Genomic DNA, 72,089 nt, shown 5'->3' with positions numbered 1-72,089 from the left:
ATGAAAAAGATATCTGCTAAGTTTCCAGAATGTGTTTTCTATGTAGCAGAACTGATCAAATCGCCGGAGTCTTGTTGTTTCGCACAGAGCGTGACAACAGAGCGAGAATTGAACGGTAATATGGTAAAATCGATTGAAAAAATCGATAAGAATAATCGATAAGTTGTCTCCAAGGGTTAGCTATCCCATGATATTACTATTCTTTGTCCTCTGTATACAGTGTTTCAGTACAAAACACATCGGCATCAATTAATAATGGTGATATGTCTCTCCAGTATTTGTGTAGAAATCAATTTGTTTGATGGGATGGAAATATGTCCTGTTTGTTGAGTTATTGTATTCGTAACTCCAATTGCCTGCAATGACCTAGCAGTAATTTTGTATAAATCTATAATTTGACCCAAAAAATTGTATGTAGTTTAATATTTCATTGACGTATTTATCATTGTTTTTAGTTCATATATTGTACGTCAATATGTCATTGTAATGAATATGACACGTGTATCATATTGCACGTAATCAATTTTTCACATTCATTTTATTATATTGCATTGTAGCGTCAAAACTGGTCAGAATAGCGCTGACCATATATGGTATTGGATATATGACAGACCGCATTTATTACGTGTTTTGATTGATTAATACCGAAGATGAAATCCGATGGATCCGCCTTGCCGCAGTGCCCCCGTCCGTCAATCGCCGGTCGTCAAGGTAGCCACATATTGGGTATTCCTGTTAACGGTGCTCGGCCGTAATACGCTAATGAAATGTCGCATGATTTACAAGGTTCGAGAGAACGCTATCATACTATAGATACAACGTACAGATGTAAATCCGGTCACATAGTCACAAATAACTGTCTCTGCGACAAACGGCAAAGAGTGCGGCAAGAGCAATGCGCGACCTAGTGAGACTAACGGACGACAAGGTGTACAGATATTCCCGGGGTCTCAACATTTCAAACCTAGATTGATTCTAATTAGACGAAACGGCACGAAAATAGTATTGATCTGACAGATTGTCGGCAATCGTGACCATGTATCTGGTCACATCGATCTTACTTTGTACTGCAGTGTACTGACGTCACTTACCAAAACCACTCCGTAAAAATAAAAAAGAGACTTACTCCTTATGATTGCTGCTATGGTAAACGGTCGTGACGACTCGAAAAGATTCAAGAGTTCACATGCAGACCTTCACCTTTTAGGTAATTAATCTTTTATTTTACGAAATTCTGCTTTCTTTGAGTCGAACAAATCGGGTATCTGTAAACAGGGTGAGGAAGAGAAAGGACCTGGTTGATCTTTAAAATCCTCACTCATTTGTCAAACCTCCCTACATGACACTTGAGTGCCCGTTGTGCGGTGTACCCAAAAAACTCGTTCTTAGTTCTCGCCAAGTTCATTTAATTGGATACTAGCACACCAAAACCTGGTCAACTCAGTTTATATAACACAATTTATAGAGAAAAAGTATATACAATCCGACACGCTACATAATAGCAAGTTTGTTGTTTTGTTTATAACTGCCTTCATGTGGAAAGAAATTTTGGACTACACTATGAATTTGTCTTTTAACCTCATAGTTGTGACCTTGACCTTGGCCTGGCTAGCTTTAACTTCGGGGCCACAGGGCCCTGTAGCAATGTTTCTACACTCGTTATAATGTACCATACAAGCCCTCATACCCCAGAAACATTGATACAGGCATCATGGTCAGGCCCTACCTCAGGTAATATTGCATCAACAGTTATGGCTCGGAAAAACATATCACGGATTGAACAAATGCCGCCTAAAATTTATTCTCCTTCGCTTTTTTTCAGGTGGGGGGGGGGGGGGGGGTTGTGTGAAGGGGCGCTAGCGATCAGGCACGCACAATCAGATCTCATAGTAAATAAGTCTGATACAGTTCCAAGATAGTACTTTCCATAGTGATGATACCTACTAACCTCAAATGAGCCATTTTGAAAACCCGGTCAACCTCAGAATATGACAAGCGCGACCACAATCACTAACGATTGTATCAACATAGGGCGATCCCTTTCAACCTCAAATGACAGAATGGTGACTGGCTTAACTTGAATATCATATCAATTCACAATCCAGCATGTACAAAGTACGTGGACCCATACAGAGCATATTCGTAAAGGTTTGAAGAAAAAAAGCCTGGCTGTTATTGATATCGGCATTTTCCCGCTGCAGTTTAATCTAAGGACACAATTTACGCCATTGCTATGGAATTCCCTTCGTCCTCCGAGGGCATTCCGATGTAAAGAAAAGAAGATATCCTAAGTTATTTTTTGAGAAAAATGGGTAACAACGTTTGATATTAAATTTCTTAAAAACTTGTAGAATACCTCATTCTTTTGTTATGTACAATGTATCTCCGCTGTTTCACAGACCTACCACCAGGTCAGTTGGTACATTTATAAGGTCCGTTCGACTACACTCAGCTCCAGCCATTGTGTTTATGTTACATCCATGGATTGTGTTTGTCATAAATTGGGAAGATAGCGGCGGAGCTGAGACGGATCTGCTCAACAGCGTAAACAAAACGTCGAAAATCTGGCAATCTCCTCCAAACAAAAAAGAATTATTTGTTACAAGTAAAGGCGTTCCAGTTCGTGAGAACTATAATACATTTTTTTCTGTTTTGTTTTTGACAAAAAACTCGAGATATATACAGTTAAAACCTATGTCGCATTGCAGCTAAATACGGTTGGCGTCACCTACAACATCGCTATCTGATCGGAAGTGAGATGAAAACAAGCATGAAATGCATAGTTTAACAATCGGTTAATATCGGCACAGTTCGGTAATGAACAATGTTCAACGGAAATTGCCGAGATAACTTCGGCTGAATTTACCAAATTGATAATGCATGGTGATATTTGCATAGGGTCAAAATTTGACATTAAACTGGTATTTTGAAATAGTATTCTCGATTCGAGGACATGTTATTAACCATTTCGATAAAGTAGATATCTTTTTAGAAATATTGTTTTAAGTCATCCTCTTTTCTACTAACCAAGCCAAGCATATGGTGTTTGGTGTGAGAAAAAAAAGTTCAATATCATTCGTTTAGGTTCAATTTAAGTGTTGACAGATCAAAAGAGCCACACGACCAGTACGTTTTATCTGTGTAAATATCATGTAAATATTGTTTACCACTTCAGAGATGAATTCTATTTAATGCCATTAATCATTCGCCACCAATGCTTTGATATCAGACAAACATGCAGTTTCACATGCCAGTACAACGACTCCATCAGTCGCCGCGACTAATTTTGAATTTGTCTATCAAATATTTACTTTGTGTTTAAAAAGTTGGCCAGGTTGTTGATACACTACTTAGAATTTCAATAACTGCGTTTGTTTAGCTCTTGTTTTCAGCACGAATATCGTGTAGTGATATTTACACAGAATCTCCTAACTGTGGCCAAGTTTTAAACAAAATAAGCCATTTATTGTGCTGTTGATCGATATTCCAAATGTCTCCGAGAAAAATCAAATAAAAAAGTACGAAATTTGAAAACATTAACAAGCGTTGTGCTCTAAATAGAATTGAACAAGTGGAAAATGAAATATTTTTGAATACCATGGTATTTGTTCACACCATTACGTTCTCCACAAATCGCCCTTTACCACCGTAACCGCTCGGTGTTGTTCCGAATGTCACCGTGAAATTGACATGTTTCATATATAAATTGGGAAGGACCAGCATGTTTAAATATGGAACTTGAAAGTGTTTGTCGAGGCCGAAAATAAACTAAGATCAGCAGGTTCGTCCACATTTCGTGAACTTAACAACCCTAGTCCAACTGTTAAAACCGATAAAGACAAAACTATCAAAACTGAGTATAACAGACAACCCGGTGCTTTGTTTTATTAATATTCGATGCAAAGGCCACAGTTTATGGGACGAACATTTCTCATATGAATTGTTAATAAGGAATATATAACGTGTAGTTAAAACTGGTTATAGTTATTGTGATCCTTTAGTACAGTCTCATAAACGGTAATGTATTTCCTGTCATACTAAAAGCTCCATCATTACGCCTGATCGATGTTCTATTATTTCACAGACAATAAAAATTTAAACGACATCAGCTACATTTTGAATAAAAGTCAATACATAATTGAACAGAGAGCTGTCAAATGTCAGTCCGGTGTAGGGTGGGTGGCTGAGGGCTGGGGTTGGGGTTTGGGGGGCTGGGAAGAGGGGGGCGGGCTGTTGTTAATGCGGGTGGTCACATGCCAGGAATATTAATTGATACGCGTGTCTGAATGTAGCAGGTCGTTACGTGTCGGGATGTGGAGAGTTGCCATGTGTTGGAGTGTAGGGGTGGACAAGGATGGGGTAGAGATATTTCACATCTCTGAATGTTGTACATCGTCACGTGTCGGGGTTAAGAGTTTTGTCTAGTGGGGTGGAGTGGTTGTGGTCTGTCACATGTCAGAATGTGGTTGATTGTCACGTGTCGGGGTTAAGAGTTTTATCTAGTGGGATGGAGTGGTTGTGGTCTGTCACATGTCAGAATGTTGTTGATTGTCACGTGTCCGGTTTAAGAGTTTTGTCTAGTAGGGTGGAGTGGTTGTGGTCTGTCACATGTCAGAATGTGGTTGATTGTCACGTGTCCGGTTTAAGAGTTTTGTCTAGTTGGGTGGAGTGGTTGTGGTCTGTCACATGTCAGAATGTGGTTGATTGTCACGTGTCCGGTTTAAGAGTTTTGTCTCGTGGGGTGGAGTGGTTGTGGTCTGTCACATGTCAGAATGTGGTTGATTGTAACGTGCCGGGGTTAAGAGTTTTGTCTCGTGGGGTGGAGTGGTTTTGGTCTGTCACATGTCAGAATGTTGTTGATTGTCACGTGTCCGGTTTAAGAGTTTTGTCTAGTGGGGTGCAGTGGTTGTGGTCTGTCACATGTCAGAATGTTGTTGATTGTCACGTGTCGGGTTTAAGAGTTTAGTCTCGTGAGGGGAGTGGTTGTGGTCTGTCACATGTCAGAATGTGGTTGATTGTAACACTCGTGGGGTGGAGTGGTTTTGGTCTGTCACATGTCAGAATGTTGTTGATTGTCACGTGTCCGGTTTAAGAGTTTTGTCTAGTGGGGTGCAGTGGTTGTGGTCTGTCACATGTCAGAATGTTGTTGATTGTCACGTGTCGGGTTTAAGAGTTTTGTCTAGTAGGGTGGAGTGGTTGTGGTCTGTCACATGTCAGAATGTGGTTGATTGTCACGTGTCGGGGTTAAGAGTTTTGTCTAGTGGGGTGGAGTGGTTGTGGTCTGTCACATGTCTGGATGTGGTTGATTGTCACGTGTCCGGTTTAAGAGTTTTGTCTAGTTGGGTGGAGTGTTTGTGGTCTGTCACATGTCAGAATGTTGTTGATTGTCACGTGTCCGGTTTAAGAGTTTTGTCTAGTGGGGTGGAGTGGTTGTGGTCTGTCACATGTCTGAATGTTGTTGATTGTCACGTGTCGGGGTTAAGAGTTTTGTCTCGTGGGGTGGAGTGGTTTTGGTCTGTCACATGTCAGAATGTTGTTGATTGTCACGTGTCGGGTTTAAGAGTTTTGTCTAGTGGGAAGGAGTGGTTGTGGTCTGTCACATGTCAGAATGTTGTTGATTGTCACGTGTCGGGTTTAAGAGTTTAGTCTCGTGAGGGGAGTGGTTGTGGTCTGTCACATGTCTGAATGTTGTTGATTGTCACGTGTCGGGTTTAAGAGTTTTGTCTAGTGGGAAGGAGTGGTTGTGGTCTGTCACATGTCAGAATGTTGTTGATTGTCACGTGTCGGGTTTAAGAGTTTAGTCTCGTGAGGGGAGTGGTTGTGGTCTGTCACATGTCTGAATGTTGTTGATTGTCACGTGTCGGGGTTAAGAGTTTTGTCTCGTGGGGTGGAGTGGTTTTGGTCTGTCACATGTCAGAATGTTGTTGATTGTCACGTGTCCGGTTTAAGAGTTTGGTCTAGTGGGAAGGAGTGTTTGTGGTCTGTCACATGTCAGAATGTTGTTGATTGTCACGTGTCGGGTTTAAGAGTTTTGTCTAGTGGGGTGGAGTGGTTGTGGTCTGTCACATGTCAGAATGTTGTTAATTGTCACGTGTCGGGTTTAAGAGTTTAGTCTCGTGAGGGGAGTGGTTGTGGTCTGTCACATGTCTGAATGTTGTTGATTGTCACGTGTCGGGGTTAATAGTTTTGTCTAGTGGGGTGGAGTGGTTGTGGTCTGTCACATGTCAGAATGTGGCTGATTGTCACGTGTCTGGTTTAAGAGTTTTGTCTAGTGGGGTGGAGTGGATGTGGTCTGTCACATGTCAGAATGTTGTTGATTGTCACGTGTCGGGGTTAAGAGTTTTGTTTAGTGGGGTGGAGTGGTTGTGGTCTGTCACATGTCTGGATGTTGTTGATTGTCACGTGTCGGGGTTAAGAGTTTTGTCTAGTGGGGTGGAGTGGTTGTGGTCTGTCACATGTCAGAATGTGGCTGATTGTCACGTGTCTGGTTTAAGAGTTTTGTCTAGTGGGGTGGAGTGGATGTGGTCTGTCACATGTCAGAATGTTGTTGATTGTCACGTGTCGGGGTTAAGAGTTTTGTCTCGTGGGGTGGAGTGGTTGTGGTCTTTCACATGTCTGGATGTGGTTAATTGTCACGTGTCGGGGTTAAGAGTTTTGTCTCGTGGGGTGGAGTGGTTGTGGTCTGTCAAATGTCAAAATGTTGATGATTATCTTTGTCACATGTTGGGGTGTAGAGAGTTGTCTCATTTGTTGGGGTGTTGGGAAGGTTAGGGAGTGTCTGTCACATGTCTGAATGATTGGGATTGCCACATGTCGGATTGAAAGGGGTTGTCACATGTGTTGAATGTTGTACGTTGTCACGTGTCGATGTGTCACGTGGGTTGAGGTGGGTTGGGGTGGGGATGTCTCACATGTCGGAATATGGTTGATTGTCACGTGCCAGGGTTTGGCGTTTTGACTCGTAGGGTGAAGTGATTGTGGTCTCCTACTTTCAGAATGCTGTGGGTTGTCTCATTTCGTTATGAAAGGGGTTGTCGCGCGACTTAATGTGATGGGTTGTCACATATCAGGGTGAAGAGAGTTGTCACGTGTCGGTTGTCGGTATGACACTCTTATCAATTTTCTAAGCCCTCACCCCCTCCCCTCTGTCTCTTCTGAGATATCAAGCTTATCCCTAAACCATCTAAATGGTTTAAATGCATCAAAACTGACTGGCAGATCACAACTGGGTGTAGAGTGTCGATATAGGGCGCACACATGTCTGCAATGCATCACATCACTAGATGCAAGAGAACAGCTCATCTGTGTCCAGAATAAAAAGGAACAAATCTGCAGGAAGTTCACGCCCCAACCGCCAACGGTTTAAACATATTTAATAGTGATACCTGCGACAGCTGCATGTGGTGACAGCAGGCATGACATTCACTATTCCCGCACGGGGCAGGTGCACATGTTCTGGCGATAATTTATTTTCTTTTGTAACTATCAGTTAGCCGATATAAAACAAATACATTAGTTGTGGGAAGAGTTTTCGGAATTGAGGTACAGTGTCAGTTGCGTCAGGCGACATCTATTGATCACGTGATCAAATCCAAAACCGGTGTTAACTATGACGTCACTGTTAACCGGTTCCAATGAACTTCAGACACATTAATCGCTACATAAGTTTACTTACAGATTTTTTTCATTTTTTTTTATATTGAAATTCCTGGTTGTTACGAAGACGTAAAATGGTATGACCTAGCTGGTCCGGTCTCCTAGTGAGAATTTAATGCCATCATCTTATCACCCAGATAGTGCAGATAATCAGGAAGACATAAGATGAAAATAAAATAATTTAACAGGTAGCCTATCCAAACAATGTTACAAACAATGAGATAAATTGAACGTGTTTGATTCCGGATACTGCGGTAGCACTTTGTTCCAGACTTTACTTCAAAACTTGCACCCGGATAGAGCACATCATCGTACAACCCACGATACATACTAGTGCTTTTTACTGCCCATTGCGTGATCCGTTCCATTTCTAATCATGCCGTTATTTACATTTTGAATCAAACAAAATGAAAGGAAATTCTTACAGACATGGTGTGGCTTTCATCACCAGTTGCTAGACCTTGTTGCGTATGAAATATATATTAGACTGGTCGTATGCAACGTGGAGATATTTTTCCCGTCCATGGCATTACTTTTATCAAGTTACTCGTCCCAGTGACGGTTTGAGTTTTACTTAGGCGCGGCATCTTATCTCTCTCTGAAAAACTACTCTTCTAGAACACCTTGTCATAGTTTCAACCAAATTGTCGGAAACATAAATTGCATTGACTGACTGAAGATTGTCTTCAAGCAATGGAGGATGTGCAACTTTGTTCATACAGCCTGTCATAAACGTCGTATGACACACATGTAAAAACAATGTTCTGACGTCAAAGATTAGTCACATCTTGACGACGTCACGTGATTGTCTCTGTAGAAAAAAGTTCGTTTATGTCTTAGAAATGCGACTTATGTGATAAATAGAATGTTTTATTCCTGCCGATGTAACATGAAATTTATCAGACTCGTTGAATACATGCAATTACGAGTGACATATCAAAATTATCGAACTTGTTTGATAAATATTATCTGGGAACCAACGTGAAATCGTTTATTTTAAGGATAACTAGACCGAACAGATAAATTTTATCTGATAAGAAACATTTTTAAATTTGTGCTAGTAGTTATCTGTCGCTCGATACATTTTTTGAAAAACAAAACTGTACGTGAATATTTCATTTTAAATCTTAGCTATTAAGGTATTCAGCCCGTAGAGCCTTTTAATAGGGACAAAACCAAAAATCAAATTTTTCACCTAATTCATAAAGATCACAATGTATACTCCGTTACTGACCATTTCTATCCACAAGTTTTTTTTCATCTAACAAAAATTTAAGTACTTCAACGGTGTCACATATCATGCTGGTTGGATACAATAAAAATACTAGTGTATGCCCAATAAAAAACTTAATTTCAAACAAAAACATGTGTTTTTACATACCATAATAACAGCAATGAATAATAAAATAGCTGCTATTCATATCACATTCATATACAATGTACGATATGCAAAAAAGTGTTATATCGGTACCCTCGTTGTCACTCTTAGAAAAGTGACAAAGACACTTTGTAAGGTAAACTGAGTGTGACAAGAGAGTTTTCAATGAAAAATCTGTTTAAATACTTACTGGCACACCTTCTGCAAATTTTCAAATATCTTTTAGAAACTTTTACCACATGTAATTAGATATTTCTAAGTTTTAATACCCCTACCCCCTTAATTTCGATGACTCATTAGATTTCAGGAAAATTGCATACAATAGCATCATACCCAAACAGACTATAAATACTAAACTCTTTGAAGGCTACAAGTAGAATAGTAATAAAAATTAACTATTTCTGATATTTTCTTACCTTGACCTCTGACCTTGACCCGATTATGACCATATAATTCATTATGTAACAAAAACGAATAAGAAATCAAGTCCTTTTTGCACAAAAAAAAGTGTTACCATTGTAGCTATATAAAAAGTTCATTTTTATCCTACAGTTCAACAAGCTTTGGAATTACAGAATCCAGAACACGCTTTGCAGAAGAGATCCGCGGCTGTCCATTACAGTTCCTTTACACAAATATTGCTCTCAGACCATCTTCACCATCCCTTTGGAATATTTTTTTAGATGTTGGAAGTTTAAGCCAGAGCCTGCAATATTTTCAGCAGTAGCATGTTTTAAAATGTCTTTTGATATTAAAGGATGTAAGGAAGGTATATTTTCTTGCCTTTTCCGCGCTAAAATTAACGGCATGAACGTCAACTCTTTGACTTCCTAAAATTCACGATCTATAAAACATCGGCATTCATCGAGATTATAACCGGAAGTGGTCCATTAGGGTGGGAATACCTTAATTAAAAACATGTTAAGTCACAAATATTAAAATGGACAAAATTACTTCTAAAACATGATATTTTAAAAAGTTGCTTTAAATATGTCTAGAAATCACTAACACTGCGAAATATGTGCTAAATGAAAATAAATACGTGTTTGTACCGACGCAGTGTACAGTACTACACAACGTCTAAGGGGTATCGATTGACCTGGTATACAGAATACATATACCGGTCCTTAGTAACACGAGATACTGACCACTCATACAGATCGACATAGACATGTAAATTCCATGCGTGCAATTACTACAACAATTACCAGGAGAGACATAATTGGTGGATATCGCCGTCAGATTTCCATAAATACTAAACGATGTCGCCAGGGGATCACGTTTACTGATTACTGGTCAGAAACACAGCAAGTCATTATCATCCACACTCATTAATTGTAATTACGTAAATGTCCAGTCTATCTGGCCACTGCGACAAGGCTTATGCTGCATTGCCTATTGTTTGCGGAGGTTTGCTTAGCAACGGAACGAAAGGTCACTTTGTATACTATCGCAGTATTCATTTAACTTACTACTTAGAACAATAGCAGGAATGAAAATAAAAAAGTATTTGCAGGGAGCGACACGTTACTAGGGCGGTGGAGTATGGTGAACGACATTTTGTTTGCCGATGAAAAGGCGTGTTGGGAAAAGTCGGGGGCAACACGTTACTAAGGACGGCGGAGTGGCGTGTTTAAGAAGGGAGGGGACGACACGTTAAGACCGATGGATATGGGACAACACATCACTTCAGTCGGTTGAGAGGGGCTTTGCATTAGGTCGGGTAAGGCACATTACTAAGGCCAGTTGAAAGGGGTGTTGCGGAGGGTGGGGACAGCAGGTTATTAGGGCCGATGGCGATGGTGTTTGGAAACGTCGGGAACGACAAATCAATTAGGCCGTTGTAGATGGGTTCTTGAGGAAGGTCGGGTACGTCACGTTACTAGGGGCGGTGGAGTGACGTCCTGGAGTAGGTCACGAACGACACATATCTAATGCCGAGGGGTAGGGTGTTTGGGGAAAGGTCGGAGACGACATCATTCTTAGGCAGGAAGAGTTGGGTTTTAGGTGAGGTCGAGAGCGACACGTTAATGAAGTCACTGGAGTGGTGAATCCGGGAAAAGTCGGAAATGGCATGTTACTCTGGTCAGTAGAGATGGGTGTTTGGGGAAGGACGTGGACGACACTTTACCAAGTCAGATGAAGTGGGATGTTTGAGGAAGGTCGAGGACGACACGTCACCTCGGTCGGTTGTGATTGGGTGTTTGGGGAAGGTCGGGGACACGTTACTTAAGTCGGTGGTGTGGCGTGTTGAGGAGGGTCGGGGACACGTTACTTAGGTCGATGGTGTGAGGTGTTTGAGGAAGGTCGGGGACACGTTACTTAGATCGGTGGTGTGGGGTGTTTGAGAAGGGTCGGGGACACGTTACTTAGGTCGGTGGTGTGGAGTGTTTGAGGAAGGTCGGGGACACGTTACTTAGGTCGGTGGTGTGGGGTGTTTGAGGAGGGTCGGGGACACTTTACTAAGGTCGGTGGTGTCGGGTGTTTGAGGAAGGTTGAGGACGACAGTCACCTCGGTCGGTTGTGATTGGGTGTTTGGGGAAGGTCGGGGACACGTTACTTAGATCGGTGGTGTGGGGTGTTTGAGGAGGGTCGGGGACACGTTACTTAGGTCGGTGGTGTGGGGTGTTTGAGGAAGGTCGGGGACACGTTACTTAGGTCGGTGGTGTTGGGTGTTTGAGGAGGGTCGGGGACACGTTACTTAGGTCGGTGGTGTGGAGTGTTTGAGAAGGGTCGGGGACACGTTAATTAGGTCGGTGGTGTTGGGTGTTTGAGGAGGATCGCGGACACGTTACTTAGGTCGGTGGTGTGGAGTGTATGAGAAGGGTCGGGGACACGTTACTTAGGTCGGTGGTGTGGGGTGTTTGAGGAAGGTCGGGGACACGTTATTTAGGTCTGTGGTGTTGGGTGTTTGAGGAGGGTCGGGGACACGTTACTTAGGTCGGTGGTGTGGAGTGTTTGAGAAGGGTCGGGGACACGTTAATTAGGTCGGTGGTGTTGGGTGTTTGAGGAGGGTCGCGGACACGTTACTTAGGTCGGTGGTGTGGAGTGTATGAGAAGGGTCGGGGACACGTTACTTAGGTCGGTGGTGTTGGGTGTTTGAGGAGGGTCGGGGACACGTTACTTAGTTCGATGGTGTGAGGTGTTTGAGGAAGGTCGGGGACACATTACTTAGGTCAGTGGTGTGGGGTGTTTGAGAAGGGTCGGGGACACGTTACTTAGGTCGGTGGTGTGGAGTGTTTGAGGAAGGTCGGGGACACGTTACTTAGGTCGGTGGTGTGGGGTGTTTGAGGAGGGTCGGGGACACGTTACTAAGGTCGGTGGTGTGGAGTGTTTGAGGGTCGGGGACACGTTACTTAGGTCGGTGGTGTGGAGTGTTTGATGAGGGTCGGGGAGACGTTACTTAGGTCGGTTGTGTGGGGTGTTTGAGGAGGGTCGGGGACACGTTACTTAGGCCGGTGGTGTAGGGTGTTTGAGGAGGGTCGGGGACACGTTACTTAGGTCGGTGGTGTCGGGTGTTTGAGGAAGGTCGAGGACGACAGTCACGTCGGTCGGTTGTGATTGGGTGTTTGGGGAAGGTCGAGGACACGTTACTTAGGTCGGTGGTGTGGAATGTTTGAGGAGGGTCGGGGACACGTTACTTAGGTCAGTGGTGTGGGGTGTTTGAGGAAGGTCGAGGACGACAGTCACCTCGGTCGTTTGTGATTGGGTGTTTGGGGAAGGTCGGAGACACGTTACTTAGTTCGGTGGTTTAGAGTGTTTGAGGAGGGTCGGGGACACGTTAGTTAGGTCGGTGGTGTGGGGTGTTTGAGGAAGGTCGGGGACGCGTTACTTAGGTCGGTGGTGTAGGGTGTGTGATTAAAGTCGGGGACACGTTACTTAGGTCGATGGTGTGGGGTGTTTGATTAAAGTCGAGGACACGTTGATTAAAGTCGGGGACACGTTACTTAGGTCGGTGGTGTGGGGTGTTGGGAACATTAACCGATATAGGGCGAATAACGTAGTTGTTTCATAATGGAATGTTTCGGGTTGTTAAGGGAGAATATTGGATACGTTACAATTCATGGGACAGACTGAAATAAAATAATAGTATGTTTATTTACCTGGATAGTTTATTTCAACTTACCGAATTATTCAGGGTCGTTTGAAATATGCAAAGTAAACATTTAATGTTAGGTTGGGGCAGAGTGAAGTTGAGAAATGTCTGCAATAAAGAGCTATCTTTTTCTGTGGGAAAATAAATCAATATACCTGGGACGACTTTTTATATCATTCAGGTCAAATTAACCAGACATTTGATGATGGGATTATTCCCCCGAGGAAAACCGTCCAAACTCCACAATTACAACAAGTTACTCGCTGAGAGATTAAATAGATTTCAACGAACACTGTTGTTACTTTTGGCATTCGTCCACTAATGTAAACAATGGCCGCTTGTAGACGAAGATGAAACACTACCCGTACTTACCACCAACAATTTATGTTATACAGGTGCTAATAGCTTTAAAACTCAAATAAAAAAGATTTCTTTCTGTTTTGCTACAAGCTCGCAATAAAAGAAATGTATTTCTTGGCCAAATAAGTAATTTGTATTATAACCTCCATCTCCATATTTTTAAGGAGATGAAAGGAGCCCTTTTGCGCTGGTCCACGCGCCTCGGATGAACTGCACTTTCACACCTCTTAATGTCTGGAAATTACAACTTGTCTCAGCAAAACTAGCTGACACTGTAAAGTTAATAATAATAAAAAAATAAGTTTTCCACGGTTCTACGAAAAAAACTAAGTTACTTTTCTTTCTCATGGAAGTCTTGAAATGGACAACGGTCGTCACTGTACATTTATATATGAGTCTCCACAAATTTTCCCGTTTGAAAATAACGCCGTTAACAGTACTTTGTCCCAAATAAGAAACATTATAACTTGAACAAACGAGGGCGGATATCGACAGTTTCGGTTCCATACGTGTACTCGCTTGCCGCGTGTCCTATTTCCGAAATATGATCTTTCGTTGATAATTATGCAACAGGTTTATGTCGTATCAGTGAACGTAATTATAATATCCGTTCCGACTTCGATCTGGAGATAACAAATCACATGTAATTGTGATGATCTAATTCTGACCTGTGTTAAACAAAATGGCCGACACGAATCTGAAACTACTGTACATAGATGACACAGGCTCTTGTCACAATATACTTTCCTTCTGGTTAGTTGCTATTATATTTGCAGTCGAGAAATCGGAAAATGAAATATAACCACTAACTGGCCAAAGTTTATTTATGATATAAAGGATTCCAGCTATACACTAAAAAATGTATGAATACAGTTTTTACTGAGCATGCGCACAGGGATATGATACTTGATTACACTGTCGTGTAACAAAACTCGAGTCAGGTTCTTGTGGCGCCAGTATACTAAACAATAGCCTGAACTCCGGACCGATGTGAAACCAAACTGACAGAACGTCAGAAAAACTAGGACTACACATATCTTACTGGTAGATCTCACAATATGCGCCCCCCCCCCCCCCAGCCCCCATTAGCATTTTAAAACACGCATTTACAATGTGTAAAGCAAAGTTATTAATTTTCAAAAAGGGTTTATTTTCATCGGTTTCGTGGGAATTCTTAATCCAAAAATTCATAAATGTCCACGACCTGTTGAAAAAACGTCTGCATCGAATTTTGATGGGTCGTAAGACTAATGAAAATTGGGAGTAATTTTACGTTTTCCAGGCAGCTATGACAGGAAACAAACTACTTTAAATATTGGGAGGGACTGGAAAATTATTATTCAATTCGAAGGATATGTATAGCATTGTACCATTCTCACGTATACACTGTCTGGTAGCCATTTTCCTATCAAACCTAAAATACCAGAAATCCCTAACACAGAGAAGAAAGTCTGTCTACCCTGACATTCTGTTTTCCATAGGTGTCGGAATAGACAGGTTTCAGTGTAGATGGCGTACCAGTTGATTAGCGGGCAAGTGGACGGGCAAGGGACGTCGAACCGCTAGAATTTGAAGATATTTTTTTTATATCTGCCTATGCCTTTGTTAGACAAGACTTTTAAACACTGACAACAACAGCACAAAGAAGGCAAAGGTTTTTTTCAGTGCAAATGTATCTCCGATCATTCGTTTTGGAGATGTAGCTTCGTAGCACTGCAGATGTGTGACAAGAATATTGATTTTCTGGTTTAAAGTGAAGAGATCCCTATTCGAGAATAAAAAAAATTATTTTCGCAATTCAAATGTTAATGCATAAAAAATCACAAAAGATGAAATAAGGATAATGAAGGAATTGCGATGAAAACGTTTACACGCACGATTGCTGGTAAATCCAACAGCATTAAGACCTCACCATGATAGAGGTTATCGATTTTTTTCGTATCCTGTTTTAGTTAAGCGGTTGAACTTGGCGAAATGGTTTTGATGGCACTATCGGGACTTTGAAGCCATGGTGATAGGTTACGCTAGTCTTAAACCAAGAACGAAACGGATACAAACATTAAATGAATTTCTGTCTTTCTATCTTTAAAATTGTAGCTTCACGTCTGTTTTATTTTATTAAATTATGTCGCGTTTGCCAACGATATAATTGCACGCGCAAGCCAAGATTGTCTACACGAAAATCTGTTTTGTTCAGTTTCCGTATTAAATGTCCACTTTCACGGACGTTTTTAACGTTTATTCATGAATCTCTGTGCTTCCATTATAAAATACCTAGTTTTATAAAAAATAGATTTGTGGGACAACGTAGGTAATGAGAGGCACAATGAAGTTCCATTGAAATAAAAGAATAGAGCCTTAACAATGATATCAACTACGAATTTTAAAAAGTATCGTGAAAAACATACACTAAATTAGCCATAATATTCACCAAACTCAACACAAAATACAGCAAATACGCCACATAATACACCAAACTCGCAACAAAATACACAAACTCGCACATAATACACCAAACTCGCAACAAAATACACAAACTCGCACATAATACACCAAACTCGTCTCAAAATACAGCAAACTCACCACAAAATACAGCAAACTTGCCACAAAATACAGCAAACTCGCCACAAAATACAACAAACTCGCACAAAATACAGCAAACTCACCACAAAATACACAAACTCGCACAAAATACACAAACTCGCCACAAAATACACAAACTCGCACAAAATACAGCAAACTCGCCACAAAATACAACAAACTCGCACAAAATACAGCAAACTTGCCACAAAATACAGCAGACTCGCCACAAAATACGCAAACTCGCTACAAAATACAGCATACTCGCCACAAAATACACAAACTCGCAACAATATACAGCAAACTCGCAACAATATACAGCAAACTCGGATAAAATACAGCATACTCGCCACAAAATACAGCAAACTCGCCACAAAATACAACAAACTCGGATGAAATACAGCATACTCGCCACAAAATACAGCAAACTCGCCACAAAATACAGCAAACTCGCAACAATATACAGCAAACTCGCCACAAAATACAGCAAACTCGCAACAATATACAGCAAACTCGGATAAAATACAGCATACTCGCCACAAAATACAGCATACTCGCCAAAAATACAGCAAACTCGCCACAAAATACAGCAAATTCGGATGAAATACAGCATACTCGCCACAAAATACAGCAAACTTGCCACAAAATACAGCAAACTCGCAGCAAACTCGCACAAAAAAGAGCAAAATCGCCACAAAATACAGCAAACACGCTACAAAATACAGCAAACACGCCACAAAATACATCAAACTCACATAAAATACAGCAAACTCGCAACATAATACACCAAACTCGCCACATAACACACCAAACACGCCCCAAAATGCACCAAACTCGCCTCAATTTCCACCAAACTCGCCACAAAATACAGCATATTCGGACAAAGTATAGCAAACTCGCCACAATATAATCAAACTCACAGAAAAAACAGCAAACTCGCCACAATATACACAAACCTCGCCACAAAATACAGCAAATTCACCACAACTTCCACCAAACTCACCACAATATACACCAAACTCACCACAATATACACCAAACTCGGACACCAAATTGCACAAATAACACCAAACCAGCTACAAAACTTTGAAATCGTTCGCTCCTTGTAGCATTATTGAGCAGAAAGTTTATGATATAAAGTGAAGATACATTTGATCAGCTTGGAGTATAGTCACATGCTATGCTAAATACTATGTGTATAAGCTGATAAGCTCGATGAAATCAACAGTTAAAAACGTGTACATTCTTAATTTAACACAGTACCGTATCAGATTTTCTGAAATGCATAAATATCCCCAACCGTACATTCTTACATTTACATTTTTTTCTCTTTCTCTCTCTCTCTGTAAAAAATCCTGGATACGGCATTGTGATTTATTAAAGAAATATACTGTGATTATAGATTTTCTGGTCGAGTTTGCTAGTAGACAAAGTAAACCGTATCGGCTACTCCTAGTTCGTGCCGAGTGTATGCTGGTAAACTTATGTGGAGATTGGGGACTAAAATGTGTTTAACAAGGGGCTGAGAGATGGTCGACAATACAAGATCACATGGATCCGAGAACTTCTGTTGTATATCGACCTGTCCCAAATTGTTCATAATAAATAACATTGTCAAGCGTTTGAGAAGGGGCGTGGTGGGTGTGTGGATGGAGGCGGGGTTGGGGTTGGGGTTTGGGGTGTGGATGTGGGGGACGGGGAGGAGGGGTCAACATTAAGTAAAACTTGTCACACCTATAGTGTATATTTGTATATTTAACTATCTTCTTGTCCTCCTTCTCCTCGTCTAAAGTTTTACTAAACTGGTAACATGTCTCAGGTCTCAGTGAACATGGTGACCTTACTGCTTGACAGCAAACACAGAGATACATACATTTGGTATAGAATTCATAACAATGAAATATGTATATTTGACTTAGTTTCTATGGAACCAGAAATCGATATTCAAACTTAATATCCCTATTGGTAAAATCTACGTACGTACAAGGTGGCGGTTTGTTACTTCAACAGTTTGGAGCTGCGGACCGACACGAACGAACGCACAGATCGCGCATCTAGCCCAATTTAATATCTTCGCAAACCCGTTACGAGGGGAACAATTAGCAGAAGTCACAAAATATATAATTTGTAAAAGTAGGGAAGAGGGTGAATGAACGGTAGTGTCAGTATACAAACGTGTGAACGAATTAACTCGTTTAATGACGATCGCGTGTTGCAAATTTCAATAAAAAATAGACATGAACGTGTAAAATGTCTGCGATACACGCAATGCGTCAAATTGACTGCAGTGATCACGATCTGGTCCAGTTGTTGTGTGCTGGTGGAACCTGTTAAAGAGATACCCTACAAATATTATGTAATCGTAAAACCTGTTTATTGTCAGTCCATGAACTCTCTAGATACTCTGTTTATCGTCAGGTCATTTATCCCCAAGATACCCTGTTTATCGCCAGGTCATTTATCATCCAGATAAACTGTTTATTGTCAGTCATCCTAGATACTCTGTTTAGATAAACTGTTTATCGCCAGGTCATTTATCATCCAGATAAACTGTTTATTGTCAGTCCATGAACTCTCTAGATACTCTGTTTATCGTCAGGTTATTTATCCCCAAGATACCCTGTTTATCGCCAGGTCATTTATCCTCCAGAAACCCTGTTTATCGCCAGGTCATTTATCCTCCAGATAAACTGTTTATCGTCACGTTATTTATCCTCCAGAAACCCTGTTTATCGTCAGGTCATTTATCCTCCAGATACTCTGTTTATCGTCAGGTCATTTATCCTCCAGAAACCCTGTTTATCGTCAGGTCATTTATCCTCTAGATAACCTGTTTATCGTCAGGTCATTTATCCTCCAGAAACCCTGTTTATCGTCAGGTCATTTATCCTCTAGATACTCTGTTTATCGACAGGTCATTTATCACCAAGATACCCTGTTTATCGTCAGGTCAATCATCCTTCAGAAACCCTGTTAATCGTCAGGTCATTTATCCCCAAGATACCCTGTTTATCGCCAGGTCATTTATCCTCCAGATAAACTGTTTATTGTCAGTCCATGAACTCTCCAGATACCCTGTTTATCGTCAGGTCATTTATCCTCCAGATACCCTGTTTATCGTCAGGTCATTTTTCCTCCAGAAACCCTGTTTATCGTCAGGTCATTTATCCTCCAGAAACCCTGTTTATCGTCAGGTCATTTATCCTCTAGATAACCTGTTTATCGTCTGGTCATTTATCCTCCAGATACCTTGTTTATCGTCACGTCATTTATCCTCCAGATACTCTGTTTATCGTGAGGTCATTTATCCTCCAGATACCCTGTTTATCGTGAGGTCATTTATCCTCCAGATACCCTGTTTATCGTCAGGTCATTTATCCTCCAGATACCCTGTTTATCGTCAGGTCATTTATCCTCCAGAAACCCTGTTTATCGCCAGGTCATTTATCCTCTAGATAACCTGTTTATCGTCAGGTCAATCATCCTTCAGAAACCCTGTTTATCGTCAGGTCATTTATCCCCAAGATACCCTGTTTATCGCCAGGTCATTTATCCTCCAGATAAACTGTTTATTGTCAGTCCATGAACTCTCCAGATACCCTGTTTATCGTCAGGTCATTTTTCCATCAGAAACCCTGTTTATTCTCAGTCCATTAACTCTCCAGAAACCCTGTTTATCGTCAGATCATTTATCCTCCAGAAACCCTGTTTATCGTCAGGTCATTTATCCTCCAGATACCCTGTTTATCGTGAGGTCATTTATCCTCCAGATACCCTGTTTATCGTCAGGTCATTTATCCTCCAGATACCCTGTTTATCGTCACGTTATTTATCCTTCAGAAACCCTGTTTATGGTCAGGTCATTTAGTCTTTAGATACCCTTTTGGTCATTTCTAGGCTACTGCAAGGGATGTGTCTGCCAACAGGTATTGAAGACCGTATTCCAAGTAACAGACCCACTGTAAGGGATGTAACTGACAACAGGTAAGGACGGCCACATCCCTGGTAACAAGGTCACTGTAGGGGATGTAACTGACAACAAGAAAGAAAGGCTGTGTTCCTGGTAACAGGACCACAGTAGGGGATGTAACTGACAACAAGAAAGAAAGGCTGCGTCCCTGGTAACAGGGCAACTGTAGGGGATGTAACTGACAACAGGTAAGAAAGGCCATGTCCATGGTAACAGACCCACCGTAGGGGATGTAACTGACAACAAGAAAGAAAGGCTGTGTCCCTGGTAACAGGGCAACTGTAGGGGATGTAACTGACAACAGGAAAGAAAGGCTGCGTTCCTGGTAACAGGACCACTGTAGGGGATGTAACTGACAACAAGAAAGAAAGGCTGCGTCCCTGGTAACAGGGCCACTGTAGGGGATGTAACTGACAACAGGTAAGAAAGGCTGCGTTCCTGGTAACAGGACCACTGTAGGGGATGTAACTGACAACAAGAAAGAAAGGCTGCGTCCCTGATAACAGGGCCACTGTAGGGGATGTAACTGACAACAGGTAAGAAAGGCTGAGTTCCTGTTAACAGGACCACTGTAGGGGATGTAACTGACAACAAGAAAGAAAGGCTGCGTCCCTAGTAACAGGACCACTGTAGGGGATGTAACTGACAACAAGAAAGAAAGGCTGCATCCGTGGTAACAGGGGCACTGTAGGGGATGTAACTAACAACAGGTAAGGAAGGTCATGTCCCTGGTAACAGGCCCACTGTAGGGGATGTAACTGACAACATGTAAGGAAGGTCATGTCCCTGGTAACAAGGCCACTGTAGGGGATGTAACTGACAACATGTAAGGAAGGTCATGTCCCTGGTAACAGGCCCACTGTAGGGGATGTAACTGACAACATGTAAGGAAGGTCATGTCCCTGGTAACAGGCCCACTGTAGGGGATGTAACTGACAACATGTAAGGAAGGTCATGTCCCTGGTAACAGGCCCACTGTAGGGGATGTAACTGACAACAGGTAAGAAAGTAAATGTCCCTGGTAAACAGGGCCATTGTAGGTCCAACACAGGCACCAATGAAACTAAACAGAGGCACTTGTATAAATACCTATGGTTTGTGTATATGTATATAAAGATAGTTTTTAAACAAAACAAATAAAAACGATTTTGATAGTTTAACTTGTTTTATTGAATATTAATATAATAATATATGTAAGAAAAAAATTAATGAAAGATGAATTGTGAAATTTTAATTCAAAGATGATTCTTAAAATGAAATATACGTTGTAAAAATTTTTCATCCATCTATATGAGGACCCTGTTTTTATAAACTACTACTCTACAACAAAATGTTTGGGTAAAATACAGCTCAAGTGCACTTGTAAATAATTCCTTTTTACAATACAGATATCTCATGTGATCACGCATTACATTGGAATGATTTGCCTTTACACCAGAAACAAAATCTCATTACTAAGTCTGTTGGAAGTTTTATCTGAAACATCCCATCATGGGCACATTCATTAACACAATTAGGATTTGCATTCTTGCTGGAATGATTAGATTACATAATAAAAATTGATTTCAAATTCAAAGTCAATTTGTTTCAATATCTAACTTTTTGTACAGCAATGTTCACACATTTGTAACTTTTAAACAGAACTCTATTGTGTAGAACACAATTGAATCTGCTATGTATTTCTATACAAAGCATGGCAGGCTTCATGAGTCTCAGTCATATAGTCAAACCTGTACGAATTCTTAAATTATTCAATATATTCTTGGTTGAATGTAGAAATTCTGACACTTTTAATCGAAAGGCATGCAAGCTTGAACAAATAAAAATAAAATAAAAAAAAGGAAATAAATAAAACAAAATTACACATAAAGCTAACCAGACTTCAGATGTTTAGAGGCGTACTTGATCAGAAAACAAATGTTTGCTCTTGTTATGCTGAACTGAAACATGAAATGGCACTTGGAAGCATTCATTGAAATATATCTTTATGAGATTTACTGGCTTGAACTGTTTGAATCATGACCAATTGATATGTTACTATAAATAGTATATTATGTTCTACCCAAAAGCCACAAAGAACTTTTCTTACATTACAGGTACACACAATATTTTGCTTCACAGTACTCTACACAGGTAACATTCACTACTGCTAGCTGCCTTTTATGCATTCTTTTCAAAAGGTAATTTGATCACTGTTTAAAACATATCACTTGTAGAACCAGTTTCCTATCCGTGACTAATACAATAGTCAGTCATACTGTAAAATTATCAATTCCTTGTGGGTGATTTATTTTCATTTTAATCCACTCTTTCTCAAGGGATTCATATGTTATATATATGAACTGCTAAAATAAAACATCAGCATTTGTTTGAATTTCATGACTTGTTTTATCTTAAGTGAATTTCACATAAGTATCATTTATTTATAAAAACAAGTGACCAAAAAGTAAGAATTTTTGAAAAGCTATCAAATTTATATTCCACAAAAATACAATTTTTGTCAGTATGTCTCACAGAAACTGCTGAATCAGGTAAACCTTAGATATGCTAATCATGAATTGAGATTAAAACATTTCAAATTCTCTCATATCTTCAATCATTTTAGAAACGTTCAGATTGTATTGTTCTATTTCTTTGATAATCATTTACAACATAAATTCAGTTTTCTAAGCCATACCGACATCTCCAATCCTAACTACAGTATTTTGTGTAAATTGTTATCACAGATCAATCTTACCTAGCGAATCTGGGAGTCCTAAGACCACTTAAATATGATAAGATACAGTCAATATCTTGTGTGTGCGTATACACCAAATTTAAACAGCTTATATAAATAGGGCCCTAAATGTGTAGTACATGTAAAGCAAACCAGTTTCCTAGTCTCTTAACTATTCAAAACAGAAAAATATCTTGACACTACATACTCAAACCCCAATTAATGTCCTATACAATATAAATAATAAGAAAACAAACCTTGATTGTATTGACTGATACAATACATGTTATGGCAAGAAAAACAATTTGATTATGGTAATAAATAAATCAAAAGCTAAATAAAAATGGAAAAGAAAAAAGTAAAAATTCTGGTTTTACCAAACAAGCGATAATATTGCACATCATCTGGTACATGTTTATCAACAGGATCTCAGTGGACTGAAAAACCTATTCCCAATGGACTCTATCAGACAAATATATACATTCACTTTTTATTCAAAATTTCCTAGGAAAGTTTTTTCTCTTTAAATTCTGACATGTCCTTGCAAATGTCTCATTTTTACAAAATCCTGCCCCAACTCTCTCGATCAAGTTTACGAATAAAGATGATTGTAAACAAATAGTTTGATTGAAATAGATTGAAATACTATGTGTATAAAAAAGATACATTCAACATGCCTAATGGTGTGTTTTGGGATTGTTTTCAGGCCCAACACATTTGTACATTGACAGTAACTGATGGTAGTAATCAAAATTCTGCATCTCCTTTGCTATAAATATATACTTTACAGATATTACACTTAAAAACATTCACAGAATGCTTACTACTAAACAAACAAATTATGAAGGCTAGCTATGTGTTTCCCTCGAATAACAATGTGAAGATTTAATAATGATTGATGACAAATGTAAAACACTACACATTTTTTGTTTGTTATGGGTTTGCCTTTCCAAACTCTGATTAATAAAAAACTCTAAGATTCTAGACCATTGACACTGCACCACACAACTTGAATCATATTTCACACCTGGAGATTACACTTTGAGAACCCTGATGTTGTATATGTAAAAATTAGACCTTAAACCATATATGATAAATTTACATCAAATAAATGCAAATAAAAATTCAAAACATGAAATGTATAGTCCTAATTTTTGTTCTGATCATAGAAAAGGAAGTAAAAAAACAACATATATATGACTAGTAGCTTCAAACGCAAACATTTCCAGATAAGAGACATATCAACCTGCCAGAGTTGACAAGAAATCACTGTCATAACATACAAGGTAGGAGACATGGTGATAACCTAGCCTGACTTTACAATGTCTCGAGAACAAGAACTGTTAAATCTTGTTTGAGCAGGCTTACGACCATATGTACAGTAGCGGAGTAGGTAAAAATGATCGCTTGGCTTTGTTCTGCAACCAGCTGTGACTGTAGCAGTCATCACACAACAAAAACATTTGTCACAGATGTAGGCGATGCTTGTTGTTATGGAATTGAACCAAAACCTGTATAAAATGTGAATATTTAATATACAGTTGCTGGTATGCCCAGTGCAGATATGATATTAATATTGAAAATATTTCATAAACATCCTGTCAACATAATTTTGTTTAGTTTTATGCTAATTATATATTTTAGAATTTTTTTTCTGGATTTTCATATACATGGATAGCATTGATAGAATATGTTTTTATGCAACAGAATTGAAATGTTATGAAGACTATAATAAATTTCATTTAAACTTTTCCTTGATAAGTTTGCTAGCCCTGTGAGCACAAGGGTCACTTTGAGAGAGTGTTAGCTGTCTTCTTGAAGTAGATACTGAACACCTTGCTGAACATTATGCTGGAGGCACAACACACACTGTGCAGAGCCATTGAATTAAAGTGTCATGCCCTCCATATTCCTCACATATCTTAGTATTGCTTGTAGACATTGCTGAATCACATCACACCACATTATTGCACCAATAATTTGCTATATTAAGGCATCATAGGACTCTAGATTCAGAAAACTTGTTTTAGTCTTCTGTGTTACACATTTACCAAAAAATAAAAACTTTAAAAAGATAGATAAGCAATACTATATAGAACTTGAAATGTTTGCATCAAAATATATTCTGTAAAGAGTATAAAACATAATTAAAGATAGATACATGTACATGGAGCAAGCCAAAATCACTTTACCAGATATAAATTTATAGATAAACACTATACAATAACAATTTTAAAAATTTGATAAAAAGATAAACATATTTTATACCAACAAATTTTACCAGGATTTAAAATTTGTTTAAATGTTTGCATAACTTTTAAAGCTTGAAATAATTTCCAATGTGTCAAATACCACATTCATCCTCACATTTAAGAGATGTTATTCATAATTATGATAATGATTTGTCATCTATATACAATATACAAACGTCTTACACTGATATCATAGTATCATAACGGATCAACGTCAGTATGGTATCTGATGATGAGGCTTAAAGCAAGCTAAAGACTAGGTAGAAATTTTACAAACCTGATGATCAGAAAATATCACTTTGATCAAGAAACTTAATGTTTTAACAGATAAAATGTTCAACAGATATGCTTTCTGTATGGCACGTTAGAATCTGCCAAATATTCTAACCAGAAACAGAGATGAATCATGACAAAATATACCACAGCAATCCATCATAGTTCCTCACCAGCATATTAGACATATTGAAAAAAAATATCAAGAAAGAGAGTTTTTAATTCAACATATGTTAGAGCAGTGTTATGTCAGTGATTGAAGACAAAGGTGAATATTAAGGTCACAACCAACTAATTTCACTATGCCAGGACTACCATAGGAAAGTGCATACATTATGGGACAAAGTTAGAATTAAGTTAAATAGTTGGGGAAATGTGGCCCAAACAAAGCCTTGCACAGATGGAAGAAGAAACTAAAGTGTGGCATGGGAAGACAAAGATGCACACCTGTAGTCCTTCATCCCGCTGGTTCCCGGTCTGGGAATAAGGAAGGCTTTCCTTCACTTCTGTTGCATATATAATTGGTTTTGATTAAAGCTTGTTAATTAACAATCTTATGAGGAAGTCATACAAACAACAGAAGCAGTATAGTAGAGTGACCAATTCAATGTAATAGGTGCACTTTTGTTATCATCGTAGCGTGACAAGAAACAGCATTTAGTATAACACATTTGAATTTTGACATTTTTTGACACAAAAACTGGTAAGATTTTCATGTCACAAATAGGCAAAATACTTTTCCTGTTAAATGTGCTGATCTCTCCACTCATTTTTCTATCATTCAATTTTCTATAAGAAGCATTTTATTAAGATGCAGTGTTGGTGTACTCTGCTGTAAGCAAGCATCTTATGGATAAAACAATTTACCAAGTAAATGAGATTTAACATGGTTACAAAATATAATATAAAACTGCCTGTTGTCACCCTTACAACTAATACAATGTGAACTATAAACCTGGAGACTTGATAGTTCAGACAACCTACATTTCATTTGACAACACAAAAACACGACATAATGTCATTATATGTGACTTTGCAATATGATCATACACATATTAACAAAAACACTTCAGTCATATCCACTTCGAACACTTTAAATACACGTACCCTCAACGCTCAGACAATAAAAATTATACACACATCACCTAAGTCTTGTGACCTGATAACAGATTGTTTTCAGAGGATACTGTTTAGTATTTGTATCAGAAGTTAAAGAGTTGATTTCCTTCAGGGAAGAAATATCAACATGCATCACAATAAAGAGTGCGGACCCACGGAGGTAACTCAGCTCGCTCATTCTTACATGAGATCTTTAATCATTTAACAAACAGAATATTCCCTTGACCCTATAAGCAATTGAACCTGATCAATAAAGCTATGTTTATCAATGAAATATACCGTATTTAACTTTCAACTGCACTACTGCCAAATTTTATTTTTGTTATTTTGTAATTTAAATGTTTTCTCTGTTGAGTCATAATTACTTAATGTAAATAGTTAAGTATTTCGTAAGTATCTCATCATCTATTACTGTCCACTGTGGAGAGGTTTTCACATTTTGTACCATGTCATCTATTAATGTCCACTGTGGAGAGGTTTTCTCATTTTGTACCATGTCATCTATTACTGTCCACTGTGGAGAGGTTTTCACATTTTGTACCATGTCATCTATTACTGTCCACTGTGGAGAGGTTTTCACATTTTGTACCATGTCATCTATTACTGTCCACTGTGGAGAGGTTTTCTCATTTTGTACCATGTCATCTATTACTGTCCACTGTGGAGAGGTTTTCACATTTTGTACCATGTCATCTATTACTGTCCACTGTGGAGAGGTTTTCACATTTTGTACCTTGTCATCTATTACTGTCCCAACAACCCCCTGACTCCCAGTAAATCTATGCACCTCAGACCTCCACCTGAGATAACATTGGCCAGCATTTTACCGACTGGGGCTGGGTGTGAATGGACACAAGTACACAAGTTCAGACAATGAGTTGACTATACAATTCTTCAAGTAATTACCTTATTGATCAAATAGATATTTATCAGAATTTATAAAACTTTGGTCTGGTTTGGGGAATCGGAAACAACAATCAACTTTTCTATTATATTCAGAATAAAGTCATTTCAAACAATCTGACAACTATAGCTTCCTGGACACTGCTGAGAGTAAGTACAGTACTGGAAATATTGAGGACATTGAGAAAACAAGTACATCTTATAATAAAAATAACATGTCTGTACATTCCTTTTAAGGTTTATACATGAGGTTGTAATTTGTGAGCTAGTGACAAGAATATACAGTCATTGATAGGGATATAGGACATATCAGTTCTCCTATATTTACAGGTCTTAATTTTGAGAGAATATTAATTAAAACACTATAAGACTATTACTTTGCACAAGTAGAGGAGAATAAGATATTACAAGAAAATGGTGACACTATTATTTTACATAAGCAGAAGATTATCAGATATTGAAAGTAACCCTGTTAGCATTACTTTACACAAGAAGAAGAGAATAACAGACATAGGAATATGCCAACAGACAACCTAAGTAGCATTTTCCCTTCCATCCAAAAAATGTCTGTTACACAGGTATTCACTGTTTCATATGATGTAATCTTAATACACAGGGACATCCCTGATATATATCTAAAAGATTAGCTGATAGGGAAGGTCATTTCTGAGGAAGGACAGATGGATATTTATGAACAAAGGAAAGAATTTTAAAGAAAAATAAAATAGTTTTGGTTTTAAACCATCATGAAAAAGAAACTTAAGTGATGATGCAGGTTTTAAGTCGGTAATTCATGACTGATCACATCAGCCTGATCTTACGGCAAAAATCAAATAAGGCTGATACATCCTTACTTCAAACTGATCAATTTTCCTAATAAATATCTATAAGTTATCAGGGAAACTTTTGGAACAGTAAAGTCTACTAACAGATTTCCAATATGTCAAGTATGTTAACAAGAATCACTATTAAATGAATGAATTCTCTGATATTTTTTGGTGTCAGTGTCATTCCTGAGAAAGTTGGTTATTATTTTAATTTCATAAAAACTATACCTGCATCTTGTACACCAATTCAATAGCATTTGATTTTAAGAAATTTCAAGTCTCAGTATTAAAATATACAACAAATTCAAATTAAAACATAATTATCACATTTGTATATGTATAAAACAATCTCTTGTGACGTTACTAATCTCTGATATCTAATGACATTCCAGACCACAGTTCCACAAGAAACTTTGGGACATGTGACACAATAGCAAATTATGACAGGTAAATCAGATCTGTATTATATCTGTTTGAATTGCTCTTTGGCGACGAAGGCACATGCTGATTGCATTTTTCCTAAAGTTGGTCCCATAAATTTCTAAAATCATTTTGACTTATTTTCTGTTTCAGAGGACAGATCTAAAAATTATTCACAAAATATATAAGAATTTTAACAAAATACCAACATTCATAGATTTCTTCACACAATACATGGTCAGCCTCCCTCACAAATCCCAGGAACTGAGCCAACGAAGTCCATACATTTGACTGCTCTCTTCATTAGCCATTGATCCAAACATACCGTACACCATAGGATGAAACAGGTAGAAACTGAAACAGGATTTATAGACTAAAATACAACATGGGGAATACTTTCATACTGTAACAGAAATAAAATGGAAAAGATTTGTCCATATATTCCTTTTAAAAAGCTTCTTGACATGTATTCTGTAAAGATTTTGCATGATAAAATTTCTTTGATACACAAAAAGAATATCTACAGAAATAGCTGATAGGTAGCTGGTGGCGAAGTCTCTAAACAACATACAGAAGGCCCACCACAGGCCATCCTCAGCAATTAGGGTGAAGTGTCATGCCCAAGGACACAACCATGTCAGCACAGACTGGTCCATTTCTCAGCTTCCTGAGAAACATACACAGGCAAAGGTAGGTAACGTCTTACCAGGTACCCCTGATCTTCACCTATTAGGCCAATGCTCTACTGACTGAGGTACTGGTGCTCCAAAATTTAGCTTAATAAAACACAAATTACATGTAGTACAGCAGTAACTAAACCCATAATTAATCAAGGATGTAAAACAACATACTTTAATTATATAATTTAGCTCACCTGTAGGCAAGTGATGACAAGAGAAGTCCAAAACAAGTATGAAAAGTCATGAGAGTCAAGTTCTCTGGTAACGTCACACACAGTAAGGTGATGAGGAAGTCCAAGGTTACCCCTGTCAAGAGAAACAGAATTTGACACTTCTGCTTGACCATCATCTAATTTCAATAATTAGTTATATCTACTTAAAAGAAAAAAAAAAAAAAAAAATAGAAATATCCAGTAAACTCAGGTTCAAATCAATGATATTATTCTACTTTGTAAATAAAATGATGTTTTTAAAAGCCATTAATTGTAAATCAGATGCTGAAATTTTCCTAAATTTACATCTAAACGAACCAATTTTTATGTATGTATTTTTATTACAATGTAAGTCTTCCTTTTCCCCCGTTACAGAAATCAGTTATCTTTCTTATCATTTGTAGACCCTGGTACCTACCAGTCATCATGGCTGAGAAGAGGAATGCTGGAAAGTAGTGATGAAAGTATAAAATCCTTGTCATAGGCCAGAAAGGGAGATAATGCAAAGCCCAGCCCATAATCAGCCACCAACACGCCCCAAACGTCCTCTCTTGGTAATCTGAAAATGAAAAGATTCTGTTTTCTCAGATTATTGTGGAAGATGAATGTTGATATCTATGTTGCATATCCTGATGTCAAAATGTATGTTACTCACTCCAGGTAAAACCAAAGAAAATAAAACACAGAAACGATTGAATACTGATCATGTTCATAATATGTGAAACTATCATAGCTGTAGACAAGACAGCCCTAGTTTAGTGAGTTATCCGGTCAACATATGTAAGTATTGTAGATGATATTATCCCACTGTACCTCTCCAAACCTTGGAGTACCGAACCCCTCTCTGAATCCTGACGGATGACACCAGATAAACCACCAGAAACACAATCTTTGTTGCTAGACAGCCCCAGAATATCACTGGGTTCCCTAGTAAGTACACACGATGTTCTTTTCCAGAGAAAGTCTGTCCCTAATAAACAAGATGGTGAGAAAATATTGTTTTATTTGCTTAAATGAAACTTACAACTAAGTAAAAATGTAAAAAAATTTGAGGACAGGAGTGCTTTGATTTTTATCCTTTTGATAAAATTTTGATGAAAATATCCTATTTTATGACAACTTGTAGTTTTATTGAATTTGAGCTTGGATTATGATCATGTTGACATATTGATATTTTCTCGTTTTTCTTTTTTAAATTAAAACATGTTTATTTTTCATTTCTATGTTTACTTCATATCTTGTAAGAAAATATGTAACACAATAATAAATGTTTGTTGTGCCTTATTTCTAGAACAACAAAGTCACATTTCTTTTCTCATGTATTTTTTCCTCTCTTTTTCCCCCCATTCACCTACCTTATAGTTTAATGGCCATTGCCATGGCTGAGAACTTATCTCCCCATCCTTAGGTTTCAAGTTACTATTTCCCTGTAAGTCAAACAACAGACAATGAACTTATGGCAGTGATGTCTTGATGTGTACAACCCCTTAATGTGATAGGAACCACATCACAGTAAATGAAATTGAGTATAAATTCTGTCACTATTGTTAGTGTTTAATTCAAATATCTACAATCTTATTGTATCACAATTCAGAATACCACTTTAATATCCTTTCTAACTGTAAGAACACACACATATATATGATCAATGAAGTAATAACCACAGTACTGACAAGTGAATCATCAAATTTTCGAGGCAATCTGCCCCTTTATCAAGACCCCAATACTATAAAAATTACATCACATACATAGAACATAAAATTTTTTCATAAAGTTAAACAATTTAAGTAATATTTGTGTCTTGATAAAGGGGAAGGTTGCTTAGAAAATTGGACAATTTGCTTGTCCTTAGTGTCCTTATTACTTCATTGATCATATATCTATTCCAGTAATACGCATCCAACGAACATTTGTTTGTTAGAATCCAGTACCAATATTGGACCACACCGTCGATATTACTTACTAGCACTTATGCTTATTGCAATAAAATCTCAACCTGGGGGTAAAGACCAAAACTCCAACAAATTCTGAATACACTGAAAAGTCTATCTCCGGTGTGGACATTTTTCTGACTACATTACACAGAAGTGACTAATTATTGCATTTTAGATACAGTTATGATTTCAACAATATTATACTTTGTGAATCATAACTACAGTAAGATAGTACAAATTGTCCAGACATTAAGGTGAGACAAAATGTTTTACCACAGTAAGATAGTGCTGTACAAATTGTCCAGACATTAGGGAGAGACAAAATGTTTTACCACAGTAAGATACAGTGCTGTACAAATTGTCCAGATATTAAGGTGAGACAAAATGTTTTACCACAGTAAGATACAGTGCTGTACAAATTGTCTAGACATTAGGGAGAGACAAAATGTTTTACCACAGTAAGATACAGTGCTGTACAAATTGTCCAGACATTAGGGAGAGACAAAATGTTTTACCACAGTAAGATACAGTGCTGTACAAATTGCCCAGACATTAAGGTGAGACAAAATGTTTTACCACAGTAAGATAGTGCTGTACAAATTGTCCAGATATTAAGGTGAGACAAAATGTTTTACCACAGTAAGATACAGTGCTGTACAAATTGTCCAGATATTAAGGTGAGACAAAATGTTTTACCACAGTAAGATACAGTGCTGTACAAATTGCCCAGACATTAAGGTGAGACAAAATGTTTTACCACAATAAGATACAGTGCTGTACAAATTGTCCAGACATTAGGGAGAGACAAAATGTTTTACCACAGTAAGATACAGTGCTGTACAAATTGTCCAGACATTAAGGAGAGACAAAATGTTTTACCACAGTAAGATACAGTGCTGTACAAATTGTCCAGACATTAAGGTGAGACAAAATGTTTTACCACAGTAAGATACAGTGCTGTACAAATTGCCCAGACATTAAGGTGAGACAAAATGTTTTATCACAGTAAGATACAGTGCTGTACAAATTGTCCAGACATTAAGGTGAGACAAAATGTTTTACCACAGTAAGATACAGTGCTGTACAAATTGTCCAGACATTAAGGTGAGACAAAATGTTTTACCACAGTAAGATACAGTGCTGTACAAATTGTCCAGACATTAGGAAGAGACAAAATGTCTTATCACAGTAAGATAGTGCTGTACAAATTGTCCAGACATTAAGGTGAGACAAAATGTTTTACCACAGTAAGATACAGTGCTGTACAAATTGTCCAGACATTAGGGAGAGACAAAATGTTTTACCACAGTAAGATACAGTGCTGTACAAATTGTCCAGACATTAGGGAGAGACAAAATGTTTTACCACAGTTAAAAAAAGGGGGCTACTGACAATCCATATCCAGAAAGTACAAAGAAGTTGAAACCATAATGCAGTGTATTCTGAATTTTAGACATTTTTAGAACAGTTGCCATGGTTAGTTGAACTATGACTAAAGTCATTTGCAGTTCCTTGTGAAAAAAGCAGTTTAAATAACAGGGGGACATTTTAGTACAGATAATTTCATAACACTGATAATTCCAAGTACCTGGCAGATATTTTTTACCTAACTTTTATTGATATGATTAAAATGATTCCCAATATTACTGTGTTTAGATTGTACACAAGATAAGAATACTTAAAACATTGTGATAATTATAAAGCTTTTTACCTTCGATGTTATTGTGAATTATGTCTAGTACTGACCTGTGTCATTACAGCATGGCTCTCTAAAAACTTCTCCCAGAACGTCGGAGAGTACAACTCAAAACTGGAATTTGGCACTAAAACATACAAGTATGTAAATTATAGACAACATCAAATTAAACAATGATTTATATGTAAAGTCTGTTTGGATCCATGGTGCTTTTTACATGGCACTTCTTAATTGAATAAATGAGCAGGTAATTAATTATAATAATTTAAAACAAAGGTTGGATTGAACCAAACATTCAACACTGCTATCAGCTAAGTATCTTTTCAAATATCTTAACTGAGTATGAAATTTTATTTGTGTGAATATTGATTAGCAGTTTATGTCTTAAAATCAATAAAAAAATATAATTTTATATCCCATAATTTTTTCAGCACCAACAATTGATTAGAGACTACATGCATTAAGATGATTATCAAGTTCTCATTGAAATGACTTAAACAAGCAATACTGTAGAAAGAGCTCCATCAGGCTTGAATTAGGATCATATCAGGGAAGGGCGACTGGTGACTGGTGACTAGATCTCTGGCTACAGAAACTAAAGGGAGATAACTTACTTCTGATATCATCCACTTCCTCTACACTGTAAAGGGTATTGGTGTCCTTGAGGTTAGGGTTACATGTAGCCTCTAACTGGTCCCAGCCCCTATATCATTGAAAAATGGACAACAGCGGTACAATTTAGTGAAACTCTCAGCTAGACAAAGGATATTGAGACAACAGGATTAGTAACATCTGGATGCCAGGACAATATGATAATCTGTGGTGGGATTAACTAAGTTGATTTTACAAAATCTGGAGGATTGAGTTTGTGTTGTTCAACACCTACATATCTTTATTCTAGGTGTGATCTCAATTTGCTAATTATCTGAAGAACAAAGAAAGGTGTTTTTTTCGGAAGACAAAAGCAAATATTTTATAGTAAGATTTTACACTTGCTCCTTCTTGTTAATTGTTTACAACTATGTAAGTTTCATAAAGTTAATTTTAAAGTAAACCTTTGATTCAACAAAAGTGAGAATTTCTTAAAGACCTAACAACATGGAAATGATGTAAATTTATATCTTTTATCTCGTAAGATACTAAAATTATGTCATCACACAACAAATTTATTTCTTTATCAGCCTTTTATTCTTTTATTCAATCAGGCTTATGGAGATGAATTACTTTTTATTAAATACATAAACCTAATAAATATAATTAAAACATAAGTGAATTTACTACTTTCACTTTATTGCAGGAAAAACCACAGTTAGTCTGTTGTGAGAAGAAAGGTGTTAAAGCTGATGATATATGTCTGAGTTTATAAAACATATGATTATTATAAGGCTACAATATCATATCATTACATACCACTTTGGCAGTTTCTTATCTCCAGAACAAACAGCACAGCGAACATAATAGTGTATCAATCGGAACTTTGATCTAGCTGTCTGTATGGGGGTCCCGATGGGGTAGCCAGGAACATCTATCATCCATATGTCATTGGAATCACCAGTTCCATTCTGTTAACACACAATCAAACAGTGCTATATTATTTATTATACTGAGCGACAAAAATTACAACTCTTTACAAACAATGTATCTAGTGCAGCCTGATCATACTGATTATCAGACCCATTTTTACATTCCAGGCAATGATGATTTTGCTTACTATTTAATATATCTTACTATAAAATGTATTGTATATTGTAACAAAACACAACAAAAATGTATTTTGATAAATTTTTCCATTTATCAATAGCACTATACACAAAGAACAAAAAACTGTCACTATTGCATTGAAATAGAAGTTTTATGTTAAGTTTTACTTGAGTCAAAGTACAGTTTATCAGTACACAATGTGGCATGAATGTGAGTACAGTGAGAGTATGGCTGTGTGAGTACAGTGAGAGTATGGCTGTGTGAGTACAGTGAGAGTAGGGCTGTGTGAGTACAATTAAAGTATGGCTGTGTGAGTAAAAGGAAAGTATGGCTGTGTGAGAACAATGAAAGTATGGCTGTGTGAGTACAATGAAAGTATGGCTGTGTGAGTACAGTGAGAGTATGGTTGTGTGAGTACAATGAAAGTATGGCTGTGTGAGTACAATGAGAGTATGGCTGTGTGAGTACAGTGAGAGTATGGTTGTGTGAGTACAATAAAAGTATGGCTGTGTGAGTACAATTAAAGTATGGCTGTGTGAGTAAAATGAAAGTATGGCTGTGAGAACAATGAAAGTATGGCTGTGTGAGTACAATTAAAGTATGGCTGTGTGAGAACAGTGAAAGTATGGCTGTGTGAGTACAGTGAGAGTATGGCTGTGTGAGAACAGTGAAAGTATGGCTGTGTGAGTACAATGAGAGTATGGCTGTGTGAGTACAGTGAGAGTATGGTTGTGTGAGTACAATAAAAGTATGGCTGTGTGAGTACAATAAAAGTATGGTTGTGTGAGTACAGTGAGAGTATGGTTGTGTGAGTACAATAAAAGTATGGCTGTGTGAGTACAATGAAAGTATGGCTGTGAGAGTATGGTTGTGTGAGTACAATGAAAGTTTGGCTGTGTGAGTACAATTAGAGTATGGCTGTGTGAGTACAATGAAAGTATGGCTGTGTGAGTACAATTAAAGTATGGCTGTGTGAGAACAGTGAAAGTATGGCTGTTTGAGTACAGTGAGAGTATGGTTGTGTGAGTACAATGAAAGTATGGCTGTGTGAGTACAATGAGAGTATGGCTGTGTGAGTACAGTGAGAGTATGGTTGTGTGAGTACAGTGAGAGTATGGTTGTGTGAGTACAATAAAAGAATGGCTGTGTGAGTACAATGAAAGTATGGCTGTGTGAGTACAGTGAGAGTATGGCTGTGTGAGTACAATGAAAGTATGGCTGTGTGAGTACAATTAAAGTATGGCTGTGTGAGTACAATTAAAGTATGGCTGTGTGAGAACAGTGAAAGTATGGCTGTGTGAGTACAGTGAGAGTATGGTTGTGTGAGTACAATGAAAGTATGGCTGTGTGAGTACAATGAGAGTATGGCTGTGTGAGTACAGTGAGAGTATGGTTGTGTGAGTACAATAAAAGTTGGCTGTGTGAGTACAATTAAAGTATGGCTGTGTGGGTACAGTGAGAGTATGGTTATGTGAGTACAATGAAAGTATGGCTGTGTGAGTACAATGAGAGTATGGCTGTGTGAGTACAATGAAAGTATGGCTGTGTGAGTACAATGAGAGTATGGCTGTGTGAGTACAATGAAAGTATGGCTGTGTGAGTACAGTGAGAGTATGGCTGTGTGAGTACAATTAAAGTATGGCTGTGTAAGTAAAATGAAAGTATGGCTGTGTGAGTAAAATGAGAGTATGGCTGTGAGAACAATGAAAGTATGGCTGTGTGAGTACAATGAAAGTATGGTTGTGTGAGTACAATTAAAGTATGGCTGTGTGAGAACAGTGAAAGTATGGCTGTGTGAGTACAGTGAGAGTACAGCTGTGTGAGTACAATGAGAGTACAGCCGTGTGAGTACAATGAGAGTACAGCCGTGTGAGTACAATGAGAGTACAGCTTAGTGAGTACAATGAGAGTACAGCTTAGTGAGTACAATGAGAGTACAGCCATATGAGTACAATGAGAGTACAACTTAGTGAGTAGATTGAGAGTACAGCTTAGTGAGTAGATTGAGAGTACAGCTTAGTGAGTACAATGAGAGTACAACTTAGTGAGTACAATAACAGGACAGCTTAGTGAGTACAATGAGAGTACAGCTTAGTGAGTACAATGAGAGTACAGCTTAGTGAGTACAATGAGAGTACAGCTTAGTGAGTACAATGAGAGTACAGCTTAGTGAGTACAATGAGAGTAGAGTCGTGTGGGTACAATGAGAGTACAACTTAGTGAGTACAATGAGAGTACAGCTTAGTGAGTACAATGAGAGTAGAGTTGTGTGGGTACAAAGAGAGTACAACTTAGTGAGTACAATGAGAGTACAGCTTAGTGAGGTCAATGAGAGTACAGCTTAGTGAGTACAATGACAGTACAGCCGTGTGAGTACAATGAGAGTAAATTTGCAAGAGGAAGTGTTAACATACAGATCCATAAGCTGACAATTGATAGTGATGTTTGGTCAAGGGTGCTGGTTCTCTGTGACTGTGAAGATTCCTTCTGGTTCTGAAATAGCCAACCACATACAGTATTACTCATGATTTTACGACAAGGTGAAATTTCATCAAAATTTTGTCAAAAACAACCCGAATAATTTGATTCAGACATTAACAGTGTAGAGTTGAACATGTTATCTCAAATTCATATAACTTCATAAGACCTGGTTAATTTGAAGCATTTCATCAGTCCCTGCCAAACTTTACACCAAACATTCAAACTCACTTAAATTGAATACTCAATTATCTCAAAGTTTTCCTACGATTCCAATGTTCGAGATAACAAGGTACAAATGTATATCAAATACATGCACTTGAACTATAAGCAAGAGATCTATACAAGTCAGTCAAAGATTGTGGTACAAGGGCTTAATGGTTCAGATAGAGTACCATGCAGAGTACGAGAGGGTCAACCAAATTAATTCTTTGGTTGTTCTGATGGAGGGAGTCAACCAAATTAATTCTTTGGTTGTTCGGATGGAGAGGGTCAACCATATTAATTCTTTGGTTGTTCGAATAGAGAGGGTCAACCAAATTAATTCTTTGGTTGTTCGGATGGAGAGGGTCAACCATGTTCGGATGGAGAGGGTCAACCAAATTAATTCTTTGGTTGTTCGGATAGAGAGGGTCAACCATATTAATTCTTTGGTGGTTCGGATAGAGAGGGTCAACCATATTAATTCTTTGGTTGTTCTGATGAACTTCAGAGAAGAACAAGACAACAAATTGTATCCTGTTTTTTTTTCGGAGTTTGATATTTCCTATAAACTTTGGAGGGAAACAAGACAAAATAATATTCATTCTTTGTATTTTGTTTTTCTTTCTTTTTTTCAGATGTAAATTTCTGCAATACGAATACTATTTTTAAGTTCAAATCGTGTCATAGAATCTGTTAAATTGAGTTTTGAATGTTACAGATATAAGAACAGAACAAAAAAGCACACATTTAAAAACAAACTGCCCAATCATGACCCATTTATACTGGACCTGCTTCACATAAAGCAATAATTAAAGTGAAGTCACAGGACCAATAAAGTGGAGTGGTGTCACGAGACCAATAAAGTGAAGTCACGGGACCAATAAAGTGATGTGGTGTCCGATAAAGTGTAGTGGGTGAACTTCTTTGTTGAGAATGAAGAGTGGTGCAGTGTTGAGTGGAGATGAAGAAATCCAAACGCTGTTCAGGTTGATGTAAATTTATTGTGTGTAGACATGGAGAGGTAGTACACTCGCATGCCTTCAGGAACCGATTCGACGACTGGCTAGAAACCTAGTCGTATTTATACTAAAAGTCGTAGACATTGATAATCTAATATTACATATTTGCTAACAAGAAGTGGATAACACATGAGTTATTTACATGGTCTAATGCACACACATAGTGGTAGATTAGGTGGTTTACGACAAGCTAAGGTTTTGCTGACCTGTCCTGCTAGACGGTATTGGTAAGCTTATGTAATTAACCCGGGAGCGAATGTATACTGGACATGTGTGATAGATTATTAACAGAAAGTATGTTCTGGCTTCTGGACAACACGTCTGACTTATGTCCAGTAGAATACAGTTTTGGATAGTTTAATTTAACTTACATATTAACTTTTAATAGTTCATTCGTCCCTTTGTATAAAATTGATTTCAAATTAGTTATAATTTTGACATCATCTATGAAAATATTAATAGTTCGTTACGTCCCTTTGTAATAAAACCATGAATAACCATGAAACTTGCTTGTTAACGATGTACATTTTGATAAAAAACGAAGAGAAGAAAAAAAAATCAAGTGGATAGTAAGGCTTTCGCTTGACTTTGATAAATTTCAATTATCGACAAATGTTTTCATTGTGCTGTGTTACAATTAATGAATGAAAAAATATGTAAATATACTTAGTTACGACGTACCACCGTCTTTTATGCTAAGTCATGACGTCACGCTCACAATAAGGCTATGACTAGTACAATTGATGAGAAAATGAAATAAAATCAGAAAGTTCCTTATCATTAAGTTATTGATATATCAATGTATCGGGAATGTTTCATCCGCATAGAAATATGTATTTGTGTATATATGTCTTATGAGTAACAAAGTCTTTCATATGAATATTGTGCGTGTACAACCACGTCACTGACTTTGACTCTGACATAAAATGGTAGAGTTTAAACATTTAAATCCTCGTGTAATATCACTTAGGCGAAACTCTCCAAATAGTATGTGAATAAAAGTTGTGTGAATATGTTGAAAACATAATTGATTTGGAACTCTCTAAGGATAATGATATGTAAAACAGCACAATTTGTAACATTTCAAGATAACATTTCAAAAAAATAAAAAAATAGATCATTGAGATCTGATAAAACTAGTAATTGAAAACTTTTGTAAATCATAAAGATTAATTATTGTTATTACCCGATTAAGGGATGGTTCCTTATAATTAATAGACATAAATATATAAAATACTACTTAAGATGTAACATACATAGGTAATGTACGAGGTCAATATAATATTTAGATATAAAAACTTACATGTAATACATGCAATTTTACAATATTTGCAATAGAATAAACATAAAAGTATTGTGTACTAATAAAGAACTGAGAACGAAAGGCAATAATAAATTGATATTACAGTTATTATATGAATAGTACAGTTCGAAATATTAATAAGACAGTTCAATCACTCCACAAGTTGATAGTTCCACACGGCGAAGGTTCGAAATCACAAGTCTTGACGAAGAGGCCAAATAAAAGTAATGTTCATCACATGATGAGTCTTGTAAATATGAAAATGACGAAAAGTTCTTGGTTGACGTACTACCGTCTAGACGTGATATCTCGCACAAAAAGGCTGAGACAAACGATGAAGAGTTAATGAAAAAACAATACAAAGTTCGTCGTTAGAGGTAAAATAATAAATACGATTCTGATCAGGAAACGAAGACTTCTTCTGTCTTTCCGGCATTAGACTGCATCGGATGATTCCTGTGCGTCGAAATATTGTTGAGTTCTACTAGATGTGTCGTATAAGATACAGAGAATTGCATTTTTGTGTGTGTTAAACCACATCACTAACTCTGTCTCAAACACATTATGGTAGAGTTTAAGAAAACAATGGTCATTCCATGTTGAATATCACGTAAAGTAAACTCTCCATAGTAGAAAAACTTGTAAAATAAGGATGATGTTGGAAATAGTGTCTCTTTTGACGAGAGGACAAAACGGCGAAATTAAACGAAAAATAAATGTAAATGTCAACATGTTTGATGAATATTTCTACACTGGCTCTTCTTCAATTCTTGGTGGTGGAAGTATGTTTTGTAGGCGTGGATAGAGCTGTGCTGGATACATGGGTGGCATCAACGGCTGTGTTAGTTGTATTTCTGCTACATCCGCTGGACTGGAATATTTTGGTTTGTGTCCGTCTTGATCATTTTGGTCAATGGCGTTCGATTTCGTAAATTGACGTTTTGTCTTTTTCCGCAAGAAACATTTGAACCATACACAAAATATACTAAAAAATACTAAAACTAAGCCTAAACACGTGAAAATAGGAATAAAATACTGTTTATAATCCCAAAGATTACTTTCAAATGGTTCAATTTCTGATAGTTGCTGAATTAAAGATTTCATTGGTATTTTTTCCATTGTTTGTAACTTATGTGGAATAGTAACATTAGAATAGTTTGGAAATTTATCTTGGAATGGCTTCCATAAAGAACTAAATGAAATATTTAATACTTGTTGTGTTGTAATGATATGATTGTGGCTTTGGGTGTCTGTGATGGTTGTTTGTACCCCTGTGGCGATAGTGTTGTGTAGACTTGTGTGAATTTGTTGCGTAAGAAGTCTGGTGACCAGAGGGATTATGATGGTGTCGGTATGTAGACTGTTGATCTGGGTAAGTGTGATATTGTGATTTGTGACTTGTGGTATGTTTCTGTGGTCGAGTTCCTGTGGAGTGTGAATTTCTGTTGTCATGCGTATAAGTGTTTATGGATCTTACCTGTGTAGCGTCTATTTCTATTGGTTCTTCATCTCTACATGTGTAAGTGTGTGTGTTGTAAGGAGCTGTGTGTATTTGTGATGGGAATTGTGTATTTTCTATCATGGCACAATCTACAGCTTTAAGTAACTGGATGGCATATTCAGTTGAAGATTGGGTGTGTTGATTTTCTTCCATTATAGATTTAGAAAAAGACTTATTATAATAAAAGAAACATGTATGTATATATGTATATATTAATAAGTAAGTAAAAAAAAATGACTTAGGTTCAAATGTTTCTACGGATAAAAAGATAAAAATCAATTCACTTACCTTACAAATGACCGGTGATCGTAGTGAAGCGGTGTCCGAGGTCACGGCGCCAATAAAGTGAAGTCACGGGACCAATAAAGTGAAGTGGTGTCACGAGACCAATAAAGTGAAGTCACGGGACCAATAAAGTGATGTGGTGTCCGATAAAGTGTAGTGGGTGAACTTCTTTGTTGAGAATGAAGAGTGGTGCAGTGTTGAGTGGAGATGAAGAAATCCAAACGCTGTTCAGGTTGATGTAAATTTATTGTGTGTAGACATGGAGAGGTGGTACACTCGCATGCCTTCAGGAACCGATTCGACGACTGGCTAGAAACCTAGTCGTATTTATACTAAAAGTCGTAGACATTGATAATCTAATATTACATATTTGCTAACAAGAAGTGGATAACACATGAGTTATTTACATGGTCTAATGCACACACATAGTGGTAGATTAGGTGGTTTACGACAAGCTAAGGTTTTGCTGACCTGTCCTGCTAGACGGTATTGGTAAGCTTATGTAATTAACCCGGGAGCGAATGTATACTGGACATGTGTGATAGATTATTAACAGAAAGTATGTTCTGGCTTCTGGACAACACGTCTGACTTATGTCCAGTAGAATACAGTTTTGGATAGTTTAATTTAACTTACATATTAACTTTTAATAGTTCATAATGAGTGAATTGAAATGAATATTTAATTACAACTCAATCATTTTTGTCTCTACGAAAACAAATTTATTTTCACTTTTAGGCCTGCCTTTTCACAAATACTACATTTGATACAAAACCCTCAGATATTGTCGATCAAAAGACTACCTGGTAAATGCTGTTTCCCTTCCCCTTTAATTATACTCAGAAATAACAGGAATATTTAGTAGGTATGAAGCTGATAAGTTTTCCTTCCTCTTAAATTATACTCAGAAATAACAGGAATATTTTGTAGGTATGAAGACTGATAAAGTCTCTTCTTCTTAAGTTATACTCAGAAATAACAGGAATATTTTGTAGGTATGAAGACTGATAAAGTCTCTTCTCCTTAAGTTATACTCAGAAATAACAGGAATATTTTGTAGGTATGAAGACTGATAAAGTCTCTTCTCCTTAAAGTGTACTCAGAAATAACAGGAATATTTTGTAGGTATGAAGACTGATAAAGTCTCTTCTCCTTAAAGTGTACTCAGAAATAACAGGAATATTCTGTTGATATGAAGACTGATAAGGTTATTAATTAAGGCCTACCCTACATGCTCCAGTCTGATGAGGTCACCACTTCGTACAATCTGTGGCTCCTCTGCCTCCTCTACATCATGGTCTGATGGCTTTACTAACCATTTGTTGTTATCATCTTTGTGGGTATAGGAGGTTATCTAGAAAATTAAGTGGCTCAATATTTTAAAAAATATTTTAACATGTGCAATTTATGATCTTAAATTTCTTAAAGTCAGTGAAAATTCCAAGATATTTTTATATCATTGTATATCAAAACCAACAAATTATCAAAGTAAGAGAATTCTACTTGTGTACAGTTTCACAGACCAGTGAATCGGGGATTTGAATTATTAATCACAGAAATCCATTAAAAGTTCTGAAGACAAGATTAAAAATCTAAGACAAGAAATGAGATAAAAAGCAGTATTTCCATTTGAAAATGAAGGTAATTTTTGGAGTAAATAAACTTACCCTTGTTGTCAAGAGGGAATTTTTTAGGGGGATTGGTGTATAATATACAGAATAACTTGCTTGTGTCAAATACCCTTGAATTGAATACATCAGTTAAGTCAAATGTTTTGTTTGGTTCCCTATTTTTCCCCTTCTTTATCTAAGTAAATTAAACTTGGATGATGCAAACACTGTTGAGTTGAATAATGTGCTTGTGCTGAAAATAATTTTTGGTCTATCCCTTTTCAATTCTAACAAAATTTCCTTTTTGGTGTCGAACATTCAGGCGTCACCTTGTCTCAGGTAAAAATTTCCTGGTTATGTCCAAATGACTGAGTGTGCTCGGTCAGCTGTATCCAAGGGGGTGTGTGTAGATATGAAAAGGGCTGGGGATTTGTACCTGTGTCAGCTTTGATGGGAGATGTTTGAAAGGCTTTATAAGATGTCTGTACTTGATATTACATAATATATATGACAACAACCTATTATTTTGTTTTTACCTGTTGTTGGCGAGGAGGATGCTCCTCAGGGTACAGGTGCCAGTGAGAGTGAAGATAGGCCCCTCCAGTACGTCTCTGTTTTAATGTCACTATGCTCCCAAATGCTATATCTGTTACACAGTGGAAGGTGTCAAATTCACATCAAAATTTTTTATATAACATTGTGATTTAATATATTCTACTAAAAAAAAAGAGGAATTTTTAAAATTTTAGAATGATGTGACGATGTGTACAGAAGTTATTATATATATAGTCAGTTATATGAAATACACAACTGGGAATAAAATGTTGTTTTCTTTAACAAAAACAGATATTTTCAATCTTATATTACTAAGTTCACAGCCATGTAACAACTAATTTTAATAAAAATGTGAAGATATTGTTTACTGTATTCATGTACAAGTTATCTCCCTTCGTACAATAAGAGCCTGACATGCACATATTCTAAGAAACAGACAATTTTATTATACTAATTTGCATATTTCATATTCTTGTTGAGGATGACAAAGACCATTCAATGAAATCATACATCAACTAAAGCATTAAACTGGTCAGGAAATCAGCCCCTCTCCTTCACTTCAACAAAACTGTTTAACAAATCTACCATAACTTAAATCACCAAAAAGTAAACTAACACTCACCAGAGAATCACACCCTCCCCTACGACACCCTATAACAAATCTACCATAACTTAAATCACCAAAAAGTAAACTAACACTCACCAGAGAATCACACCCTCCCCTCCATTTCTACTATACCCTATAACAAATCTACCATAACTTAAATCACCAAAAAGTAAACTAACACTCACCAGAGAATCACACCCTCCCCTCCATTTCTACTATACCCTATAACAAATCTACCATAACTTAAATCACCAAAAAGTAAACTAACACTCACCAGAGAATCACACCCTCCATTTCTACTATACCCTATAACAAATCTACCATAACTTAAATCACCAAAAAGTAAACTAACACTCACCAGAGAATCACACCCTCCCCTACTACACCCTATAACAAATCTACCATAACTTAAATCACCAAAAAGTAAACTAACACTCACCAGAGAATCACACCCTCCCCTCCATTTCTACTACACCCTATAACAAATCTACCATAACTTAAATCACCAAAAAGTACACTAACACTCACCAGAGAATCACACCCTCCCCTCCATTTCTACTATACCCTATAACAAATCTACCATAACTTAAATCACCAAAAAGTAAACTAACACTCACCAGAGAATCACACCCTCCCCTCCATTTCTACTATACCCTATAACAAATCTACCATAACTTAAATCACCAAAAAGTAAACTAACACTCACCAGAATCACACCCTCCCCTCCATTTCTACTATACCCTATAACAAATCTACCATAACTTAAATCACCAAAAAGTAAACTAACACTCACCAGAGAATCACACCCTCCCCTACTACACCCTATAACAAATCTACCATAACTTAAATCACCAAAAAGTAAACTAACACTCACCAGAGAATCACACCCTCCCCTCCATTTCTACTATACCCTATAACAAATCTACCATAACTTAAATCACCAAAAAGTAAACTAACACTCACCAGAGAATCACACCCTCCCCTACTACACCCTATAACAAATCTACCATAACTTAAATCACCAAAAAGTAAACTAACACAAATCACCCTACCATAAACAAATCTAAATCACCAAAAAGTAAACTAACACTCACCAGAGAATCACACCCTCCTACCATAACTTAAATCACCCTACTACACCTATAACAAACCCTCCCCTACCATAACTTAAATCACCAAAAAGTAAACTAACACTCACCAGAGAATCACACCCTCCCCTATTTCTACTACCCTATAACAAATCTACCATAACTTAAATCACCAAAAAGTAAACTAACACTCACCAGAGAATCACACCCTCCCCTACTACACCCTATAACAAATCTACCATAACTTAAATCACCAAAAAGTAAACTAACACTCACCAGAGAATCACACCCTCCCCTACAATACTCTATAACAAATCTACCATAACTTAAATCACCAAAAAGTAAACTAACACTCACCAGAGAATCACACCCTCCCCTCCATTTCTACTATACCCTATAACAAATCTACCATAACTTAAATCACCAAAAAGTAAACTAACACTCACCAGAGAATCACACCCTCCATTTCTACTATACCCTATAACAAATCTACCATAACTTAAATCACCAAAAAGTAAACTAACACTCACCAGAGAATCACACCCTCCCCTACTACACCCTATAACAAATCTACCATAACTTAAATCACCAAAAAGTAAACTAACACTCACCAGAGAATCACACCCTCACACCCTATAACAAATCTACCATAACTTAAATCACCAAAAAGTAAACTAACACTCACCAGAGAATCACACCCTCCCCTACTACACCCTATAACAAATCTACCATAACTTAAATCACCAAAAAGTAAACTAACACTCACCAGAGAATCACACCCTCCCCTACTACACCCTATAACAAATCTACCATAACTTAAATCACCAAAAAGTAAACTAACACTCACCAGAGAATCACACCCTCCCCTCCATTTCTACTATACCCTATAACAAATCTACCATAACTTAAATCACCAAAAAGTAAACTAACACTCACCAGAGAATCACACCCTCCATTTCTACTATACCCTATAACAAATCTACCATAACTTAAATCACCAAAAAGTAAACTAACACTCACCAGAGAATCACACCCTCCCCTCCATTTCTACTATACCCTATAACAAATCTACCATAACTTAAATCACCAAAAGGTAAACTAACACTCAACAGAGAATCACACCCTCCCCTACTACACCCTATAACAAATCTACCATAACTTAAATCACCAAAAAGTAAACTAACACTCACCAGAGAATCACACCCTCCCCTCCATTTCTACTATACCCTATAACAAATCTACCATAACTTAAATCACCAAAAAGTAAACTAACACTCACCAGAGAATCACACCCTCCATTTCTACTATACCCTATAACAAATCTACCATAACTTAAATCACCAAAAAGTAAACTAACACTCACCAGAGAATCACACCCTCCCCTACTACACCCTATAACAAATCTACCATAACTTAAATCACCAAAAAGTAAACTAACACTCACCAGAGAATCACACCCTCCCCTCCATTTCACTATACCCTAAAACAAATCTACCATAACTTAAATCACCAAAAAGTAAACTAACACTCACCAGAGAATCACACCCTCCATTTCTACTATACCCTATAACAAATCTACCATAACTTAAATCACCAAAAAGTAAACTAACACTCACCAGAGAATCACACCCTCCCCTCCATTTCTACTATACCCTATAACAAATCTACCATAACTTAAATCACCAAAAGGTAAACTAACACTCAACAGAGAATCACACCCTCCCCTACTACACCCTATAACAAATCTACCATAACTTAAATCACCAAAAAGTAAACTAACACTCACCAGAGAATCACACCCTCCCCTCCATTTCTACTATACCCTATAACAAATCTACCATAACTTAAATCACCAAAAAGTAAACTAACACTCACCAGAGAATCACACCCTCCATTTCTACTATACCCTATAACAAATCTACCATAACTTAAATCACCAAAAAGTAAACTAACACTCACCAGAGAATCACACCCTCCCCTACTACACCCTATAACAAATCTACCATAACTTAAATCACCAAAAAGTAAACTAACACTCACCAGAGAATCACACCCTCCCCTCCATTTCTACTATACCCTATAACAAATCTACCATAACTTAAATCACCAAAAAGTAAACTAACACTCACCACACTCCCCTACTACACCCTATAACAAATCTACCATAACTTAAATCACCAAAAAGTAAACTAACACTCACCCACACCCTCCCCTACGACACCCTATAACAAATCTACCATAACTTAAATCACCAAAAAGTAAACTAACACTCACCAGAGAATCACACCCTCCCCTACTACACCCTATAACAAATCTACCATAACTTAAATCACCAAAAAGTAAACTAACACTCACCAGAGAATCACACCCTCCCCTACTATACTCTATAACAAATCTACCATAACTTAAATCACCAAAAAGTAAACTAACACTCACCAGAGAATCACACCCTCCCCTCCATTTCTACTATACCCTATAACAAATCTACCATAACTTAAATCACCAAAAAGTAAACTAACACTCAACAGAGAATCACACCCTCCCCTACTACACCCTATAACAAATCTACCATAACTTAAATCACCAAAAAGTAAACTAACACTCACCAGAGAATCACACCCTCCCCTCCATTTCTACTATACCCTATAACAAATCTACCATAACTTAAATCACCAAAAAGTAAACTAACACTCACCAGAGAATCACACCCTCCATTTCTACTATACCCTATAACAAATCTACCATAACTTAAATCACCAAAAAGTAAACTAACACTCACCAGAGAATCACACCCTCCCCTACCACCCTATAACAAATCTACCATAACTTAAATCACCAAAAAGTAAACTAACACTCACCAGAGAATCACACCCTCCCCTACTACACCTTATAACAAATCTACCATAACTTAAATCACCAAAAAGTAAACTAACACTCACCAGAGAATCACACCCTCCCCTCCATTTCTACTATACCCTATAACAAATCTACCATAACTTAAATCACCAAAAAGTAAACTAACACTCACCAGAGAATCACACCCTCCCCTACGACACCCTATAACAAATCTACCATAACTTAAATCACCAAAAAGTAAACTAACACTCACCAGAGAATCACACCCTCCCCTACTACACCCTATAACAAATCTACCATAACTTAAATCACCAAAAAGTAAACTAACACTCACCAGAGAATCACACCCTCCCCTCCATTTCTACTATACCCTATAACAAATCTACCATAACTTAAATCACCAAAAAGTAAACTAACACTCACCAGAGAATCACACCCTCCCCTACTATACCCTATAACAAATCTACCATAACTTAAATCACCAAAAAGTAAACTAACACTCACCAGAGAATCACACCCTCCCCTCCATTTCTACTATACCCTATAACAAATCTACCATAACTTAAATCACCAAAAAGTAAACTAACACTCACCAGAGAATCACACCCTCCCCTCCATTTCTACTATACCCTATAACAAATCTACCATAACTTAAATCACCAAAAAGTAAACTAACACTCACCAGAGAATCACACCCTCCCCTACTACACCCTATAACAAATCTACCATAACTTAAATCACCAAAAAGTAAACTAACACTCACCAGAGAATCACACCCTCCCCTCCATTTCTACTATACCCTATAACAAATCTACCATAACTTAAATCACCAAAAAGTAAACTAACACTCACCAGAGAATCACACCCTCCATTTCTACTATACCCTATAACAAATCTACCATAACTTAAATCACCAAAAAGTAAACTAACACTCACCAGAGAATCACACCCTCCATTTCTACTATACCCTATAACAAATCTACCATAACTTAAATCACCAAAAAGTAAACTAACACTCACCAGAGAATCACACCCTCCCCTCCATTTCTACTATACCCTATAACAAATCTACCATAACTTAAATCACCAAAAAGTAAACTAACACTCACCAGAGAATCACACCCTCCCCTCCATTTCTACTATACCCTATAACAAATCTACCATAACTTAAATCACCAAAAAGTAAACTAACACTCACCAGAGAATCACACCCTCCATTTCTACTATACCCTATAACAAATCTACCATAACTTAAATCACCAAAAAGTAAACTAACACTCACCAGAGAATCACACCCTCCATTTCTACTATACCCTATAACAAATCTACCATAACTTAAATCACCAAAAAGTAAACTAACACTCACCAGAGAATCACACCCTCCATTTCTACTATACCCTATAACAAATCTACCATAACTTAAATCACCAAAAAGTAAACTAACACTCACCAGAGAATCACACCCTCCCCTACTACACCCTATAACAAATCTACCATAACTTAAATCACCAAAAAGTAAACTAACACTCACCAGAGAATCACACCCTCCCCTACGACACCCTATAACAAATCTACCATAACTTAAATCACCAAAAAGTAAACTAACACTCACCAGAGAATCACACCCTCCATTTCTACTATACCCTATAACAAATCTACCATAACTTAAATCACCAAAAAGTAAACTAACACTCACCAGAGAATCACACCCTCCCCTCCATTTCTACTATACCCTATAACAAATCTACCATAACTTAAATCACCAAAAAGTAAACTAACACTCACCAGAGAATCACACCCTCCATTTCTATTGTACACAATAACAAATCTAACATCATTTGTTATCATCACCAAATGTTTCCGTACATGTACAAATAAATCATTGCTACCATATCAGAAGCCTGTATTATGATAACCACTAACATCTTACATACTTTCTGGCATGCTGGCATTGTAAAGCTTGTTTCCCTTGAGCTGTGACTGGAAGGCAGAGCTAAAAAATCCATCTCCATTACCACTACCAAAAGAAACAAACATTAAGTCATCAGTATCTGGGCAAATTCTGTCAATCAATAGATTTTCATTGCTTACCAGTGTGAAGAAAATGTTTTATATAATTTTCCTGTGTTTGACTCAAGGTTAGGTCCATATTCAAAGTAAAAACTCATCAAAATATAGTAAAAAGGAGAACCATCCAATATTACATAAAAGAGCACAGACAGATTTGGAAAAATAACAAAGCATTTAAATATGATGTATGAAATTGATTGAATATTGGGATGTTTTTGCACTGTGTAATTCTTACAAAAATCCCAATATGTAACATACTAAATAAAAAATTTACATACTGACAAATTTTTATTTATTGTAGAAGTATTCACGACTAGAAAGTGCCAGGTGCATGCAGGTATGTCAACACTGTAGATTATTACTCACAAATTCACAATAAAAAGAAGAAAACATGCAATATCACAATTTAATTTTTTTGCCATTTTGAAAGGGCCATTAAATTCACAAAAACAAAATATGTTCGAAAAATCCTTGATATTTAGTATATCTGAATAAATTTGATAAGAAATAAAATTGAATTATGTACAAGGATCAAATACCTCTTTTTTAAAATAGAATTAATCTAACTTACTGTTTGTTAATCCTTACCCAACAAAACCAGCCATTACTTACCTTTCGTTTAGCACCAGAAAGTGGATGGAGAAGTAAACCATATACATGACTATTGGTAAAGCTATAAGGCACATTGCTCGAGCAACAAAGTGTTTGGTCAGATCCACCTGAAACATTGCATGCCATTTAGTTGACATTATGAATGTCGCCAGTCCTTAAGAGAAATTATCAAATGAAACTTCAACCCTTTGATGTTTAAGATGAAAAATTCAAAAGAATACTTTGCTGGTGGCTATTTGAGTATAAATTCTGACCGGTCAATAAGACAACTTTTGTGATCAATATCTGCCATAATTAAGGTAGTTTCCAAAAGGCCCAATGGGCAAGTGTCTGCAATGATTTTAGACTGTTCATTCATCAGTCTCAAATACAATTACCAGTAACCATGCAAGATATTTGACAATGGCCAGCACTGGTGCTATGTCGTCTTATCCATCAAAACGATCATCAATCTCTTATCTGTCTGTCAGTACTATTGTTACGATGCTCTGAACTTTTTCCATCTTATTTTTATCGTGATAAAGCAATAAAAAGTCCAAAACATCAAATATCAATGATTGGAGACTAAAGATTCAGGAACTATGCTGAATCAATAGTGTAACAACTTACAATAGTGTTGGATTTGATTCCAAGCAATCTCCACAGGTCGAGTATCGTTGTAAATCCAACCAGTAATATCACAAACAAACCGACAAACTTCACTCTGAAAACAAAGGCAGTAAACACCATATTAATCCCAAAGTTTAAAGGTAGATTAGATATCTAGGTATTTGATAAATCATTCTGACACTAGTCATATTTTAATGTTTTAACACTTTTCTGTTAAATTTCTAGCCTTTTTTTCACACTGATTTTCCAGATTCAGTTGGGAGAGTGCTCATTGTTGGGGCCAAGTGATTAACCAGTAGGGCTTTCACGCACTACACACCATGTATACATAACATTCAGTTGTAATATTTGTTTTCAGATATACTCTCAAATCAATCACATTTCACTCAATAGTTCATCAATAATTCATTTAATTAATTCACTCATCTTCACAAGATTTTCACACATATGTTCTGTATACATCTTGTCTGAGTCAATTATTGTTCTTTCATTCACAAACATTCAAATCATTTGTATTCCGAATATAAATATGGATCTAATCTTACATCATACCTACATGGTCTTTTCATAGCATTCAATCATTCATTAAAATAAATTCTGTACGCTTATCCTATCATTCATTCATTCATTCATTCATTCATTAGTTCATTCTTTCATTCATTAACATACCTTCTGTACCCTTACCTCAGTGCTACACCCACAGACCTACCCTATAGCAGCAGACAAGGATATCTTAGTGATACACCCACAGACCTACCCTATAGAAGAGAAGGATATCTCAGTGATACACCCACAGACCTACCCTATAGCAGACAATGATATCTCAGTGATACACCCACAGACCTACCCTATAGCAGCAGACAAGGATATCTCAGTGATACACCCACAGACCTACCCTATAGCAGACAATGATATCTCAGTGATACACCCACAGACCTACCCTATAGCAGACAATGATATCTCAGTGATACACCAACAGACCTACCCTATAGCAGCAGACAAGGATATCTCAGTGATACACCCACAGACCTACCCTATAGCAGACAAGGATATCTCAGTGATACACCCACAGACCTACCCTATAGCAGCAGACAAGGATATCTCAGTGATACACCCACAGACCTACCCTATAGCAGACAAGGATATCTTAGTGATATACTCACAGACCTACCCTATAGCAGACAAGGATATCTCAGTGATACACCCACAGACCTACCCTATAGCAGACAAGGATATCTCAGTGATACACCCACAGACCTACCCTATAGCAGACAAGGATATCTCAGTGATACACCTACAGACCTACCCTATAGCAGACAAGGATATCTCAGTGCTACACCCACAGACCTACCCTATAGCAGCAGACAAGGATATCTCAGTGATACACCCACAGACCTACCCTATTGCAGCAGACAAGAATATCCCAGTGACAGTCAGCCAGTAGAACCACTGAACACTGAACGGACTGTAATAAAAACAAAACCAACAAACATTTAATCATATAATACAATATCATATATCATTCTTTCTTAAACTTCATTTATGATATAAGAAATTTAAAAGCAGACCATCCCATCTGATAATTAAATTGGATGGGATGGGTATGTTAGGGAATTCTTATTGTTCAAGGGATCCAAAATACCCACAGACAACCCGCCTTGTCAGGCAAATGATCCGATATAATTTTGGAAATGTCTTGATGATTCAGGTCTAAAGTTTGGACAAATATTCTGAATTGTCATTCCTTAATAGGGCGGGTTAGAATGTAGGACATTTGAAAGTTGTATTGAAAGAAATATGTATGTACTTCTCCAAGTTTTATCTACATTTCTAACATACTTACTGTTCTTTGTAAGACATGAACTTCAACACTGAATATGTAGACATCATTATAAAAAACAGCAATATCGGATCCAGCAGGATAAATCGTGACAAGGCCAGGGTACCTGTATCTGTAGCAAATAGAAGGAGGATATATGGTGGATCTTCAGACTAACATCACTAAAGGATAAATCTCTTAAGACAAGGTTAGGAGACTAAGAAGAACAGTATTAACCGATCAAATTATATTTTTCGTGTATCTGTACAGCTAGGAAAAACATTGGTCTGATACTGATTTTCTTATTGAAATCTTTTAAAAGGTTAATAAGGAAAATCTCTTAAAATGTTAACAAGGAAAATCTCTTAAAAGGTTAACAAGGAAAGAATAAATAAAACTAACCAATAAAATGAAAATTTCTGAAAAGATCACAGTAACTTACCAAGCAAAATTAATAATCCACTAAAGAAAGCAGCTAAAGTAGACTGACATAAGAGCCAAGTACACATGTAGCACAGTGGGACTAAGGAAGCTCCGAGCAGGGCACAGAACTGAACAGATCAAATCACAGCGGTTTTCATGACTAATAATCAACTAATCATGATGTTTTTATATAAAATATTAACAATTAATTACTGCTGTTACATGGAAATATGGTCAGCCAATTATTTTTCATCATTTTCTATAAAACAGTATCAACCAATTAATGCAGTTTATATGAAACATGGTCAACCAATCAAAAGAGTTTTTATATACACACATATAAAATCTAATAAACCAATCACATGTAAGTTTACATAAAATCATATCAATAAAACATGAACAACCAATTAGCGATCACTTAAGTTAAAACATGATCAACCAATCTCAGTTTACAGTGTTTACATTGAAGTCAATCAAATAACCAATCACACAAGATGTTAACATAAAACACATTTCTAGCTAGATAAAATCAGGAAAATTTTAATCCTTGACTTACAACTCTCATTCCCACGTAGTTGACATCACCATACTCATCCCCAGGTTTTTCAAAGGGAAACTTCCCATCATACCCAGTCAGGATGCCTGACAGACCTATCAGCATCTTAAAAGAAACAGAAGCTAGTAAGAAACTCAAAATTCCTAATTTCAGTTAGCACTGAATTATAAATACTGTGGATTCATTTATTTTCGTTGGGTTCAATTTTCGTTGTTTCTACAAATTAGACAGTTTCGTGGACTCATAAATTCGTGGATTTTTGATTCTGTGGGAAAAAAATAAAAACGTTAGAATTTTCTCTTTTTGCTTCCAGTCGAATTTTTTTCTGTTTGTATTAAGGCTATGTTCACAGGAATTAACACTAATGACAAGAATAAAAGAACGTTTTTTTTTTCAAGATGGCGTCCTGTGTTTTTATAACGCTGTTTACAACAGTCTCGCATTAATATCACACCACAAATCAGTATATATCCTGGCGTGTAATCAATCGGTAATTATCAGAAACAATTGTTTTCAGTGGATAAACATTATGTGCTGATCAGTCGGTGTACCGCAGTCATATGAAAACACCACGCGTATCGATGGGACCATGTGTGTAAACAGGTGTGTAAACAAGATCTGCATTATTAATAATTATTGTGAGTGAACCTGTAGTCGGATAGAAATACGGATCCAATCTTCAATCGACAGGATGGTCCGATCAAGCCTAGTGTCCACAGTGTCGCTAACGACTGCGATCCCATCATACTTAGCATCACAATGGGTACTTACCCTTTGTTATGTTTAATAATATATAATTATATATCGTTGACACCAATTTAGCGTATCCATGTCGAGCCTCAGACTACCCGACTCCCGACTAATTACGGGGCTTCTGTCATTACCGGTGGACGTTTCCGGTGTCGGCAAAGATTACTTGGTCAAATTTCAAAATTACTTTAGTAAGTAGTTCATATTTCGTTGTGTTTTTAAATTGGTGGATTTGCTCATCCACGAAAACAACGAAAATTGGACCCCCACGAAATAAAATGAATCCACAGTAGTACATTGTCTTTTATGAGACATCTTTTGATAAGTCTGTGTTAATTTCATTCCATACCCAAGCATCTTACTATGAATGGATGGATAGACACATGGACAAATACCTGGGTACATAGTCAAGTGTTTTCTATACTCTACAAACTAGAAGCTATATAACAAACAACTTATTTCACTTCTTTTATTCCTGTGGCTTAGAGTAAAACAGAAATCTCTTCCATATAATGCAAGATTGTGGAGGCAGATGACAGTGTGACATGGGTAAGCTGTTTGAAAATTCTCAAACTGAAACAAGAGGCCAAGGGGCCTTAACGGTCACCTGAGGAATATATGTCAATAATCTGGGGATTTCAAAATGTTGCAAAAATGTAACAACACTTGTGCAGGACCATGTGTAAAACATCTGTACCAAGTTTGAACATGACCCATCCAATGGTTCTTGAGAGGAAGTCCATAATGTCTTAGCCAAACAGAGGTCAGGGTGGCCATTTTGGATTGTGAATCCCAACAAAAAGTTAAAACACTTGCCAGGACCTTGTGTAGAACATTCATATCAAGTTTCCCCTTTTCCCCCCTCCTGGGGCCCCTATTGGGGCCACACCCTTTTTCTTTGCAAACTAGAAGCAGCTTCCCTTGCGGATGCTTTGTGCCAAGTTTGGTCAATATCCATCCAATGGTTCTTGAGAAGTAGTCATTTAATGAAGGTTTTTACATATGGCTCCTTTTACACCCCTTATGGGCCCCAAAGGGGACATTATCACTTTTTCAACATAATTTCATATGTCCTTCACTAAGGAATGCTGTTTACCAAATTTGGTTGAAATCGGTCAAAGTTGAATTTTTGACCCTTTTGAGTGCCCCCTTGTGGGGCCGTTTTTGACCCGATTTTTTTTTCATTCGCAAACTTTGTAGACTTTGCCATTAGGACCCTAAATATTAAATATGAATTTAATCTGACTGTTGGTTCATGAGAAGAAGATTTTTAAAGATTTACCTAATTTTACCCCCTTTTCCCCCTACTGCAGTCCCTATTAGGGCCACACCCTTTTTCTTTGCAAACTTAAAGCGGCTTCCCATAAGGATGCTTTGTGCCAAGTTTGGTCAAAATCCATCCAATGGTTCTTGAGAAGAAGTCATTTAAAGAAGGTTTTTACAAATGGCCCCTTTTACACCACTTATGGGCCCCAAAGTGGACATAGTCACTTTTTTCAGCATAATTTCATATGTCCTTCACTAAGGGATGTTTTCTACCAAATTTGGTTGAAATTGGTCAAAGTTGAAATTTTGACCCTTTTGAGCACCCCCTAGTGGGGCCGTTTTTGACCCAATTTTTTTTTATTCGCAAACTTTGTAAACCTTGCCATAAGGACCCTAAATATCAAATATAAATTTAATCTGACGGTTGGTCCATGAGAAGAAGATTTTTAAAGATTTACCTAATTTTACCCCCTTTTTCCCCCCTCCTGGGGCCCCTATTGGGGCCATGCCCTTTTTCTTTGCAAACTTGAAGCAGCTTCCCATGGGGATGCTTTGTGCCAAGTTTGGTCAAAATCCATTCAGTGGTTCTTGAGAAGAAGTTGAATATGTGAAAAGTTAACGACAGTGGTTCTTGAGAAGTTGAATATGTGAAAAGTTAACGACGCACGACGACAGACAAATCATGATGGCAATAGGTCACAATGAGCCTTCGGCTCAGGCGACCTAAAAAGTACCTCAATGTAGTGATACAATGATATTTACATGACAAATTCAAAACTGTCCTAGAAGAAAGACTTTATCATAAATTTGTATCCTCGTTGCTATGCTTATAGCACTGTTAATGAAAGAAGGTTGATCTAAATCCTTAATTATACAAACTATTTCAGTGCAATTATGTAGGATATATACGAAGAAGATCAGAAAATGATGGGATTGCTGAACATGAACAACCAGTAATTATAATCTGATAGCTGCTGACATGTCTGCTTGTTGATAGAGATGTTCCAAACACTGTCTAAAATTGCCTTCATTTCAAAAGAGTTCAGAATCACATTTACTGGGTTGCATTACTATGTAATATACCAGTAGAAACAAATCACTCAACTCGCTCACATTAGATTTAGAATTGTAATCTTCTCTACCTTTCCTAAAGGTGGATGGACGTCAAAAAAGAAAGTTCGCTTTATATACCAGCTTCCCATCTTTCCAAAATGTGTTTCATCCCAACTGAAAAAACAGAAAACCAGAATGATGTACACTATATATGGATCACAGTACAATATCTGTCATTTGTTCAGTATCTTATGGTCAAAACATTGTTAACACTGAAAAAGCAAATTATTTAGTAAAAACAAATTTTAACTAGATGTGTAATTACATAGCAGGCTAATTCTAAATTTTTTATCTCTAGTCAAGTTTGTCATCAACTAGGGAAAGCTTGTAACTAAACAAGAGGCCCAGAGGGCCTGTATCACTCACCTGGATCTTTATGACCAACAGTACTATATCTGTGCATATATTCCACGTATAACATTTACCCCTGTGATCTTGACTATGGAAACATGGTCAACCAATCAAAGGAGTTTTTATATACACACATATGAAATCTAATAAACCAATCACAATTTTTTGCAAACTTTCTTGGACTTCATAAAAGGAACATACTGGCCAAATATAATGATTCTAGGCTTTTTGGATATTTCAGAAGAAATTGTTTAAACGTTTTAACACATTTGACCCCTGTGACCTTGAGGATTGGTCAAGGTCATTTCTTTTAGCAAACTTTGTAGAACACCATAACAGAAACATAGTAGCCTAATATAATGATTCTAGGGTATCCGGTATTTGGGGAGAAGTTATCTAAAGGTTTTAACACATTTGACCTATGTGACCTTGAATATGTGTCAAGGTCATTTCTTTTCACAAACTTTGTTGGGCTTCACCAGAGGAACCTTTTAGTCATATGTAATGATTCTAGGCCTTTCGGTATTTTGGAAGAAGTCGTTTAAAAATTTTAACACATTTGACCTCTGTGACCTTCAATAAGAGTCAAGGTTATTCTTTTTCGCAAATTTTGGTGGGTCTTATCAAAGGAACCTTCCAGCCATATAAAACGATTCTTTGCCTTCCAGTATTTGGAATAAGTCGTTTAAAAGTTTTAACACATTTGACCTCTGTGACCTTAAATATGGGTCAATGTCATTTCTTTTTGCAAACTTTGTTGTGCTTCATCAAAGGAAATTTCCAGTCATATATAATGATTCTAGGCCTTACGGTATTTTGGAAGAAGTAGTTTGAAGGTTTTGCATGTACAAAAAGAAATTTTAAGTTCATTTGACACCTTAAAAATGGGTCTAGGTCAATCATTTAAATCAAATTGGTAGCACTTTATCCAATTATGTTACAGAACCAATATCAATAGCAGTGAACATCTGGCTATTGATCGGACAATGGGAACACAAATTATTGTTTGGTAAAAATTTTCTATTTACAAAAACTGTAACCTTTACCTATGATTTTTCACATCAATGAAGTCGTAAATAGGCGGTACATGTTGGGGAGCACAATGTGAAGTTTTGGTTTTTATTTATTCAGTTGAGAAGAACTTGATTTATTGGACAGAAACTTTTTTTTATTCATATGGTAACATCGACCATGACATCTGACTTTTTGATTCAAAAACCAATCCCAAGCAAGTACTCCCATTAAGAAACAGTGAACATTGTGCATGTAAATAAGAAGTATAAAATTTGATTGGTTCATTAAAATTTGTGTTATTGTTTGAAAATGGTGATCTGGAACAATTTTCTATTTATATTAGCAGTGACCTTGACTTTTGACCTTTGTACCCCAAAAATAACCTGAAATATGCACCACTGATTGGTCCAAAGAACTAAAGTTATTATTTGCACATGGTGATGTGGACAGATAGAGAGACAGTCGTACAACAGTATTACTGTATTATCTTTTATCTCAAAATCTCAGCACATCCAAACTGTGTTAACATCAAATACATATATATATATATATATATATTTATTTTATGAAGAAAATTTCTGAAACAGTTTCAGAGAGATATATTTATACAGATGAGAAATTGATGTAGGATTTTTTCATGTGATTCCAAAACATTATTTTCTAAAATTATGATGTCTCAATGCTAAGAGATATAGTGAGGCATGGGTATCCAAAAAATGGACAGAATCCAGGATTTCCTACATAAGAAGATTTGCCCTATTTCCCCTGGACTCTGCCCCTTCTGCCCTAGGGGTCTGAGATTCATTATTTACAAAAACATTATTCCCCTTCACTCCAGCATACTTCAGACTAAATAGGGAAAAGATGCAGGTATTCCTACCAAGGAAGACAAATGTTTAAGCATCTGCTGTATTTTCTCTATTGGACCCAGCCCTTCCAACCAAAAACAGCCCAAATCCAAAGGTTATACAAAACACATTCTTCTACACCAAAGAATGCCTTAGACAAAATATGGACAAAATTCAATATTCCTACAGAAATAGTAGAATTTTAAGAAATTTTATTTTCCTCTATTGGACCATGACCTTTCCATTCCATGGGGTAATACATTTATACAAAATTAAATCCTTTCCAAAAAAAACTCCATATCAAATTTGGGTAAATCCTATCCTTCCTACAAGAGGGAATACTTTAAAATAATAGCTCTATTTCCCTTCACCCAATGCAAGCATACTTCAGGTAAAATTCTGCAATTTCTGAAGAACTAAATAGATTTTTGAAATATGGTAAGAGTTTCTCCACTGGGCTCATCCCTCCGGTCACAGGGGACCCAGACCAACAATTTATACAAAACTATATCCCCTTCTCCAATGCACACTGCTCAGGCGTACATGACAGCGATTCATAGGAAAGTTGACAGATGACTGACCTTCGGGCCAGGTGAGCTAAAAAACCACCCACCTTATTATATGTATATACTGAACATTTAATGGATGGTAAATCTAGACTAGATGAAGTTAAAGTTTCTGTATTGTTACACTGTGATAATATCTGTAAATACACGAGACTTGTCAATCACATATAATTAACAGGTAATTAAATATCAGTAATTCATGACTAAATTAAATGAATAAATTAATTATCAGAATATAAGTATGTTTCTAGTAATGATTTTATGCAAGTAAAGTGTTCTGCAGTAAAACTACAAATTAAACCTATTTCTTGGTCCTTGCCCTTAAATCATAGTATGTCCATGATCTAACCCTGACTTTGCAGTCAGAGAACATGTGTTGCTCCCCAAGGCTTATTACAGGACAGATACTGTAAATGTAAACCCAACAATAACCATGACCAATGATAAACTTTAAATGCTATAAACCATGTCATAGAATTATTGTAAGTGTCAGTCATTAATTTCTATCCACACCTATATTTAGTGTTTCTCTTTCTCAACCCCCTCCCCCACCCTGATTTAAAACTGGGATCCATGCAGTGTACACCTTTCAATGTAATTCATAATTTACACAAATGACAGGATGCTGGAAAACAGAGGTACAATAACATGTATATTGAATTTCATTAAACATTCATTCACAGGATATTGAGAGAAATTGCTACAGGTATATATATCAAATATTAAATCTATTGTGCATATCACTTTGTTTCATAATATAATCATGTATGCACATGTGGCCAATCTCAATTTGGCGATAACACCAGCATTTGGCACACAAGTAAAGTTATATCACACACTGGTACAATAATACAGAGAACATTAGATATCATACAGGAATGGACGGATAACTGGGGCTTTAAAATTTCAAAAGACAACCCCATAACTATGTCATTTTTAAGAAGAACCAAAACACCAGAGCTCTACTTAGGTAACCAAAAAAATCAGATTTGTTTCTTAAACTTGAGGTTTTTTAATGTAAAACAAATTTTCATGATGAAATACTTACCATAACTTTAGTATGCAAATACAGTACCTACACCCATCCTTGTATCCCAACAACAAAAGATTCAAAAGAAAAACAATCCCGCCTTCCCTACGATCCATGAGCCATCACGGCAGGAACGCAGAGTGATCTCCCTTCCTCTAATAACCTTTATGGCGTACCCCACAGAGGGGCAGCCAGGCAGATAAGGAAGAGGGGAGGATAGGGTGGGACTCCATAAAGTTATAGTAAGTATTACATCATGAAAATTGGTTTTACATTAAAAAACCTCAATTTCATTTCAGTAATAATTACCATAACTTTAGTTTGCGAATTCGTCTTACCGTAGTGGTGACTAGAAGCCAGCCAGCCCCTTCAGCACAACCAAAGTAGTAGGGAGGGAGAACAGAGTGCCAAAGTGAAGGAAGGAACCTCTCTGTGAAAGAGCAGGTGTACCCACATGCCGCCGTACGGAAAGACATGGCCCGGGGCTAACGAGGAGGCCCAGCCACTGACTATGCTACCACCAAAAGTCCCAATGAATACAGGCCTTCTGAGTGGGAAGCTAGGGATCGCAGATAAAAATCTGTGAAGGTATCCCTGCCCTGCCAGAATGCTGCAGACATGACCTCCTGAAAGGAGGACCAATTGAGAGAAGGACCCAGGATGAAGCAAGGGCCCTGACCTCGTGAGACCGCGCTTTCGCTCTCGCCCTAGCCAGATCATCAAAATGCTCGTAAGCATACTAAATCACCTGGCAAACCCAACTGGAAACCGACTGGGAGGAGATATCTCGTTGTCCCTGTTTGATGGGCAAAACAGACGGGATCGAGATCCCCGCCCCCCACCCCCCCCCCGGTTTTTTCAAGATAAAACCTAAGAGCCCGACAAGGACAAAGCAACTTATCTCGCTCCTCCGAGCTAGTCAGCGCCAGGATCCTGATGGGACCGTGCGAGAACCCCGGAACCTGATTCTTCGCTAAAAACAACTCTATCCAGAGCAAAGCCTCTGCTTAGGGCAGAAAGAGAGGAGGACTAACCTATCTCCTTCCTGCCATAACAAGCAAGAACTCTGGCAATAGCTGTACGATAGCCAGCAATAGTGCCAGGTGCCAGATAGCGGTACCTAAACAGAGAGATTAGGAAGTCCGCAATCAAATGCAGAAGCTTCGAATGAATAAGCTTCCTTGCCAACACACCCATCACAGAAGATCATCCAACGTGACTGGTAGACGGCAGAAGAGGAAGCCCTGATTGATTGCTCAATGCAATCTGACACCTCTTGAGAAAAGCCTGCCTTGGCGTGGCTTCCAGAGATAGCCTCAACGCGTGAAGGTGGAGGATCTCTGGTCAAGAGTGTGTCGTTCTGGGCCAAGGCTGGCGAAGGAGATTCGGTCTAATGGGGAGAGCCAAGGGCTTCTCCACCAGAAAAACCACAAGAGCTCCTGAAACCAAGCTTGCCTCGGCCACAGAGGGGCTCTCAGAAGTAAGGAGCAGTGATGCTCCCAGAACTTCTGTAGCACCCTGCCCACCAGGTTGAAGGGAGGGAATGCATATGCATACGTCCTTTCCTATTCCAGAGAAAGGGCGTCCACAGCCCACGCCTTACGGTCTGGGACCGGGGAGACGAAGGTTAGCAGCTGGTTGTTCAGGGAAGTGGCAAACAGGTCTATAATAGGTCTGTCCCACGCCTGACAATTCCCCTTGAAAATCAAGGGACACAGCTGCCATTCCGTCAACACCGACTGGTGGCGCCTGGAGAGTGTCCACCAACACACTCAGCCTGCCAGAAAGATGCTTGACCGCTATGGTCAACTGCATGTCCTGGCAGAGAAGAAGGATGTGGATGGAGAGGGCACACAGGACATGAGACCTGGTGGCCCCTGTCTGTCCAGATACGCGACAACTGTTGTCGGTAGCCACACTTTGGACTGCAGGATACCCCTAAAGGACTGCAGAGCCAAATGAACAGTCTCATCTCGAGTACACTGATGTGCTCCGAGAGCTGTTCGCCAGACCACTCCCCCGAGCGGCATTGGCCATCGAGGTAAGCTCCCATTCCTGTCATGAACACATCCATGAACAGGATCATAGAGGGGATAGGCTTGGTCAGAGGTACCCCGTGGAAAACGTTCTCCTGAATGGTCCACCAGCAAGAGAACTCCCTGACCGACTGGGTAAGCGGGATCCAGGCCTCCTGGATGACGGAACCCAGTCAGACAGGAGGAACATCTGGAGAGGTCCGATGTGAATCCTCCCTAGGGGGGACCACATCTGCCAAGGAGTTGAGATACCCCAGAAAACTGAGGAACCAATATACCTGGATAAGCGACCAAGCGATGAAAGTCAGAGCCAGAGCCCTGACCTTCTCGAACTTCTTCAGAGGTGGAAGGGCTAAGCCCCGAACCATGTCAAAATGGTTCCCCAGGAAGACGAAGTCCTAAGATGAAGGAACCTCTGACTTCTCTCTGGAAGGAATAAAGCCGACTCTGAGCAAGAGTTTCAGGACCAGACGAGTGTCCTTCACTAACGATTCCCACACCAAAAGAGGCATGAGGGAGTTGTCGAAATAGATGTGGACGTCTGCGTGAGTGAAGGAAACCACCAGCAGCAACTTGGTGAACACCAAAGGAGCTGTCGTGAGCCCCAAGGGCATCGCTGCCTTGGCAGCATGGTCCCTACTTCCTCCTGGAGCATCCGTGCCCTTTCCAAATCCCTGGGAGGAGGAAAGAAACAAAAACGGCCGTGAGGCGAGGGACGAATCCTGAAGAAGGGGAATACCTAGACCCTCCCTGACCACAACAAAAGCCCAAGCGTCATCTGCAATATCCTGCCACTGGGAAAGGAAAGTAGAGAGACGTCCGCCCACAGGGAGTTCCGGATGGGGCAGATTGAGCCCCTGCCAGACCAGCGAATCGTCTGCCCACCCGGAGCCTGAGCCTGCGGGAGAAGGACACGAGCCTGGGACAGGAGAACCAACGTCCACCCGGCCATACCCTTCGCCTTTCGCGGCCAAGAAGCAGAAATAGTCAGGAAGCCTTCTTCTTGCCCCCAGGAGGTTTTTTACCCTTCCTACCCTTCCCCTTGTTGCCGTTGAAGTGAGGCTGGGACTTGGGCTGTGCAGAAAATCGAGCAGCAGAAGACTTCGCCTTCTTCTTAGGAGGCACTGACCCCTGCGAGGCACTGGCCTTCTCAGCCTGAAACCTCTTCACCAGAAGTGCTGAGGCGACCGAGTCCTCCTTCATATCCTTCTGAACCCAAGGAAGAGCTCCCCTGAACAGGGTAGAGCCCTAGAAGGGGGCATTCAACAAGCGGAAACGGTAGGGTTACTGGACTGGGCGGAATTTCAGAACTGAAAACTGCCTAGCCAACACGACATTGATGAGCAGAGAAACCTGCAAGGCTGCCGTGTCCTGTATGTCGGCTGTTCTGTCTCAGATAACCGACACTCAGGCAAATCGGATACCCTGTATAGACAAACTGTCAGGAAGTCTATGTATGACAGAACTTGGATGGACAGGTGCAACATTATCTCCATCCTGTGGTGCTCTTTGGGATCGACCACCACCTGGTCCACTGATTTGCCGGGCCAGGCAGCCAGCTGTCTCAACTCCAGCTGTGCTGGTTGAGAGGCCAACTGCCCGTCATGTGTGGCATAGTCGAAAGCTGAAGCCTCCGACAATTCACCAACACTGAGCTGCAGACCGACAAACCCGGGAGCGCGGGTAGAGAAGGAGTCCTTCTCTAAAACCGGAGCCCGGGCCGTGGCCAGAACCGAAGACATGATATTGCCTTCTGGCGGAGACCGATCTGATCGAACGGAAGCCCGAGGAGGAGCCACCAGGGAACCCAGAAGGATGGTGGATTCAGGCGTCGACGATGCTGAGGCGGTGGGCAAACCTCCGCCCTGAGAATCCGGGGGATGTTGGCCCGGAGGACCTGCATCCCCGAAAGCACATGCTGAGCCTCGACTTCAGCAGTCTCAGGGCCATCTACCCGTTGTGAACCCTCTTGGCCCAGGAGAAAGATGAATGACATCGTCTTCCTCTGCCGAGCCCGCACCCTCTATGTCCATCTCCTCCTCAATAGAGACCGAAGTCCCCTTGGGAGGAACAGGGGCCGCCAGAGGAGCCATCTCCGGAGAGGGGAACTCCTCTATATGGCGTTTAGACGCAGCGCGACCAACAGTCGTAGCTGTAAGCTTGGGTCGGAGACCCGAAGCCGACCCCTGGGAACAGGAGACCGACGGGTCCGCGCTGGAGGCGGAAGTCCTTAAGGTCTGGCAAACCTTTATAGGAACGGCCAACAAGGCCCCCGAAGTAGCAGAACATTGGGGGGATTCCGCACTGCTATAACATCTCCTAGAGGAGAGACCAACCCCTATGGGTTCCACAAGTGAAGACCCATGGGGTAAAACCCAAACCCCTGAGGGAATGGGAATGGTCCAGCGGGCAGGGAGTGACCCCAGAACTGGCCAATATGGCCTGCCTGAGTCTGGGGCTGGACACCCTGTCAAAAGGACCAGGATGAACCGCCACTCCCACCAGGTGGAAACCCAGACATGTACAGGGTAAGCCTGTAACTGCTGAGTAACTGTTGGTACCCAAAACCATCCGCAGGTTGGCCTGGGTGACCCAGGAATAAGTGCCCGCAGGCACCCCTGCTCCCTGAGCCCGGGGGAAAGGGAGACCGGAAACCAGATTCCTGGCCTGAAGCCACAAACCCTTGGGGGAAAACCCCCTGGGAAACCCTGCACAGGGAAATCTGGACTGGACAAAAAGTTTCCTAACAATCAAAAAACTACGAACGAGAGCATAAAGCCTACCGTACGCAGCAAGATTGTACTGCAAAAAAAATTAAAAAACTACGAACGAGAGCACAAAGCCTATCGTGCACAGCAAGATTGCACTGCATTAATAAAACGGTCGTACAACACGGCCGACAAAGCAGCGAGAAAACAAATTCCAACTTCACGCAAATCCGAGCAACGAGACAAGTAGTCACGCACTCGAATACGTGGAGGAAAAACCGGCCGGAAATACGGTCAAAATAAACAAATGACAATACTTAATTTCACAATATAAGTTGGGAGATGGGTTTATAGACTACTAATAGAGTAACAATATACTCAAACGACAATGGCAGTACGAAGAGAAGGAGTAAGAAAAGCACTTAGCTCAGACACCTCCGCACTCGTCGGCAGCCATAAAGGTAAGAGAAAGGGAGATCACTCTGCGTTCATGCCCTGATGGCTCATGGATTGTAGGGAGGGCGGGATTGTTTTTCTTTTGAATCTTTTGTTGTTGGGATACAAAGATGGGTGTAGGTACTGTATTTGCATACTAAAGTTATGATAATTATTACTGAAATGAAAACAATATTTAGAAATTATCTTTGACCAAAAACGAAAATAAACCTGAGTACCCATACAGATAACATCAAAGACAATTGTAAACAAGCTCTAAACACAATGACTTATGTTTCAGAAAACAGATATACAGTGCATTAATTAGGCCAAAAATAGATTATGGATGCCAAATTTACAACTTGGCCTCGGATAACACCTTTAAAACACAAGATATAATACAACACACAGCACGTAGAAAAGCAACAGGCACAATAACAAAAACACCCACCATAAGTCTACATGCGGAAACTGGTGAAATACAATAAAAATTTCAGAGAGAAAAATTAATAATAAAATACTGGGCTAGAACTTAAACTATAGGACCTGAATTTCCACCTAATGTTATATTCGAACAAGCCAAGAACATGAAATATAGAGATAAACCAAACAACACAACAAACCACCATATAACCATGGAACAAACCAACTTCTCGTTGAACACAATTTAGATCAAGTTCAAATAGAAGAAATTATTCCAAATCCCATCCTGCCTTAGAAATTAGACACTCCGGAAATTAGCACTGAAATTTTAGACAAAACCAACAAAAAAGAAAATCCGGCAGGAGCTAGGACAATTGCATTATCCATAATTGACGAGAAATATAATGATCATACCAAATATTATACTGACAGATCAAAAAATTCCACAAACTAACAGAGTAGCTTAGGTCTTTATTCTGCAGAAAAACAACTTCGATCAGTGCTGCGTTTATACCAATGAAAGCATTGCTATAGAATTAGCGCTTAGACTTATTAACATAAAAAAATCCACAGACAGAGTAGTAATTCTTACAGATAGCCTTTCTTTGTTACAATCAATACAGACTTGAAAAAGCGAAAGAACTAATATTGAATCTAGATAAACTTAAAACAACAGGTAATTTTGGTAATTTTTGAGTGTGTACCATCACATGTCAATATACCTGAAAATGAAAAATCACTTCAGAAAAACACAATAGAAGATAAGGTGAAATTATCTAAGACAGAAGTATATTCTATTATCAATCAACAACTCAATAATATATAGAAATACTATTTAAATAGGGTTTTGAGATTGAATGGGGAAGGAGGTGAAGGTTGGGGTCTTGTATAGTGTTTATTTGGTTTGTATGTTTGTGCGTTGTGTTGTATTGTATGTTGAGTTTAATTGTGTGAGATTTTAGATTTTGAGTTTTAGATAGGTCTGTATATTAATTATTGATAACTGTTTATCCCTATTGTCCTAAATAACAGGGTTCCATATGCTACAAGCCAGGGTGCAAGACCCAAATCCAACTGTAAACCAGTCCATGTGATAATGCCAGCCCAGGGGTCTAGGGATAGTATCAGTCAATACAATTATTTTAAAAATATTAGATGGACTAAAAAAACTAACCTTACACAAACCAAATCTTGAAAGGCCCAAAACTCTTCCTTTCAACTTCTGTACATGTTCTTACTGCTAGAGTTAGGCTAAGGGAATATTTGGCCCTGGAGCCGTCTTCTAAGACTAGTATAATCAAATTATCACAGCTACAGATGGTTCCATCCCAATGAGGGGGATGCAGGTCGTCCCTCACATCGTCAGAAAACTTAAGTTTGTCAGTTATATGATACCTGAATACAGGAGGAGTCATGGAAAACAACGAAAAACCTTTCAACCAACCAACCTCTTGCTTTTTAATCAGTCCAAAAACGGGAAAATGCACAACAGGGAACCAAGTGGAACCTACCTGTACATAAAAAAATGTGAAAAATATCTATGTTACATGTTCTTATCTAGAAATTGCAACAACAAAATATTACTGTCAAAATCCAAGATGATCATCCGTTGGTCAACCAAAAGTATAAGTAGGTACCACAGGGTAACAACAACTTAAATTTGAGAATGATCCATCAAGTACTTATCAAGAAATTGTGATGACAAACTCCTATTGCCAAAACACAAGATGGCCACCTGTCAGCTATGTTGTTTATTAGATCAATCAGAAAATGGAATAATGCACAACCAGGAACCAAGGAGAACCTACATATGAAATCTGAGAAAGATCCATCAAGTGCGTCTTCACAAGGAGTGATAACAAGAATGATCTAAGGAATGATGGACAGAACAGTGGAATAATGAATTTTTTCTTGGTGTTTTTTCAGTCGAGTCCTGAGCACCATTTTTAAAATTTTTATGAGTCCAGTAACAAAGAGAAGGAGTCAGACAGAAAAAGTGCAAGTCCTGGACTCAAACATCCTGAGTGCAAAATATCACTGCAAAAGACAATTTGAATATAACATCAAAATAGCTCTTGTAATTCAGCAATAGTGATATCTGCATACAAGACAGTACAGGTCTCTACCTTAACATGAAAATGTATAACAAATCTATAACTCTGATACAGTATACACTAGCCTTATATACCCTTTTTGACTGTACCCTGTAGGGATTTTCTCGCTGTAATGAAAGAGCTCCAGAGAAGTTACCTAAAAATTCCGTTAAACTATGTATTGAACGATAAGTACGTACGAGTAAGTGATGAAAAGTGAACAAACAAGAGTAAACAATGAATAAGACCAATGACTGATGGTTACCAGATGTGTTTCGGCAGCTCTATTTTGTGGAGCCTTGTGACGAGAGACAGTATTGTCAGAAGTAAAAGGGCAGCCCAGTAGGTCCTGTTGTTGGATGAATTTGTTGCTACGGTCTGATCTTCATTTTTCTTGGTTCTTCTATATTCATCCCCATTTTTACAGTCTGCCTCCTTCGGAAAAGCTGTCTTGTTAAAGTCAATATCATTTCTGTCATACTCTTCAGTGTCATTTATTTTCATAGTCGAACTATCCAGCTTGTTTGGTTTTAAGTCATCTTCATTTTCATGAGTTTTATCATATTCCTGAAATTTTCCATCCATTTTGAAGCAAGAACGTGTCCGTCCAGCTAGAACGTAAATTCACAGGTTAATTATGCTAAATAAATCGATATACGAACACAGGTAAATCGATGCATTTCAACCACTAATATTTCATACCTTCACAGTTGAAGAACTACCGGAAGTGGGTAATACTAATTACAGGAAAAGGATCCGACACGCCGTTCCGTTAAATCAGTTCACGGCAACAGTGACATATAAGCCCTTTACCAGACTTTCTGGATGTCAGCCAATGTATATCTATATTCATTCAATATGTTTCCATTTTTATTCTTCATCTTTCTTTTGTATTCCATAAATGTATATTTATTAATCTTTTCATTGTTTGTTTTCTATATTTTATTTGTACCATAATTAAAGTTATGTCGTTTATATTATATAATTTTCCATTCATATTCTATAATTAATCAATTTGTATTCTAAATTTAGTTGTACATTTATTGTATATTTTTGCATCTATCTTATAAAACTTTCATCTTGTTAATGTACAGTATGAATGTAATAGGAGCGGGTTGGTGTGGCTTGTATCTAGTGTTAAATACGGTCTCTGTCACTGAGTTGACGGAGCATGCTTCTTTGGCTCAGTTGGTAGAACCGGTCGATTATCACACCAGAGACCCGGGTTTGACTCCTGGTTGGGGCTCTCAACAGGAATGTGTATTTTCCCTGTTCTTTCACATGAATACTAGGCACGTCAGGATTTATTTTCGGAGAACTTAGTTGACTTGTATCGTGATACCTAGATAAGAAAACTTACTTTAGATAAATTTATCGATCGGACTTTCATGACCACGTGAGTTACATTTAATAAAGAAAAATAAAGAGAAAAAGTTTGCAAGTTTGACAGGTTTAAAGAAAATAAAAGAAATTGAACCTAATCATAATGACCAATCAGAATCCTTGCAAAGTTTCTGTAACCATGACAGCAACCCGTGAAAAATCTCTTCTAGAGTGCCTTGTGGCCCGTTTTCTGAGTAACAGATGAAAAAATCTGATTGAAGAAATAACTGTATGTGCACAACATCAGGATGTGCCTAATACATTAGTGAAGTTTCACTTGTTATGTCTGTGGACATAATGTCTAGACATAGTCCTGTCATGAAGGGCGAAACTCTCACCAAAAATTTGATGGCGATATATTGGCGGAGAAAAAAATCTTGCTGACCACACTCAAGGCACAGTGTATTTTAGTTCACTTGTCAACTTGTTTGCTCAATGTGATAGTTGTAAAGTCACGTGACAGTGGTACTTTGATATGTTGTTTTAACGGTCTGATGATGTGATGGTGCTAGTGATGATCAACGATTAAGTATCTGGGTGGAAAGGATGAGTAAAAGTGTAGTAATTCTTCAACAAAACAACGCACTTCAGTGTAAGGCCTAGAATCAGTGGTTGTATCTTAATCACAGATATACAAGCTTTTATGGGAGTGTACCTGATGTGTATCAAACCCTGTTAACTACTTAACACTATTATAGACTAAAACTTGTTCACCAACTTCACAATTTAACCAATTTTTCAAACAAGCAACTTGGTTCTCTACCAAATACATACCAAAATGCTAAACATTGATGAAGTAAACACGCATTTTTGGTTAGAGTGTTACCCGATGAAACACTTGCTAAATTTGACCCTGCCGAAAATCAAAAGCTTACGTTTGACACATTATATATGATTTCAATCGATATCATCTGATATCAGTATGCTATCAAACAAATACCATCACCATTGTTTTTGTGGAAAGTGGGTGCTTTCCCAAAATGTAGTAACATTTTTAAATATCATGGTGATAGGAAAATTAATATAACATTATGTAAGTTAAGAAATTTTGCAAATAATTTAAAATCTGATTTATTCAATTCATATCTTAATGATAGCCCTGTTTGTACATGTGGTGCTCCATTCGAAGATCATGAACATTTTTTCCTGCATTGTCCTCTGTATACTAATCAAAGACTAATACTATTTAACTCTTTGTTAGCGCTAAATGACTCTATTCCTCTCAATATTCAAACTTTCATTTATGGTTTTCAGCCTCAAGACGTTAATATGAATATTAATATTAAGGAGACGGTTCAGAAATACATCAGAGAAACCAAACAATTTTTCTAGACCCTTAACTAGCTTAATTTTACAATAATTTTGATACTAAATGTTTCCTGTCCATTGAAATTCACTGAAATGCACAAACAATTTCCTGTCCAAACTCTTTAATAATTCATGAAATTTCTGTATAAGTTATATTCATATGTGATGTGCATGTATATACTGTTATATTTTGTAAGGAGAGGGCTTATATAGGCTTTGCCTGTTGCCCAATTCCTTTTGTACATACGATCAATGCAATAAAATATTCTGAAATGAAAAGGTCATTCATTTTTACAACTTTGATATCCAATTAATAAGCAACCTGCATACTACATATTGAGACTTTAGACCTGGTAGAACTTGAAAAGACAATTTTTATACTACACCGCACATTTGA

The 72,089-nt window shown here is 37.9% G+C and overlaps 1 protein-coding gene across 1 annotated transcript; it reads right to left on the bottom strand.

The window, feature by feature from the left end:
- Window positions 1-28,780: 28,780 nt before the first annotated feature.
- On the bottom strand, window positions 28,781-69,355 carry LOC132543542 (protein O-mannosyl-transferase 2-like). The gene is made up of 20 exons (XM_060207059.1): window positions 69,267-69,355; window positions 57,527-57,611; window positions 54,369-54,473; window positions 53,832-53,940; window positions 53,414-53,522; window positions 52,970-53,035; window positions 51,571-51,664; window positions 50,962-51,068; window positions 50,214-50,296; window positions 43,710-43,819; window positions 42,790-42,917; window positions 37,188-37,266; window positions 34,483-34,634; window positions 33,687-33,775; window positions 33,123-33,199; window positions 30,798-30,869; window positions 30,256-30,412; window positions 29,861-30,001; window positions 29,425-29,536; window positions 28,781-28,904 (listed from the first exon to the last, which is right to left on the bottom strand). Exons 2-20 carry the CDS (start codon window positions 57,584-57,586, stop codon window positions 28,799-28,801), a joined length of 1,956 nt encoding a protein of 651 aa, XP_060063042.1. The 5' UTR covers window positions 57,587-57,611; window positions 69,267-69,355; the 3' UTR covers window positions 28,781-28,798.
- Between the last annotated feature and the right edge of the window lie 2,734 nt (window positions 69,356-72,089).

The sequence above is a fragment of the Ylistrum balloti genome, unplaced genomic scaffold (assembly GCF_031769215.1).
Source record: "Ylistrum balloti isolate Yb309-2 unplaced genomic scaffold, AGI_CSIRO_Ybal_v1 Utg369758, whole genome shotgun sequence".
NCBI classification, from domain to species: domain Eukaryota; kingdom Metazoa; phylum Mollusca; class Bivalvia; order Pectinida; family Pectinidae; genus Ylistrum; species Ylistrum balloti.
Note: the sequence above shows the minus strand (reverse complement) of the source record. Positions and strands in the feature narration are given on the sequence as shown.

Bases quoted from the DNA above. Each gene is read 5' to 3' on its own strand.
- LOC132543542 (XM_060207059.1), bottom strand. From the start codon at position 57,586: ATGGGAAGCTGGTATATAAAGCGAACTTTCTTTTTTGACGTCCATCCA. The intron at 53,523-53,831 runs GTAAGTTACTGT...TATTTGCTACAG, and splicing joins TGGATTATTAATTTTGCTTG to ATACAGGTACCCTGGCCTTG. The intron at 30,002-30,255 runs GTACAGTGGGAT...TTTCATTTTCAG, and splicing joins GTACTCCAAGGTTTGGAGAG to ATTACCAAGAGAGGACGTTT.